Source organism: Trichosurus vulpecula, chromosome 7 (genome assembly GCF_011100635.1).
Source record: "Trichosurus vulpecula isolate mTriVul1 chromosome 7, mTriVul1.pri, whole genome shotgun sequence".
Classification (NCBI taxonomy): Eukaryota; Metazoa; Chordata; class Mammalia; order Diprotodontia; family Phalangeridae; genus Trichosurus; species Trichosurus vulpecula.
In genome coordinates, this window is record NC_050579.1 from 5502837 (window position 1) to 5574925 (window position 72089).

At 46.4% G+C, this 72089-nt stretch overlaps 1 protein-coding gene across 1 annotated transcript; it reads left to right on the top strand.

Annotated features, from left to right (window-relative positions):
- The first annotated feature begins 23909 nt into the window (after window positions 1-23909).
- On the top strand, window positions 23910-28748 carry ARL4C (ADP ribosylation factor like GTPase 4C). Its single transcript, XM_036768873.1, has one exon. The coding sequence runs from the start codon at window positions 24939-24941 to the stop codon at window positions 25515-25517; it is 579 nt and encodes a 192-aa protein (XP_036624768.1). The 5' UTR covers window positions 23910-24938; the 3' UTR covers window positions 25518-28748.
- The last annotated feature ends 43341 nt before the right edge of the window (window positions 28749-72089 follow it).

Sequence of the window (72089 nt, forward strand, 5' to 3'; positions counted from 1 at the left end):
TCAGAAATGAGGTGAAGTAACCAGCCCCATGTCTTGGCCTTATCTTAACCTCAAAACCCCATGTGCACCCACAGGAACATCGTAGTGCTAAAATCCCCTGTGTGTCCAGTGGAATGTGAGGTCGTCATCCGATCATAACTTCATCATGCTGAAATTCTGTATTCAGTAAGAAGTGCTCATGAATCCCCTCAGAAGCCCAAGAAGAACATTGACTTCCTGGCCAAGGCTCTGCAGTGCCAGCTGCCACAGAAAGCCTTTCCTGTTCTCCCCAAAAGTCAGTACTCCCCACTTCCTAAAATTACATTCAACTACCTTGGGCTTTATCTTTCCTTATCTGGGTACACCCCCAAGAAGAAAGGAGGCTCCCTGAGGGCAGGCACTGGAATTTTTTGCCTTTTTATGTTTCCTCAGTGCAGAAACTTCACATATTCAAAAACTGAATGTATCAACTGAAGTACCCTGCCTGATGGAAGAGGAGAGCACCAATTAGTGCATCAGAGTTCTCCATCAGAAAAAGTATCTAACGGTCAGTCAACGGGCATTTATTAAGCCCTTACTATTTGTTAGGCACAGTACTAAGTGGAGGACTGGGGACATTTTCTGATGAATAGTACAACTTTCTTTTAGGACGTAGCAGCATGGATTCAGAGCTGGAAAGGGCCTCAGTGGCATCTATTCCTACTCTTCTGTTTCTCAGATGAGGCTACTGAAGGATACTGAAGCCCAAAGACACAGTGACTTTATGTAGTGCTTTATGGGCCTGTTTCTAATAATGTGACCGAAATGAAGACATCTTTGAAGGAGAGGGTTGGCAGGAGACTAAACTGAACTGGGCAAAAGAAAAGATTTTCAGAAGTGAAATGGAATCAGACATGGGGGATGGAATTGGACACGGTGATGAAGATGACCCTGTTTTGCTTATTAGGGAGAAATCAGTCAGAGGGGCTAGAGAAGGTCCGTTGGCCTTACTTGTTTGTTTGTTTGTTTTCCATCCCAATATTTTAAGCATAGCTTGGGAGTGAAGGGAGAGGGAGAATGACTCACTTGGGGAAGGTAGTTGAATAGACCACATTGATGTAATTTGTGGATGTATTCTGACACCTGGTAAAATGTGGCAACTATGTCCTTTTGTTTCCAGCTTCACAATGTCCCTGAGATGAAAGAAAGGGTAATGAATTTGTGTAGCTCATTCACTGGGGGAGTAAAGGTCAATTCCACAGGAAGCAGGATCGATCAATGCCAGGTGCAATAACCCATCTGAGGCATCGGGTGTTCATTGGCTGCTCAGAGGGATTCTATAAATCACCGGTCTATTTGACACTTACTGCATCCCATCTGGACAACCCCTGAAGAGATCCAATGGCCTGTTGGGATGACATTCTTCCCTCAGTTGTGTCTGCCCACAGTGGCTCAGGTCACGAGGGCAGTAGTCTCCTGGGATTGGTGTTCTAGAACCTCAGACTGAATCCCCGCTCTGCTCTTCGCACCCAGTGGGAAAAGCACCTCAGCCCAGGTCAAATTAGGGCACAAGATTAAATGAATTCTGGTTTTCTTTCTCTTCTACCTCTGGGTGAGGGGCTGCTCCCTCTTCCTTCTACCACTGACACTCAAGCTTCCTTGAAGGATCCACCAAAGGGTCACCTGTTAGGGGACTCCCTTCCTCTTCCCTTGGTCTTTCACACTCCTCAAATCACTTTATAGTTAATTTCCATATGTTTTGTGTTGACCTGTCTGTGTACATGTTTCCCCCCATTAGAATGTAAGATTCTTTTGTTCTTGGCTTTGTATCTCCAGAGTCTTGCACACACATACATGCATGGATATGTGTGTTTAGATAGTCTATATGAGAGGTTAATTGACTTGCCCAGGGCCACAAAACCAGTACATGTTACAAGTGGTGCTTGATCCAAGGTCCCCCAACTTCCTGTCTACCCACTACCTACAACACCTTCTCTGGCACTTTTTTTTCCATTGAACCTTGGATTTTGTTGGTTGAAGATTCCAGCTCGGGAGACATCCTTTACCAATAAAGACCGGCATCTGCTCTGCAGCTGGTAGCCTAGTATAGTGCAGAACTCGTTCTATAATTTTCAGTCGTGTCCAACTCTTCAGAACCCCATGTGGGGTTTTCTTGGAAGAGATACTGGAGTGGTTTGCCATTTCCTTCTCCATCTCATTTTACAGATGAAGAAACTGAGGCAAACAGGTGAAGTGACTTGCCCAGGGCTACCCAGCTAGGAAGTGTCCAAGGTCAGATTTGAACTCGGGAAGATGTCTTCCTGACTCCAGGACTGATCCTATCCAATGAGTCATCTAGCTGCCCCTAAAGACTTAAAAAATGCTAGTTGAACAAGTGAATCCTAGGAGGCCTAGGGCCTGATGGGAAAAGAGGGAGTCTCTTTTGCTCCAAATTATGTTGTAAACCAGAGGAGACAAGGAAAAGGACTTGTCAGGTTTCACTGCCATACAAACAGCAGATATTATTGTGAAACTTGTGTGGGTATCTTTTTTAACACAGGAAACGATACCTAGATGTTAATCAGAAGTTCACAGAAAACACCAGCAACATTTGAAACCTGTTCTTGTGTCATTCTCTCACTGTCCTGAGTTTATCTTCATACCTAGAAATTAAAGCAGGATGACAGAAAACTCATCTACCCCTAATAAATGCTTATTGACCAACTAACAGAAAGGCAGCTGCCTTGAACCCCAGAGCTACAGGGTCAAACATCATGTTCCGTGCTGGGCTCACACACCCCGTCCATACACACATGTGGAATGTGCCCCTGTTTTTCTTCCTCCCTCCCAGAATCCTCCTCTTCCTTCTAGGCTGAGCCAGGGCTGGTGGGAAGGAGGCTCAGCCATCAGAGGACCTGCATCACTACCATTCACCACCTTTGACCCATGAAAGGGTTGGACTGGATGGCCTCTAACATTCCTTCTAACTTTAGATCTCCAAGGCTGTATTTCTGTCTTAAGGCAAAATGGTGGGAAGAATGCAGGGCTTGGAGCCATGGGATGTGAATTCAATTGCTGCCTCTCCTACTTACTACAACCAGGAAGTCACTGGGCAAGTCAGTCATCATCTGTGGGCATCTGTTTTCTTCATGGAGATGAAGGAATTGGAGCACATGGTCTCCAAGGCCTTTCCAGCTTTAGATCTATGGACCTATGACCTCCATAGAAGTTGTACTTGACCCTTCAGCTGGAAACGTACCCCCACAACATACACACACACACACACACACACACACACACACACACACACTCTTTCCTACAACACTTTGTCTAGATCTTTCCTTTTCCCCATCACGTTCCATTTTATGCTACATTTGGAGAGGAATGGGAGAGACTAGACTATGGGGTTGTATTGGCAATCAAGATGGGCTTTTACTGCTTATTCAATTAAGTGCCCTTGAAGAGTTTGGCCTTTGTTTCCTTGATTAAATTAGGAGTCCTTCATGACCTCCTTTCCTCAAGGGAAAGCCTAGTTTACATGGGTTTGAGTGATATGTTTGTGACATCAGAGGCTTTTAGACCACGTGGGTTTAAGTTGAATTTTTGTGACCTTTTAGGTCGTGTGGGTGAGTCTCATGTGTGACTCACTTTTGACCCTGAACAAGATATATAAAGCCAGAGGTTGGCATTCTCTTGGAGGTTCTCACTCCTGGAGGTGTGGGACTCTGGGCAGCCGTTTTAAAGGCCTCCTGGCTGAACTCAGATGTTGATGGTTTCTTGGTAACTATGAATTTTATTTGGTCTGTTTATAAATGTATGTTTGTAATTTGTTTGTATTTGCTCTGAAGTTGAACTAAGTGAATGATTTATGTATACGTTGGATTAAAGCAAGATTGTTAATCCCTTAGCGCCACTTTCCTTAGTAAAGCAGATCAAAAGAGCCTGTGGTTGCAGCATTCTTGTTGTTGGGCTCGTGTTGGTTTTTCACCCCCACAGCAGCTGCTAGCCGAATTGTTGCAACAGGGATGTTGGGGGCCAATGGAACAAAGATTCAGCCCTTTCAGTCTTCTTTAACGAGCACAGCTGCTACTATTTTTAGAGAACAAAGAATCGTGTTGGGAGAAAGTTAACACCATTCCCTCTGAACTATAGAGTCACCTCCTTTTCTACTTGAGGAAGTAAAAGTCTAGCGGGGGACTATTTGCCCAGGCGGTGGGACATGGTAACAGCTAAGAACTACAATGGAGTCTTGTTTATCTAACAGATGAAATGAGAGACTCGGGAGGGAGAGAAGGGAAGACACAAGAGAATTCCGAGAAGCGCTCAGAAGAACAAATCTGACCTTAGTTCTGGCTCTGTCAACTTCAGGTCTAGCCTGGCTGAGAGGAAGGGCATTCTGAGGACAGCAGCTGCCTTCTCTACTGGGGAGAGGCTTCTTGGTCACAACACCTCCAATAGATAAGAAGACAGCATCAGTAGCTCTGAAGATAACACTTTGGTTAAACAGCCTATGAGAATTGGCTAAAAGAGCTATCACCCTCCTCGAAGGAAAGAAGAACAACCATGACAACCACGATGATAACTAGCCTTTATGTAGCACTTTAGAGTTTGTGAAACACTTCACCTATCTTATCTCATTTTCCCCCGTGAAGTAGGTGAGATCGTTATCATCCCCTTCTACATCTCAGGTGTGTATTGGCCATGTAAGATGGGCCTGTCAACACGGGCTGTCTAAATGTGGCTTAAATGTCTAAATGATAATTGTAGAAATGAGACAAAGGTTTCTAAGAAGAGGAGGAAAGGAGACAGAGCATTCTAGGCTTGGGGAAAGGCCAGCAGAAAGGCAGGGTTGGAGTCTGGCTGAACTGCAGAGAACAGAAATGGGAGACAAGCTTAGCACCGTGGAAAGGACTCCAATTGGGGAAGGGGTTTTGGAAGCAAGGACAATAGGCAGTTATAATCATTTACTGAGTAAGGGTCACACCTATGCTTTGTTGAAAATCGTATTAGCAGCTTTGGGGGAGCGGTTGGAGAAAGGAAAGACTGGAAACAGGGAGGATAATTAGGAGGGTATTGAAATTGTCCTGGCAGAGAAGAGATGAGACCCTGGGTGTCCTTTTGGTCACATGAGTAGAGAGATGGAGATGGATATGAGAGATGTTATGGGCATGGAAAATACAGGATTTGGGATCTAACTGGTCATATGCAGTGAGGGAAAGTGATGAGTTAAGGATGTTTCTGATGATTTTGAGTTAAGGGATGTCTTAAGGGATGATGATATCTTTGATAGAAATAGGAGAAAAGATAATGAGATTATGACTCACAAGGTCTGGGCCAGCCAATGGGCTCCCTCCAGTCTATGCGTGCCGTTTACATGGCCCCTCTTGCCCCCAGAAGTAAATTGTAAGCTCCATGAGGGGAGGAGCCATGTGATTATAATTTGTTTATCCGCTCTTCAGTGTGCCACACAGAATGAGCCCTTTCAAAATGTCTGGGGAATTGTATTAAACTTAATGCGATCACTGTGTCTGAGAATTGCTTTTCAAATAGTCTGATTTCTGGTATTGAATGTTAATGATACATAGATTAAATATTACCAAATATGTTAACGTTAATGATACATAGATCAAATAGGAGCAGAAAGCTAATTTGTGTGAGCATGTGGAAGGGAGAAATACACACACATACACACATATACATATCTCTATATGTACACATATACATTTTTTTCTCTTCCATGTACTCCCACAAATTAGTTTTATGCTAATAACTGCACATACACATATATATGGAAGTATGAAAGAAAAAAAATGAATCTGATATAATATTGTGAGTTTGGTATGTTTAACTTTTTAGTAACAATGTGAGATAATGAGGGAATCATTTCAAAACTTGGCAAAATCTCAGAATGGCTCTTGCCCTTTGAGAGTGAAGGCTGGGGGAGGGGAGAAGTTTCCCTTTTCCTTTTCCATACCTCTTCTACGCTGACCCCTCTATCCTGTCATAATGCTAAGACTGGCTTTTACCTTGCCATCCCTGGGGTAACAGAACAGTGGCTTCAATGAGAGACCATCCCTCAGGGCCAGTGTCCCCAGGACCACATCCCAGCTCGACATGCAGGTGGTTCAACATGGCGCTAGTCACTTAGTGATGAGCGTTTGCCGCTGGCTGCTTGGGTACCCACTTGGGACGTCAGTCTCTTTCCGAGCCCACTGCCCCTGTACTTACACATACGCAAAGTCAGAAGTGACTTTGGTCTATGGCTCTCTCAATACTGTGCCTTCCTTCTTTTGTAAAACCTGTGCATCCCTGGGCTTGATGTGTTTTCAGCCCTGTTGCCCTGGTTTTATTTTTTTGAGATGAAGTTGTCTTTGTTTGACTCTTCTCACTGCCTTGGTATTATAGGGAGCAGGCAGGGAAAGGGGATGTGTTTTAGAATGCAACATCTGCCTTCAAACACCAGGATGGCCATTTCCTAGCTGCGTGACCTTGGGCAAGTCAGTGCTTTCTCTGGGCCTCAGTTTCCCCGTGTGTAAATGGGGGTGACATTGAAGGTCCCTTTCTGGTCTTAATGTAGAATCGTTTCATCATACATGGGCTATTCTTGGGAGGGGGTAGAGGGAACTTCCACCACAGAAACTCTCTCCAATCATCCACAAATCGGCGCCTTCCAGTCTTAGGGAGCTGCCTGGGGCACTGAGGATGTGATCATGAAGCCAGCGGTGTCCGAGGCAGGTCTTCCTGACTCCAAGGCTGTGCCTCCCTCCACTCTCTTTCAGGGCCTTCCGTTAATGAAAGGCAGAGATGACTAAGTGTAAGGAGGCCAGGGGAGATGAGTTTAGATGGCTGCTATTCCCAGCTGGGCTGAAGTCAGCTCAGAAACTTTCCGGAGAGCTGGTTATTAAATTTTTAGAGTGAGCATTTACTCATCTGCAATTGACAAATACTATAAAACACTGCAAAACTACCTACAGGCCGCTAGGTGGTGCCATAGTGCACAGAGAGCCAGGCCTGGAGTCAGGAAGCCTTTGTTGGTTCAAATCCAGCCTCAGACATTTACCAGCGGTATGGGCCTGGCCAAGTCATTTAACCCTGTTTGCCTCAGTTTCCTCATCTGTAAAATGAGCTGGAGAAGGAAACAGCAAACCACCCCAGTATCTTTGCCAAGAAAACCCCATATACAACTGAAAATAACTGAACAATAAAAACAAATTAGGGCTTGGTTTATTTTTTCTTAATCATTTAGAGTTTTTAAAAGTGTTCATAATTCAGATTAAAATTAAAATTGTATCTGCATTCATTTTTTTGGACAAAATTGCTAAAACATTTGTTTTCCCATCTTGCGGGGTTGCTATCAGCATCGGATGTGATGGTGTAGGGAAAACCCTTTGTAACTGCAAAGGGCTCTCTAAATCTCAGACATTCTTTCTCTCTTTAGAACTCAGACCTCTGGACTCCCAGCCATGCTCCAAACTAGGACATGTTTCAGGCCAGAGGAAGGAATAGAAATGGGTTGCTTTGTCTTGGAGGCCATAGCTAAGAACAATGGATGGAAGGCACAGAGAGGCAGATTTAGGTTTGAGGTAGGAACACTTTTGAACCATTACAGTCATCCCAAAATGGATTGGGCTGCTTCCAGAGGGAGTGACTTCCCTCTCAATGGAGGTCTTAACCAGTGCTGCGCCTTTTGGGGCTGCTATAGAACGGGGCTCTCATACGGGTAGGGCGTCTTGGGAGGTGTTGACATCCTGTTCTTTATTCTATGTTCTTTCTCTGATAAGAGGATCCTATTTTTTTTTTCATGGTAAAAGTAGGAAGAGAGAGAGAGAGCCAAGGAAACTAGGAAAGGTGAGAAATATTCTCATTTGATTTACATATCAGACAGGTAGCAAAAGGAAACAGAAACTTCTTAAATGGACCTAGCAACATCTAATGAACTTGACCCACCCATACATCAGTGCTAATGAGATTTATAATACTGCGATGATTGGGAAAAAGATCACAAAATTCCAATGAACTTTGGATCCACTTGGTCAAGTCACCTGGTATCCTGACCCCTGATAGGGATTTGTTTATGGGCATATGGGCTCCTTTACCATGATACTTTGAGCAGGACATGTTGTTTAGATGAAGGGTAGGAGAAGTCTCTGCTCCTTCCTTTGACTTTGTGATCTTTCTCCCTCTTTCCTTATTAAATGAAAGTCTTAGTTCTATACTGCCTGCCCTGACTGAGAGAGAGAGAGAGAGAGAGAGAGAGAGAGAGAGAGAAAGAGAGAGGATTTGGCAACATATTTCCAATATAGTTGAAGACAGCTTGACTGGATATTCAGTCATTCAATCATAGACCATTAAGGATGGAAGAGGACTCAGAAATCATGCAACATCTTCAGTTTACCAATGGATTAATGAACCACACAAGGTGACTGGCTAGGTAGTGGCCCAGCTGACAGTCCATTTCCCTGCCTTCTGGGCTAGAGCTCCTTTCATTATGTAACACTGCTGCTTCTTACCTAACCAGATCCTCTCTATGCACCTTTTAAAATCCTTTCAAATCCCATCTCCTCCATGTAACCATCCCAGCTCTTGACAATGCAAGAGGGGAGTTCAAAGAAGAGCCAGCTTGGGAGAGCCATCTGTTAGAGGGTGTAGGTCAAAGCTGATCCCTATTGTGATGCTTCAGCGGGACTTCATTTTTTCCACATCTTCTTAATTGCATGACTCCTCCCACACCCATGTTACTGGATCAGCTCTTCCCCCCACCCCTTTTTCACTTGAGATACTCTGCCCAAGAACTCTCCTTGATCACCCTTCTTGAACCATTCTGGCATTTTAGCTGGTCTGTACCAGAAGATCATCCCACCTATCTCCACCACACGGGCTACTTCTGCACAGTGTCCTGTAGATAAGTAACTTGAGGGCTTGCTTTGAGTGTACACAGAGAGGCCCAGTCTATGCCTGAATACCGTATTTTCTCTTATTTTTTCTTTTGAGTTATCCATACCAGAATTCTTTCCCATTATAACTGATAATTGAGTTGGTGACATTCATGAACTGAAAGACTCATGGGAAAAAAGAGGTAAGCAAGGAATTCCATTGTAAAGACTAATAGGTGATGTATAATAAATGATTTTCCCAGCTGGGAAGGAAACATGGATTTCTTTTGTCTCCAGCCTTTGTAAGGAGGTGAGGGTAAAAAAAAAGCATTGGGGATGAGGGAAAGCTTAAGGTAACACACAGCTCAACCTACACTATTTCCAGTTTAGTGGGAGGAAATGTTCAGGAAAGATACTTAACGTTGGATAGATTGTGCAGTTAAGTGTTTCAACATTGAGGACAATGACAATAGGGGAGGACCTTGAGATCATACCATGTGAGGGGTGGAACTGAGATAGTTCCCAGCAGCCATCATGCCTTCCTTAGTCAACTCTTCTCTAGGCTAAACACCCTCAGTTTTTGTATGTATGTATATGTCTATGTGTGCATGTATATGAATACATATATATGTACATATATATACACATATATATATACATACATACATATATATATATATATATATATATATATATATATATATATAATACATTATATAAATCCCTATGTCTATGCCCTTGTTAGGTATACTTCATCCCCAGGAACCTTCATCTCTGTATTTAAAGTCTTGCTCTAGAAGTCTGACCCCTTCTCAGATCCCATGCTCTTAACCAGCTGTTTACTTCCCAAATCTGCTTTTCTTTGTTCAGCTCCAGCATGACAACCTCACCTGTGCCCCTAAGGTATTCGGTCTCTTAGGCAATTGGCTGTGCTCAGCAGTGGTCTCCAGATGTGTTCTGACTGGATGGCCTGTGGGCATAAGTCTGCATGACAAGACTAAGTAGGAATCGTGGAGTTTGACAAGGCTTGGGGAGTTAGTTCTTTGCCCCTTTCTGGATATAAGCCCTGGAGACATAGCAGAGGTGACTATACTGTTATTAAGTTGGTAAAAAAGGAAGAAAGAAAGAGAGAAAGAAAGAAGGGAAGGAAGGAAGGAAAGAAGGAAGGAAGGAAGGAAGGAAGGAAGGAAGGAAGGAAGGAAGGAAGGAAGGAAGGAAGGAAGGAAGAAAAGAAAAAGAAAGAAAAGAACCTTAGGAGGGAATCCTGGTGTCTAGGGATCCCCCTCACGCTTCCTTAGAAGACAAGCAGCTCCCTCCTCCTAGGATCCAGCTCCATCCACTCCTGGAAGAGCATCATTACTAGTCCCAAGCTTCACATGTTCAGAGGTGCTTCTCCCTTTCCCTCTGGGCTACATTATTCCACATTCGAACCTTTGGAGGTAGGTAAGATCCTACTTAGAGTCTTCAGGTCTTTTATTTATTTATTTTTTCTAGGATCCCAGAGTCATTGGCATAGAGGTGGAAGGGACATGGACTTAATCCATCACTCCCTCATTTTACAAAAGAGGAGACTGATGCTCACAGAGGGGTGAAATGTCTAAGATCACATGGATGAAAAATTGACAGAGCTGGGATTTGAACCCAGGTTGCTGTAGTTGTCCTCCTCTTCTTCCTCTTCCTCCTCCTCCTCCTCTTTCTCCTCCTCCTCCTCCTTCTCCTTCTCGTTTCCTTCCTTCTCTCTCTTCTCTTTCTGCTTTCATGTGGAAGAGAAATTAACCTTGCTTGACTTGACTGCAGAGGACAGAACGAAGAATCACCAGAGGACAGCACAAAATAGCCATTTAGGTTTCATATCAGGGCATGGAGGGAGAAATTCCTTGCCATCAGAGCTCTCCAGAAATGGAATGATTCTACGAGCTGGTTTTTATGCAGTGCTTGAAGGTTTTCAAAGTGACTTTGTCAGATTCTCTCATTTGGTCCTCATGACAACCCTGTGAGATGGCTTTTATTATCATCGAGGAAAGGAAGACTCAGAAGAGGGCAGTGGACTAGTCTAGGGTCACCTTGCTAGTAAGTTGCCTGAAGCAAACTTAGGTCTTCTAAGCTCCATGTCGAGTACTCTGGACACTGAGCCACCTCCCTCCAATAGGATGGGCTATTCAGGAGATGGTGAATTCTCCCCACTTCAAATAAGGATCTGATGCCCACTTCCTGGGACATCAAGGAAAGGATTATTTTTCAGATATGGATTGGAATAGGTGGTGTCCGAGGTTTCTTCCAGCTCTTGAGAGAGTCTGCAATGGTGAAGGGCAGCCGTTGGCATTTTGAAATTAGCAATAACTACCCACATTGAGCAGCAAAAAAAAAGAGAGACAAAAGGATATTTGAAAAATAGCACAAATTTTTGGACGGTTTTCTTTTAGCACACAGCAGCTCCTGTGAAGAGAGAATGCTAATTAGGTATGCACTGATAAAAGAAACATCGAGCACAGAGTAGGCGCCAGGTGAATTATCATGAGAAAATATTAATCACAAGTGGCCATTCTCTGAACAAAAGGAACACTTGGCGCGAATGGCTCTGTTGAGATGCAGGGAGGAAGCTGTGCAGAACGCAAACAGGGTGCATTATCCAAAGGAAATAACCCTCCTAAGTGACTGCACTCTGAATAGAGGGAGGGATTCGATTGGCCTGACAAACTCGATTCAGCTTGGCTTCAGTCAATAAGCCTGAGCCGGACTTGATAAAACCACAAAAGCACTGTTGTTCCCTGTTTCCTGGGCCTGGCCAACTGGACTTTAATTAAGCAGAAATAACAAGAGGCAGGGTTGACCTGGTTGGGGGTGGGGGGAAAGGAGGGAGGGTGATCTCTGTTTTCATTCATCCTCCTTTCTGTCTATGACACATCCTCCCAGCTGCTGTATATTGTTCACTAGCAGTTACCAATAATTTGAAAGAAATGGCTGTTGGGCACTTTGCCAGTACCATATAAATGCCATCATTATGACTTTATTATTTTGGACTACCAAATATTTCTCATCATAACGTAGGTGAGATAGGCAGTCTAAGTAATTTTCCTGTGAATAGAGCCATGGAGTGTGTGTTGTCGTGTAGAGAAGGCTAGATTTGGGATCAGAGGACCTGAGTTCAAAACTCAGCTTTCTCCCTTACCCCTTGTATGATTTTGGGCAAGTCACCTAACTTCTCTGGGTCTCAGTTTCCTCAATTGTCAAATGAGGGATTGGCCCGGATGGCCAGTGAGGTCCCTTCCGTTTTCTGATCCATAATCCTATGATCCTTTCAGCTGAAAATCTGTGATCCCGAGTGACTTTTCCAAGGTCGGCTGACTAGCAAGGAGCTGATCCAGGCTTTGTACTTGGGCCTTTTGATTACATATCCAAGGCTTTATCGGCTTCTCTATTCTACCCTTCAGTTTTCCCAACCTATATGTTCAAGAGAGAAACCAAACTCTACTCATTCAATGACAAAAGGAATTAGAAATCAACCATATCTAGCTACATCTTTCTTCTCAAATATAACACAAAAGTAAAGAGAAGCTAGGAATTTCCCACCTCTTCAGCACCTCTGGGTCTCCAGCCACCAATCCTTAAACATCAGAGGTTGTTTGATGAATGTTTCCGTGATGAACTTCATACCAGTGGTGGAGGAGGGGTGGGTTTCCAGAAACGCTCTCTTTATGGAAAAGTCATTGCCTGTGAATCCAAATCCAAAGGAGCGATACCCTCATTGGAACCATTGTTCAGGAGGAGAACTTTGATGTTCACACTAGAACATAAGCTCTGAGGGAATAGAGATTCTCATTCATTCTATGTGTATCCCTAATGCCTGTTGAGCGACAGAGACTCAAGATGCTAAAGCCTGGTTCTGAATCACAAATGGACAATAGATGACCTCTGGAGTCCTTTCCTCTTCTGAGATTCATGATTCTGCTAGGGCAGAGCGCAGCCACTGAGACATTGTGGTCTTAAAGTTAGCGGTAACTCCCACCATGAACAGAAGTCCTCAGGCATAGGCAGGAAGGAAAGCTACCCAGAATTAATTTTGGTGATTATCTATAGACATTTAAAGGGTGGATTTAGTAGCATGTTTTGGTCAGAGAAGTAGCCTCCTATATTGGAGAGTCAGCCCTGGAGTTAGGAAGGAATCCTGTCTCCGACGCATACTGCTTGTGTGACCTGGGCAAGGATTTAACCTTGCTGTGTCCCCAGGCAGCTCTCTAAAATGCCAAGGTGCAGAGCAAGTGTCAAGCTCCTTTGGTAGAGGGAGCTTCCTCATCATAGGTTCCCTATGTCGCCCCAGGTACACTTGGGGTGGGTCCCTAAAGGAAAGCCTGACGATGCTGCATGGATCACGTAAGGAGATGGGACTTTGGATTGGCAGTGAGATTTGGGAGAAAGAAGCAGAGATGGAGACAGACAGGGCCAGAAGAAGAGACAAGGGGCTAATAGGAGACTCCAGAGATCTAAGGTGTGGGAGGCTCGTCCTGTGATTCCCAGCCCCTGTACCCCCAGAGGCTGCCAAGAACAGACTTCTTCCTTGGTTGAGCTGAAATTCCATCTTGCTTCTGAGGTTGAGCCCCTTGCTCTTCTGTGCCAAATCGGTTGATCTAACCTTTGAACTTCCCCGGCTACTGTTTGGCTGTTTACTTCTATAAATACATATGCTTGTCATAAGTTATTGTCTTTATCATTTGGTAAAATAGAAGCCATGCTGCCTGCCTGGGAAAGGTGGCTTGGATCCTGAACCCTTTCCAAAAGAGCCCTGTAGCCCCAAACTTCAAATATCTTATTGCAATAAATACGATACTAAACCAATGTCCCACGGAAATGGGATTGTGAAGTGTGCCCAGCCTCAGCCCTCCCCTTGCCCCCTACACAGGTGAGTTGAGGCAGATTGTAGATATTTATGTATGTATGCTACACAGGCTACCCTGTATCATGGCGACATGGGTCTTCCATGAAGTCACAGGTCAGGAGAAAAAGGACTCTCTTCAGGAGGTTGTAAGAGACCATAGGTCATCTACCACACCCTTTGCCACTTATTAAAAAATATCAATTAGATATGACAGCAGAGTCAAAGGGCCTGGATTCTAATGCTGGCTTTGCCACTTGCTACCTGGGTGACCATGAACAAGTCACTTAATCTGTAAGGGCCTCAGGGAGTGGGTTGGTTTTTTAGATAATCTCTAAGGTCCTCTGTAATTCTTCATCCCATGTCCCATGATGTTTCCCATAAGGATGATAATAAATTAGCTTTTCAAGAAGAATTTTCAATAGAGGAATAGGGAATGAGGATGGGGACTAGAATCCGCCCTATGTTACCTACATGGCAATGGTGAATTTCAGGGAGAAAATTACTAGGAGACAGGCCTCCTCCACCTTTGCCCCTTTCTTCTTGTGCTGGCCAAGAATTACACCCAATAACCAGCATCACCGTAGGCTTTAGATGATGGCTTTGGAGCTGGAAAGGACCTTAGAGGTCTCCTGGTTCAGCCTTCTCACTTTAGGAAGAGAAACCAAGACCCAGGAGAATCAAAATGACTTTCTTGTTTCTGCTCATCCTGGGGCCATTATCCCAATGACCCAGGTTTGAAAAGTGAGTCCTAGGATCCTAGATTTAGAGCTGGAAGGGCCTCAGAGGCCACCCAGTCCAAGCCCACTTCTTCCTCATTACAAATACTTTACAGAGGAGTAATCTGCGCCCCAGAGAAAAGTCAACTGACTTGTCCAGGGTCACACAGATAGTAAATGTTAGAGTCAGGGTTTGAACCCAGGTCCTTTGACGATGAAGTCCAGTATTCTTTCCACTGTCTCCCGCTGCCTCATGATCATGATTTTCAGATCCACCTTTGGGATGCTCCAAAAACCCTAATTCCTGCCTATACTTTGGAGAAAGAAGGCAGGAGGAAGGCAGCTGTGATTTAGTAAGACAGGTCAGGACACCTGGATTCAAATCCTTCCTTCAGTATTAACCTACTGTGTGATCATGGGAAAGTCACCAAACTTCTCTTGACCTCTGAGAGTGTTGGTTTTTTCATCCATAAAACAGCCTGCTGTGAATACCAGAAAGCACTCTTCTAAGCCCTTCATGGATCTCTGCTTTCCTCATCTCTATGTTCGCTTCAGTGATGCACAGCTGGCCAAGCCCTGTCTGCTCATCTGATGTGCCTTGGATTCACGTTTTTTCAGTCCTTAGCCCCAGGGGTCTGCCCAACATGCTGGATGCCTTCCTCCATTTCCCCTGAGAAGATGCCTGAGGAACCTTCTAACTAGCTGGCTGTTCTCCTTCATCCTCACCATGGGAGTGACCCAGCTTCTTTTCCCATCATGCATTGCTTTGATGACCCCCTTATTTCTGGCCCTTCTTTACAGTTCCTTATTTGATGTGTATTATCTCCTGCATATACCACTCACTTCTCCATCACTCTCTGGTGCTATTCATTTTTAATTCTTCAAAGACCACAGTGGTCTATGCACTACAGTCTTATAAAAGCAGCAGGAGAACATTGGTGCTAAAAACACAGGCTTTTGTTTCTGGGAGAATTAAATGAACACAGATTCTCCTTATATAGAGTGCTATCAGGTATTGGCTGTGTGGGGGGTGACATCTACCTTAAGCTGGCTTGAGTTCAATGCTGCTAGCATCTTCTGGGTCTGCAGTTCCCTGCCTCCACTGAATAGGGACTTGAAATATACTTCAACAAGGAGGCAGCCTGTCTCAGAAAAGAGATAAATGCAAATCTGCTCGGGAAGCTTAAGGCTCATAAGCTATGCTTACCTTGGCAGCAAATGTGGTAGGTTGCCCCTTGAAAGTCTGACGGGCAAATCTGACAGTGGAGAGAATGGTGGATGACCATCAGAATGGTGAGATGGAAAGAACTGGAAACTAGTTCCCAAAACATCACTGAACTGGATGCATCCTTTGACCCGCTGATACCATTACTAGTCAAATGCTCCATGGAGGGAAGAGAAAAACAAAGATGTTGATGGTTTTCGTTGTAGTAAAGACCTCAAAACATTGTTGGGGGAATGGCTGGACAGATACTGAAAATAATGGAATGTTATTGTACTAAGAAATGATGAAAGGGATAGTCTCAGAGATACATGAGAGGACCAGCAAGCACTGATGCTGAGGGAAGTGAACAGAACCAGGGAAATGATGTATGTGATCTCCACTTCCATATAAAGGGGTGCAACTTCAAATTGCTTCACAACACTGATGACTGCTCCGATCAATTCCTTAATACCTAAGATGAAGCTTACCTCGTACCACTGGATTGAGAGGTGATGGAGTAGAGGTGACAGAGTAGAGGTGACAAAATGGAGGTGATGATGTGGAGATGACAGAGTGGAGGGAACACAGAGGTGGGAGGGAATAAGGTGAATATTTTCAGAAATAGCCAACTGTTTTTTTCTGGACTATATTTACTTGTAACAAACAAAAGGCTTTGAGGGCTTAGAAAACCAAAATTTTCAAAAAGAAAGAAAAAAAAATCGGTAAGACCTTAAAAATCTCCTGAAAAAAACAAAAAAGAAATTGATAAGGAGACACTAAGAGGTCATGTGTTATTACCTTATTAAATTGAATAAGAGCTTTATAAAAACTGCATGTTACAAGTTTGCAGATTCACATATAATTCTTTTTGTTCTGTGCATTTTGAAACGATTATTAGTGATTGAATTCATAATAAAAAAGGAAAAAGGAGAAGTCTGATTTTGTTGTAAGAAGTCATAGATTTGAATCCCAGCTTGAGTACTTTTTGCCTGTGTGACTTTGGACAATTCACTTGCCCTCTCTTGGACTCAGTTTCCTTATTTGTAAAAAATGAAGGGCTGGGGCCACTTCATCCCTAAGATCCTTTCCACATGTAACCGCATCATTTCAAACATTATCTCAAGCCTTATATAAGAGAACATCCCTGGTAATGTTCAGACACAAAAGGGAGAAACCGACATGTCCCCTGAGATTTCTTGCAAAGCTAAGATTCTCTAAGACACAGACAGATCCAAACACTGGTCACTGGGAATTCCTAAACCAGCTGGCTAATGGGAGGTCCCTTAATAATCCTTAATTGAATGGAAGTGTTAATGACTGAAGTAGAGAAAGGTTTTCCAGCATTACAGTCACCACTCTTAAACTGAGTCCTGAGAGATTTCAGTTGGGCATAGGATTTCCCATCTCACTTTCCTCCCCACCACTTACTCTTTAGCCCAGCCAAGCTGTGCTTATGGTTTCTCCCCTACAATGCACACACACAAACACACACACACACACACACACACACACACACATCTTAGCAAAATCTATGGGGGCTTTTTAATGGTTCCTTTTACCTAATCCAATGACATTTTCCCAAAATGGACAGTGAGACTAATCAATCAATTAACATGCCTACTGTGTGCCAAACTCAGTACTAGGATTTGAGGACTATCCTCTGCATGAGGAACTCCCTCTACAATGCAGATGAGCAAACTCTCTACACCTGAGAGTCTTCGATCTGTATTTAAGGACTGTTAAGCACCTGCAAAGCCTCCTCCCTCCAGGCCTTTGCATAGCTTGTGCCCCATGCCTGGAGCACACTCCCTCCTTCTTCACTTCCACCTCTTAGAAGCAGCAGCTTCCTTTCAGGGTCAGCTCAAGTGAGCCTCCTTCTACAAAAGCTCTTTCCGATCTACACTGTGCCCCCAGGTGGGACCCTCTTTCATACAGACTCACATACATACCTATTGTCTCCCTGGGTATAATGTAAGCTTGTTAGGAGCATACACCACTTCGTTTTTGGCTTTGCAGGTGCTTACGGGTCCTTAAATACAGGTCGAAGACTCTTAGTTGTAGAGTGCACTCATCTGCATGGCCGAGGGAGTGGCTCATGGGGAGGATAATCCTCAAATCCTAGTACCGAGCTTGGCACACAGTAGGCATGTTAATTGATTAGTCTCACTGTCCATTTTGGGAAAATGTCATTGGATTAGTTAAAAGGAACCATAAAAAAGCCTCCGTAGATTTTTGCTACAATGAGTGTGTGTGTGTGTGTGTGTGTGTGTGTGTGTGTGTGTGTGTGCCCCCACACAGGCTGCAGATCTATACTCATATTATTCATTCCTGGTTTTCTGAGAATATTTTGAGCTTGATGACATGTGAGGATTGGTCAAAGAAACTGGAAAGGGCTAACCTGAGGCAGCCTGAGGGCCAGAAGGCAGGGGATCTGAGAGGTGAGATCAAGTCCAAAGGGCGAGAGATTGGATTTGTTCCGCTTGGTCTATAATGGGGTGGGGAACGTGTGGCCTCGAGGCCTTCTAGGACCTCAAGTTCAGCCCTTTGACTGAATCCAAAATTCACAGAACAAACCCCTTGAATAAGAGGAAACCGCAGGTTCCCCACCCCTGGCCTAAGAGGACAGAACTGTGAGCAATGGGGGAAAGTTTCTTGGGGGAAAAATTCCTCTTCATGTCAGAAGAAACTTGAGAACAATGAGAGTCGTCCCAAAGCAAGGTAGTGAGGTCCTCGTCACTAGAGGCATCCGAGCAAAGGCTAGGGATGTTCGGGGCTGGGTTTGTTGTAGTGGGGGGAGGGGGCAGAGAATCTTGTTCAGGGACTAGTCAGGAGTGGATGAAGCCTGAGTTAACCTGCCTCTGAGTTTCTGGAATTCTTGTTTCTTTTCTTTTTTTTTAATTATTCATTCTTTAATATACAGTAAAAATCGATAGAAATTCCATGAGTAATTTGTAAGCCATTCTGCGGAACTTCGTATAGGAATCAACAGGAAGTGCATTTCTGCTGCATGAGGGTAAAAATGAAAGAGATGGCCAGGTTTAGGGGCTCAAAGGCAGCATTCTCTTATTAGAGCATGAAGTCAGCAGAGGGCGCTCCTGTATAACTTCAGTTAGGAGGCAGGACTAGAGATAGCAAGCCAGCCACCCAAACATGCAAACTAGCCTCCAAATGTGGAAGGAAGGAAGGAAGGAAGGAAGGAAGGAAGGAAGGAAGGAAGGAAGGAAGGAAGGAAGGAAGGAAGGAAGGAGGAGGAAGAAGGGAGGGAAGGAAGGAAGGGAGGGAGGAAGAAGCAAGGGAGGGAGGAAGGAAGGGAGGGAGGAAGGAAGCGAGGGAGGAAGGAAGGAAGGAAGGAAGGGAGGAAGGAAGGAAGGGAGGGAGGAAGGGAGGGAGGAAGGAAGCAAGGGAGGAAGGAAGCAAGGAAGGAAGGAAGGAAGGAAGGAAGGGATGGAGGAAGGAAGGGAGGGAGGAAGGAAGGGAGGGAGGAAGGAAGGATGGATGGATGGATGGAAATTTTGATTAGAGAATCCTAGCTGTTTTTCCTAAATACTTAAAAATATTGTATCTCTTAGATAAGCCCTTCCAGGTATTTTTATCAGGTTAACCTACTTAACTGGCAATAACTGCTAACAACTTTTATCTGCTCTATTCTCTCTGGCCTCTCAGGAGGTATTTTAATTAGCAGCTCATTTTATTTACTGCCTTTTAGGAAACCAGTAAATTGCAGGCTGTCATTATAAACACCACCCCAAGTTCTCCCTCATTTTGTTTACATTCGCTAATTGGAGATTTGGGGAAGGCTGGGGCACAAAATGGGAAGTTGGGAAGACAGAGGCTGAAAGCTTAATAGGGTTTCAGAGGAAGAATAGATCCCATTTTTGAGCTTCAGGATCCACTGGAAATGACACAGGATGCAGATCTGTCTTGTGATCTGAGATCCTCAGGTACCACCTGATCTACCAGATTTTTCTTTTGTTGTTGTTCAGTCATTTCAGTCATGTGCAATTCTTTGACCCCATTTGGGGTTTTCTTGGCAAAGATACAAACCAAAGATGGTTTGTCATTTCCTTCTCTAGCTCATTTTACATATGAGGAAACTGAGGCCAACTGGTTGAAATGACATGCCAAGGATCACCCAGCTAGCAAGTATCTGAGGCCACATTTGAACTCACGAAGATAAGTGTTCCGGGCACACTGACCACTGTGCCCCACAAAACTTTTCTGACCTCCCCTAGTTGTTAGCACTCCCTCCCTCTTACAGCCACTTTGTAGATTCTTTGGGTTTATTCATCTGTGTGCAGATTGTATACTTTCTCCCTCCTCCAGTTTTGTTTTTGTCTCTTCATCCCCAGCTCCTGGCACAATGCCTGGCACACAAAAGGCAATAATTAATCAGTCAATGCTCGAATTGAATGGGTCCTCCTTTAAAATTGTTCCAAAATGTATTTTTCATGACTTACTCTGATTTATTAAAACTGGGTAGAGGTCAGCTCCTTTGTTTGTTGGTTGGTTCATTTATTCCTCCATTCTTTCCTTCCTTCCTTAATTAATTCATTTATTTATTTGCTTTGTAAAAACTGAGCAAGCAAAGTAGATGTCACTGAATTGAACTTGAGGTGGAAGGGACAGTCCTGGATCTGGATCAGATGATCTGGCTTTGATTCCTGGTTTGCTTCTTACCAACTGTGGGACCTTGGATTTTCCTGGGTCTCAGTTTTCTCTTCTATAAAATGAGAGAGTCCTCCGAGCTCCCTTCTGGCTATAAACTTGATAACCTATGAACTTACTGACATGTCCTAGCTGTATGCAATTACTTCCCAACACTAATAGTTGTAAAAGCAAACACTTATACACATATGTACATATACACACATATGTGTATGCATTGACTGGAACGAGCCACACGTCCAACCCTGGGCATTGACTGAACAAACTACTGACCAGAAGTGATCAAGCCGAAGACTTTGAAGGAAAAATAAGGAGACCAGATGGAAGGGATGAAGAAAGGTAGGAGCACCGGGTGACTTTTCTCGGACTGTTTTGTTGAAGTGAATGGACATATTTGAAAATCTGATTGTCAGTCCTGGAGCTTCAGATCCTTTGTTATTTTCCTGGTTCACCAGAACACTTGTTTTGATTGAAAATGACTACGTTTATAATAAAACTTAAAAAAAAACAACTTTGAACTTCCTCTGTCATCCCAACAACATCATTCTTCCCTCTCTCTGTTTCTTGCCTTGTGAGTAGGGAATTTATGTAGGAGGTAAGATCATTTCTTATTTTGGATAAGGGCAACTCAATGACGTGTTCATTCATTAAAATAATTAATGTCTTCCATTTCTGTAGTCCAGTAGAGTCTCTGAGGGAGGCCAGCTCTAGACCTGGGGTCAGGAAGACTCTGATTGACCTGGTAGCTCTTAGCTGGATGACCTGGAGGGGAAGGGGAAGGAGGGAGAGGAGCAGCATTCACAGGGTTGGATGGTCAGCAATGATGACGGATGAACTGTCCAGTTTCTTCTTTTGTACACTGAGGTAGCAGTGGAGGATTGGATAAAGATTGGCAGTCAGGAGGATCTGAGGTCAAATCCTGCCTCTGACACACACTGGCTGAGTGGGCCAGCACTCCCTCAAAGCTGTATGGCAGATGCCTATCAGGATTGGGAGTGGGTTTTTTTCCCTATATGCCCAAAGAGTATAAAAGTAATCTACCCTCCCAGTTAGATTTCTTCAAAAAAGAAATCTATATATGTATATACTTTAAAAAGTCACCAATTTCAAGTCACACTTCCGTTCTGAAGAAGTCAGCTTTGCAATACAAACAAAAAGCGCCACCTAATTCTTGAACCAATCCCGAAATAGAGAAACTGAGAGATGAGGATGTGGGCCAGTGAGTTTCCCACAGGGCCAAGTGAGCTTTGAGCAAGAGACATCATCCAAAGGGCAGCTGTCTCTGGAGCCTGAAGGTGGGCAGCCTTGACAGGTCCACTGACACCTGCTCAGAGCACAGCTTTGGGCTGGCCTTTCCTGTTAGCATTCAAAGGTCCCCTGATAATAAAAGGCTTTTATCCTCACTCTTTTTAAAACCTCCTGGTGTGGACTGGAGCTGTTCTGGGAGAAGGAAGCATGTGTCTGGTTTAGAAATAAAGGCAGCAACCTTCCTATTCAGAGAAAGCTCCCCCTGCTTTCCTGTTGTCCTGTGGAATGAGTTCACAAGAGTAACAATGGATTTGGTGTCAGAAGTCCCGGGTTCGAGTCTCAGCTCTCTCACTCGCTGCCTGTGACCTTTGGGCAAGCTATTTCCCATTTCTGGCCTCTAGTTAAGTTTGCTGTCCTGTGACATGAGGGTGTTGAATTAAATGCTTTCCCAGGTCCCTTCCAGTTCTAAATCTCCAAGCCTTTGGTGTTACTGTTCAGTCACATCCTGCTCTTTGGGACCCCATTTGGGTTTTGGTTTTTTTTGGCAGAGATACTGGAGTGGTTTGCCATTTCCCTCTCCAGCTCATTTAACAGACAAGGGAACTAAGGTATAGAGGGTTAAGTGGCTTGTCCAAGGTCACACAACTAGGCCTAGTCTGAAGGCAGATTTGAACTCTCTTGACTGTATCCGCTGCACCACCTGGCTGCCAAAACCTCCTCCAGGCCCAGGCTCTTTCATCCCCTCACTAGGCCTAGAGTGAGAAGGCCCCTGAGCCATCATCTACTGTTTTACAGATGGTAAAACTGAGGCCCAGACAGGAGGCGGGATCACTTGCACAGAGATTAAGTAGCAAAAACACAATTGCAACCTGCTGCTCTGCTCAGTCTGTGAGTCCTGTTTCCCAGGGGTCCACAGAGGAGATCTTTCTAGGTGGGGGGAGGGGCAGAGGACTTGGGCTCAGATCTCCCTTTTGTCATTCGCTGCCTACAACCTCTGACAGGGAATGTTCTTTCTCCGGGTCTCAGTTTTCTCGTCTATAAAACAAAGGGCTGGACTAAGTGTCTTCAGCTCTTGAATTAGAAGCCTCTGACTTGGGTTGGATGCCAGCTCCTCTCTGAGCCCCTCTCTGAGGCTCCCCTCATCCGGCAGGTAAGCAGCTTGAACCAGGGCAGGGTTCTGAATCCTCAGCCCAGGGCTGAATGGCCAAAGAAAAGGCCTTCCTTTGGTTTTCACCTTTGGTTTCCTTGGCCAGCCTTTGTATTTTATTGTGTATATTTAAAAATCACAAGGAGAGGGCCATAAGCCTCCGCCCACTGACTACCAAGAGGAGAGGGAAGACTAGGACACAAAAAATGGTTGAGAACCTGGAAGGGCAGGATCTGGGCCCGCTCAAAAGCTGGGATACCATGCTGTGTTTTATGGTCTGAGGCTCTTTCATATTCCAGCCCTGTCACCTTGAACAAGTCACTCCACAGGCCTGTTTCCCGCTCTTGGCACAATGCCTGGCACACAGTAAGCAAATGAATAAATGTGATGGGCATTAACAAGAGTAAGCACATTCTATACTAACTACCACTAATAATAATAAATGGAGAAATGAAGATCTTCCTTCCTCCCTCCCTCCCTCCTTTCCTTCCCTCCTTCCTTCCTTCCTTCCTTCCTTTCTTCCTTCCTTCCAAAATTAAAAGGTTTAGACTAAAGCCTTCTGAGGACCCTCTAGATCTCAATCTAGTAGGCCCCGGACCTGTCCCTAATTTGACTTTGTCCTAACAACAAGCCTTAGGGTCTCCCCCACTCCACCCCGACCAGGCTTGGTGCTATCTGGGCTAGGCTAGGCTGGGCTGGGGGTTGTGGCACCTCTTCTCTGGAAGCACCCTCAGAGTTCCTGCCTGCTTTGGGGCTGGGCACAGAGCTGGCCTAGCCTGGCCGGGAGGGAAGAGAATGGGGCCAGGGGCTCAGACAGTCCGGACGCTGGGCTCCAGGCCACCCGTCCTAAGGCCAAGGGCGGTGGCCAGAGTCCCGGCTTCCACACTCAGGGAGGGTGCCCACTGGCCATCTAGGCGCTGGGTCGCCGATGCGCCAGGCTGTGTGTGTGCGCGGGGAGGGGAGATGGACGGGGAAATGGGCGAAGCTGGGGACAAGGGCACCAGTTCTGGAACTCCTGGGTCCGGTGGTGGAGACCTTGGCGGTGCCGAGCTGCATGCAGCCCCCGCGCCAGGGCCAGCGCGGGCTCGGGAGCCCAGGCGAGCACCGAGGGAGGGAGGGACTGAGGGTTGGCTGTCCCCCCCACCGTCCCTCCCAGGGCCCGCCTCCCCCGCTCGCCCCGCCCAGTCGGGGTGTCTGGCCGGGGCTGTGCCCGCGCGCCAGAGGGGGACGAGTCGCGCGCGCGGCCCGAGCTGCAGCTGGGCTCCATTCCACCCGCCTAGAGGAGCCGAGCCTTGCCCGGGAGCAGCAGAGCAGCGCCCGCGCTTCGGCCGGGCTGCCCGGGGGGAGAAGCGACCAGCCAGCCGGCCGGCGGGGCCGCAGAGGGCCGGGCCTGCCTGCGGAAGGAGCCGCGGCGCCGCCCGAGAAGCAGCCGTGCGGGGCGGCTCGCGCTGAGCTCCTGGGAATGCACCGCGCCCCCGAGGCTCTGCAGACCCCGCCGAGCGCCCGGACGTGAGCCCGAGAACCGGAACGGGAGCCGCGCGGGCAGGGGGCGTGTGCCGCCGCAGCCCGGAGAGCTGGCCTTTGGCCCGGGGAGTCGGAGGCGCAGCGCCGGGCCACATCCCTATCCGGAGCCCTATCGAGCGCGCGAGGAGACTCCCACCCCTCCGCTGTCTCCCCAGCACCCGAACATCCCCCCTCCTTCTTCGCCCTTGGCTGAGAAGTGACTCCCCCGGCGCATCGGATCCAAGCCAGAGTCCCCGCCCCGCCCGCTGGACCACAGGCAGACAAAAGCCGCCGTAACAGGGAGCGTAGAGAGATGCCCATGGAGTCCGGGCTGGGCTGGGGCGACCCGGTTCGAGGGCGCTGCGGCGGGCCCTGAGCTCCCTGACCCGCGCCCCAGCCGCCCCTCCCCGCCGGGGTCCCTGGAGATGCCTGTGCGCCCCCCCGGGGCAAGGACCTGAGAGGTGACCCTCAGTCTCTCCCTGGCGGGCAGGAGCCTGATCAGGACCAGAACGAGGAGGAGGAGTAGGGAAGGAAGAGGAGGAGGGGGAGGAGGAGGAGGAAGAGGAGGAAGAGGGGAGAGCGAGGAGGAGGAGGAGGAGAGGGAGGGGGCCGCCTACCCGCCCACTGCCGGCCCGCCACGGGCTTGCCCCTTGAAGAGGGCACCTCCCCGCCCCTGCCCACTGGCCCCCGGCCCCCGGCGCTGTCCGAGGGCGCCCCGGCCGCCGCCACCGCTGCTGTCCTGGCCAGCGTCATGGGAAACATCTCGTCCAACATCTCCGCCTTCCAGTCCCTGCACATCGTGATGCTGGGGCTTGACTCGGCGGGCAAGACCACGGTGCTTTACCGCCTCAAGTTCAACGAGTTTGTCAACACGGTGCCCACGATCGGCTTCAACACGGAGAAGATCAAGCTGAGTAACGGCACGGCCAAGGGCATCAGCTGCCACTTCTGGGACGTGGGCGGCCAGGAGAAGCTGCGGCCGCTCTGGAAGTCGTACAGCCGCTGCACGGACGGCATCATCTACGTGGTGGACTCGGTGGACGTGGACCGGCTGGAGGAGGCCAAGACCGAGCTGCACAAGGTGACCAAATTCGCCGAGAACCAGGGCACCCCGCTGCTCGTCATCGCCAACAAGCAGGACCTGCCCAAGTCGCTGCCTGTGGCCGAGATCGAGAAGCAGCTGGCCCTGCCCGAGCTCGTGCCGGCCACCACCTACCACGTCCAGCCCGCCTGCGCCATCATCGGCGAGGGCCTCACCGAGGGTATGGACAAGCTCTACGAGATGATCCTCAAGCGGAGGAAGTCCCTCAAGCAGAAGAAGAAGCGGTAAAGGCGCGGCCCCCCAAAGGAACCTGGCCCCCCACCCCGGGGCACGACCACCCTGCCTTCCCCCTGCTCTGGCCCCGGCGCCCATTCCCCTCCCCTGCCCTGCTTCCCTCCGGCACACACCCACTCCCACCCACGGAGGACCCCAGAAACGTGAACCAAAGCGACGCGTCGAGCTTTCCGAACGAGAATAGAACTCTATTGATAGCCAGCCACAGTGAGCGGGAACCCCGGACTCCTGGGACTGCCCGCCCCACCCCCCTCCCGGATTCTGACTTGTCAGCCTGGGACAGGTTGGTCACCAGCCCCACAGCCGGCCAGGCGAGTGGAGAGAAAGGCCCGCGGAATGAACGCCAGTCCCCCTGGTGGGCTGCCCGCCTGCCTGCGGGAGAGGCCTTTTGTTTGATCTCCCCCCTTTCCCACGGGCTTGGAGGAGGGGGAGGAGACTGGAGGAAGAGGACTAGAAGGGATGGGGGATGGGGCTTGGGGGTTGCAACCTGCTGGGTCCGCCCTCCTGGTGGGAAGTGGAGGACGGCTTAGAGGGCCCCCGGAGGCAGGCCTCATGCCTTGAAACTCCAGCAGAATTAAGAAGTTGGGCCTCCTTGCCCCTCCCCCCAAAGCCAGTTGCACCTGTGGGTTCTTAGAGGTACCGAGGTCACGTCCCCTCTAGGCTTTCTGCCCAGAGAAGGGTCTTGGGGAGGGGGGTGGGGCAGCTGCAGCGGCTGTCTGGATTGATGGGCCAGCCCAGCCGGGTATTGAGAATCCTTTTCTTGGAACAGGGCAGGCCCCTGTTTGCTATTCCTTTGCTCCTGCCCTGGGCCCTAGCAAGGTGGATGGATGTCTGTTTGGGGGGAGTTCCTGCTGCCGCATAGCAGACTTGGATCACTGGAAACCCAGCCAAGAGCCTGGCCAAGGGAAAACCACTGTAGAAAACGCCCGTTTCTTTTACAGGATGAGAACTGCCTTTCATCCCCTCTTCCCCCATCCCCCAGGTCCGGCATCTTTGCCGCGGTTTGGATCCAGCCCATGTGTAGGTCATTATCCCACAAACAAAGAAACCAGTAACAATTAAGAAACAGTTGCCGGGTGGGGGTGGTCGATGGTCCATTTATTGCCGGAAATCTAGATAAGAGTATGCAAACGGCGAGATTTGTTATTCGGGCTGGATGGGAAGGGGCTGAGGGGGATCCCCTCAATATGCTGTGATGGGCACAAATACCTGGGTCCATCCTGTGGGATTTAAAGGTCTCTTGACCGGCCAGTTGGCTGGTTTGCAAGCTGGCAGCCCCCGCCCTGCCCATGGTTGGTTCTAGGATCTAACACCAGCTGTAGGCTGCATTGAGGATGATTTTGCAAGGCTTGCCTCTTGTCATGTGAACTGGGTGATGGAGGGTTTTCTGATTATCTTTTCGTTTAAAAAAGTGAGAAAAAGGCTTTGTTGTGCCCCTTTATATCATGTAATTCTGCAAGTGGAGACCGTTGGGGTTATTTAATGAGGTTCACTGTAGCCTGTCCAGTGTAAGGAACTCCACAAAATTGTCTCATTATAGTACTTGATATGATGCACCCTGTTCCCACTCACCGCCCCAGCCCATTTGTCTTGCAAAAGCCCACCTGACTGCATGGACTTCAAAGCACAATGACCTAGGTCCTTGCTTACAAAATTCTTGTCTAAACTGGCCTGCTGCTACAGCCATTACATTGGCCCACAACTGAACCCCAGTGTGGTAGATGAGATTCCCCAGAGTGCTCAAGGTAGGAGGAAGCTTGGGGCATGATGTCATCCGTGGGCCGGCAGGTGCCCAAGGAGGATTGGGAGAAGAGGCAAGCTGAAGGGGAAAGAAAAAAAAAAACAAAGAGTTAAGTATTTTTAATAAGACTTTTTTTTAAAGAAATAAATGGTTTATAATCAGGACGGGGAGTCTTGGTTACAGGATGCTGGTCATTTTACACAGAAGTGCAGTATTGTCCAAAGGGTGACTTCAGACTAGGGAGTTTGATTTCCTCTTTGAAGCCATGTTTACTGGGGTAATTGTCCTCTGCCCTCCCTCCCCCTTTGGAAAATTTCATAACGAGGGAGTCATTTGGAAATTGGCCACTATCAGGTTTGAGCATGGGAATGTGTCTCTAAATAAATCCTAAGGCCAGGCCTCTTTATCCATTGCTTTCCACAAACTCACTTTAGAACAAAGTCCAGATTGCAGTACTGGTTTTTTGCTTCAAATGCAATTCTTATAGCTTTTAGGGACAGATGACTCCTTTTAATTTGGGACAGGAATGGTGGCACCTTTCCCCAGCCGGTCTTCTTTTCTTGAAGCCTAGTGGAGACCAACTGGAAACCAGGCAGGATGAAGAAGGCTATGGAATTCCCGTTTACACAGTCGTAATTCACTTCCTTGTTCACTGAGTTCTGAATGGGCTGGTCCCATCTTGTAAGGAAACTGTGTGTAGAGATTTTGTTGTTTGTGTGTCTGTGGTTTTTGGTTTTTTGTTTTTTTAATTTTTCTTTTAGTTTCTTCACATGCCACAGTTTCTTATTAAGCACTTTGAAATTTGTCAACTCCCCACTTAGAAGAGAAATAATATATTTATTTTGTGACCCTGCAGAAGCCAAATATGGTGTGATGCTCACTGGAGTTGGGTTTTAAGACAAGTCTTCAGACCCAGTCGGTCCTTGCTTTCCAGAAACTCTGAGCAGGATTTTTGGTCTTTGTCAAGACTGATTGAGGGCCTGAAGGCAGTCAGAATGTCTAGTTCTGAAACACTGTCCATGATTAACACGTGGCCCAGAATTTCTGTTGTTTCTGTCATGTTTTGGCCTCCCTCCTCACAATCCCTTTACCCCAAGCGTGGTGTCACCTTCCCCTTGGGACTGGAGGAGAAGCTTCCTTGCTAGAGGCCCCTCCAGATTTAGGGATGCTTCACGGCGTCAGTCCCTGAAAGAATGAAGGTGGGGTTTGCTTTGAAGGACTGCCTCTCCAGTGAGGCTTTCCAATGGTTACCAGGAGACAAGCAGGGATGCCGGTTTAGTGGCAGACCTTGTCCACTCATAGTTGTTTTTTGTCTGTTTAAATGTTAGAATCCAAGAAAAAATGCCTTGCTGCCTCTTCATTTTCCATTTCCCCACCCCTAATCCAGTCCTCTCTGTTCTAATCGTCCTTTTTTAGTTCTTTTTTTTTCTTTTTTATGATGCAAACATGATGCTGTGAACGGAAATAAATTATTTATACAATCATGCGTTGCTCCGTTTGTCCTTTTCGTAATTTCTCGATTGTTTCTGCTGGCTTCTCTTTCTTCCTCTATCAAACTGTGGGGCTGGGCTCTATCTCCAAGTCTGTTTCCCGATCCAAGGTTAACCATTAACTCTGGGAGGGCTGAACCACTGCTTTTTTTTTTTTTCTTAAAAGATCTTTGAATGAAATCTCTATTGTCGTTGCCCTGCCGATCCTGAAATGGTGACTCTGAAGAAGTCCTCAGCTGTTGGAGTAATTGGAGGAGTCTTATGGAGATGAGCCCCTCGGGTCTTGTCCTCTACAGGAGGCTTCAAATGCCCTTTAAAAATTCCTTTGAGGGAATGATTTACATCTTGAAGAGACCTTTGAGGCTAGTCCCATCCCCTCTTTGCAGTGCAGATAAAGAGCTAGCTTCCATAGAGATTGGCTCCTAGAATCCTCTCCTTTGGTAGGAAATTTGACAATAAATGTAGGCTGAGAAGTTGTGATTCATCGTCATTTTATAAATGAGGAGGGTGGGAGAGAATGGAATTTGCCTACGACCACACAGTTTTTGGTTCCGTCGTGTCCAACTCTTCATGACCCCATTTACGGGGGTGGGGTGGGGGGGGTTCTCGACAAAGATCCCAGAGTGGTTTGCTGTTTCTTTCCCCAGCTCATTTTACAGACGAGGAATCTGAGGTAAATAGGGTTAAGTGACTTGCCCAGGGTCATGCATCTAGTAAGTGTCTAAGGCCAGATTTGAACTCATAAAGATGAATCATACCCACCCTGGTGATAGATGGCAAAACTGGGATTTTAATGGGACTGGTGGCCCGGTATGCTTTCCACTGCCCCATGCTGCCTGGACCTCTACTTCCTCTAAAACAAATTAAGTGGCTGAGATTGGAATCTGTGTGGGTGGGAGAGGGGAGTCTATCAGGTTGTACAAATATATCCATAAAATTTACTGTTTTGTTTTTTGGTCCAGACACACATTTGCTGGTAGCTTGTATGAGATCAGGGAGACAGTACCAGAGGACAAAGGTATTCATCTGGGCTCTGCCATTTAATGATCTATTCGATCTTAGACAAGTCAGTTCCCATACTCTGTCCCTCAGTTTCTTCACCTGTAAAATGAAGGACGTGTGTTAGATAATCTCTAATGCTAAATGTCTGATCCTATGTTGTGGGGAGCTCAGTCTTAAAGAACTCCCAGAGGCATTGAAAGGGTACCTGACTTGTCCAGGGTCACATAGCCAGAGTGAGTATACGTCTTTGCTTTTTAATGGGACAAAAAGGGATGGAATTTCCTTCCCCTTCGACGTTGGAGATTATTTAAAAATTAGATATGGCCAAAAAGTGAACAGACTGGGCACATGAGAGGATTAAGGGCTCCCTTGAAGAGGACTCATACATCCAGAGTCATCAATAAGTCTGTATTAAGTACCTACTATATACCAGACACCACACTGGACAGTGGAAATACAAAGCCAATGGTAAACAGCTCCTGTTCTCTCGAGAGGCTTACATCCTACTGTAGGTATGTGTACCTGACTATGGAAGAAGAGGAATAAAGTATAATAAGGTGGGAAAGGTGGGCAAGGGCCACTTGGGGAAGGCTTCTGAAAGCCACCAAAGTCCTTTCTTTTTGATCCAAGAGCTGAGACGGAGACATGAGTTTATTGATTCGGGGCAGGGGGGGGGGGGTGCAGTGATATGGTCAGGCCTACAGTTAAGGAAAACCACTGGCAGCTTAGTGAAAGAAGGACTGGAGAGGGGAGATACTGAAGTAGGGACACCCCATGGGAAGCTCTTGGACTTGACCAGGGGATGGGTGGTGAACATGAGTGGCAGGTGTATGATGGAGAGGAGATCTAGAGGAAGGAGGGATTAGAAGCAACAGAGACAAGATCTGGAGACTGGGTGGATCTGTGGGACAGTGAGAGGGGAGAGTCAAGTGTGGCCCTGAGGCTGTGGCCCTGTGGGACTGAAAGTGGGTCAGTCTCCTGGCATTCATATGAAAGTTCAGGAGAAAGATGGATTTGGGGGGAAAGTGAATTTGTTCTGTTTTGTTTATACTGAGTTTGAGATGCCAACTGGACATCCAGTTATAAACATGTGATAGGTCATGGGGCATGGGAGCTCAAGAGAGACTGGGCTGGGTATATAGCTGCGGGGGAGGGGAGAGACAGAGAGAGACAGAGAGAGAGAGAGAGAGAAGGAGAAAGACAAAGAGAGGGGAGAAACAGAGAGAGAGAGACAGAGACAGGGACAGGGATATAGAAACAGACAAAGATGGAGATGGATTGCTTTCTATTCCACATTTTATTGAAACTGAGCTGGCACACTTACCCCTTTCAGGCCATGGCTGAAGCATGATTGTATCTTTGGTTGTTTGTTGGAAGCCTTGGGCCCTTCCACAGGCCAGGGCTCAAGTACGGAGGGCTGGCAGAGCTGCCTTATTTACTTAAAGTGCTGAGCTTTGTTATCTCTCTTTTCCTCTGAAGCTGGCTTTAAAAGCCTAATGACCTCACTGAGGTCTAGGCTGTAACATCTTTCTGAAGTCATTTCTGAGCTGTATAAGCTTCTGGAAAGTGTGTCAGAATTGATGAAGAAGCCATCCAACGGAAACTTAGTGCTTTGGAGGTTAGAGGGGACCCTTGGAACTCCAAGAACCTGAGGGTGCTAAGACAGATGTGACCTCTGCAAATGGACAATCCATGTGAGTATGAGATCACTGAGACCCTGGGGAAGGAAAGAGCTGAGGGCCTGGCCTGGGTCTCCTGGAATATTTCAGGAAGATTAACCTGCTCGCTGGTCCCACTAGTTGTTTCCAGCATCAAGGGGCCCTAATGCCTCCAACCTAAGTTTTTTTTGATGGCTTTTTAGAAGTTTAGAATTTTAGAAACTTTTATAAATTCCAATCAATCCCACAAACATGGTTCCTCTGTCCGGGTTATGTCCGGGGATATAAAAATAAAGGTGAACTAGTCCCTGCCCTCAAGGAACTTATATTCTACTGGGTGGAAGGAGCTGGACCTGAGGACCTCCCAGAGGAGGAAAGTCCTTCTGTTGATGCAGGTTAGCACCTTCTAAGGAATTTTTCATCATAGAGGGCTGCCCAGAGCACTGAGAACCAAAATGACTTGCCAGGGCTCACACAGCCCGTATGTGTCAGAGGCAGGGGTTGAACCTGGGCCTTCTTGATTCTGAAACCAACTCCCTGTGCTCTCTTCCAAGTTACCTCCTATGTACAGGTAAGTAAATATAAGTTCTGGGGCAGCTGGGTGGCACAGTGGATAGGGAGGTGGTCTGGAGTCAGGAGACCCAAGTTCAAATCTAGCCCAGAGACTTACTAGCTGTGTGACCCTGGGCAAGTCACTTAACCCCATTTGCCTCAGTTCCCTCATCTGTAAAATGAGTTGGAGAAGGAAATGGTAAACCACTCCAGTATCTTTGCCAAGAAAGAAAACCCCAAATGGGGTCATGGAGAGTCGTTCAGGACTGAAGCAAGTGACTAAACACCAATAACACATGTAAATTATATGTAAACGCAAGGTAATTTTGGAGTGGGGGGAGTATTAAGGACAGCGAGGACCACCGAAGGCTTCAGGGAGTGGATGGGGCTTGAGCTCTGCCTCGAGAGGAGGTAGGAATCCTAAGAAGCAGAGCTGAGGAGTTGGCCACCTGTACAGAGACTTGGAAGTGGGAGACAGGAAACATTCCATGATAAACCACGAGGACTGATTGTGGAATTACGTAGGATCGATATATATTCAGAACTAGAAGGACCCTCCAGTGCCTTCCACCGTCTCTTCCATCCTCTTCACTTAACAGACGAGGAAACAGGCCCAGGGAAATTAAGAGACTTGACCAACCTCACACAAGTAGAAAGTGGCTAAGCTAAGCTTCGAACCCAGGTCCCAGCCTGCAAAGTCTATTCTGTTCACTGACTTTGGTAACCTTTTCCCTAAAATGAAAGAATTATTCCCCCCTGGCTTTCTTGCCAGAGGGTTGGACTGAATTGAGTTAGAGAGTATTTTGTTTTCTTCATGTCTGTCTATGATTTGAATGGCATAAGGAATTTTTCCATGAGGAAAGTCCCTGGACCAGAGCAGAGTAGGACCTGTTCTGCCACTTATCTCATGGAGCTGCCTTGGGCACTGAGATTCTGAGTGGTCCTGCTCATGTCAGAGCATGGCCCTGAACCCAACTGTGAAGCCAGGTCTCTATGTCCAGGAAGACCAGATGACGCTTAGGATGGTTTCATGTCAGGTCTACACCTGGGGTCAATAGCTTGAATTCCCAAGTACAGGATGGTAGAGGGGTGACCTGGCAACAGGATGAGAAGATCTGGAGATTTGGAGGAACCCCCAAGTGAAGCTCGGTGTGAGTCATGATGACTCACACCGAGTGTCTGCTAAAGATGCTGCTGCTGCTGCCCCGGCTGCATTCAGAGAGGCGTAGCATCCAGAATGAAGGCTGCGAGAATCCTGCTGTCCAGTGCCCTGGCCAGAACAGCTCTGTGGTGATATGGCTCGCAGAGACTTACAAGGAAGGATGCTTTATCTATGAACAGCATGGGGGTGGGGGTAATCAGGACAGTGAAGGAACAGGGCAAGTTTAGCCTGGAGAAGAGATGACTGAGGGAGTGGGGGAGACACACTAGCTGGCCATTCAAAGAGCTCTCTGTGTCTGGAAAGGAGGCTCATTCCGCTTAGCCCCAGTCAGGGGGTGCTTGGAATAGTCGACAGAAGTTACTGGGAATCAGGTTTTGCTTCAAAATAAGGGAAAACTTCCTATCCGTTTGACCTTTAAAGTGACATCAGCTGGGCTGAAAGGGGATCTTCTCCTCACTTTGGTGTCCAGAGGATGGATGACTGCTTGTCCTCCTTGCTATGGAGGGAATTTGTGCTCAGGCATAGATTGAATTACAAGGTCCTCGTTGGCCCTCCCAGCTCTACGGGAATCATTTATGTCGGCGTCTGTGAAGGCCCAACCAAATGCAGGCCAGGCTCGTGTGGCAAAGCATGCTAGGAAGACAGGAACAGGCCCTGGAAAGGCTTTGGATTGGGGAATCCTCTGCCTCCGGCAACTGGATCTTATCCTTTGTCATCATCAGGACACAAATCTGATTCCCCCAGGCCCAACCCGTCTATGGCATCAGGACCCACTTATTCATTATCAACAATAAACTCAAAGCCACATTATTAATGTGCCTGCGTGGCTGAGACAGGCCTGCTGGGTGCTGGAGGAGATACCAGCTTCCATGCTGCCCTGCCTCTAAACAGCTCACAGTCCAGTCAGTCTAAGAAGTAAAATGTGGGCAGCATATGAGACCCCCAGGTATAGGGGAGGGGCCACGTGCTAGGAAAGATTCCAGCAGAGACCACTTCCTGCCTGTGTGAATAGATGCTCCTCGAGGCCAGGGAGCTGATGTGGTTTGGCCTTGTTGTAGCGGGGCTCAGAGTATAGTAGGGGCTTAATGTATGACTCATGGTTTGTGGATATCTTTGACACTCACTTTCCGGTGTTCATGCTGTTTTCCTACAATAGAGTGGAGGCTTCTTGGGGTCAGGGATGATTTCGTTTTGGTGTTTGCATCCAGTGTCTTCCACATGGCCTGGCCCGAAGTAGATTCTTAACAAAATCCTGGTTGATTGAGTTGCCTTTGTATCCCCAGTGAGGACAAGAGAGTATGGTAGATAAAGAGCCAGCCCTGGAACCCAGAAGACCTGGGTTCAAGTCCAGTGGTGGACACACACTGGCTTTGTGACTCTGGACAAGTCAGCATCCTTGGCAACTTCCTGAGCCTGGGTTACTGAAATCCCACCTTCTACAGGAAGGAGAGATGAGAAGGGGCTGGCCTACATCCATGGAAGGAAGCTCTTCAACAGAGAGTTCCTGGTGCTGATGAAATTAGAGGTCTGATTTCTAGCCTGGGAGGACAGGTGGGATGACAAGAGAGAGAGCCCAGGAAGCCCAGAGGTGGGAAAAAGTAGAAGCATTTGGGGGCAGGGTTAAGGAACAGTCCAGTCTAGCCACACCAGATGCCCATGTTTAGTTCATCTGCAAGTCCTAGATCTCCCAGGAAAGCCACAGGCCAACGCTTTCCATCCAACACTGCCCCTGTCCTGGCTGTGCTGGGCTGGGGGAAATGCACCCACAAAACCCCATGGAATTTCATTTAAATATGATACTGCTGGAAACTTTTGGACAGGAGGGAAAGTGCCCACTGTCTGGACAGGAACGGAAGCAGGAAGTCAAAGGTCTGGCTCTTCCATTTGTTGCAACAGCCGTGGCCAAGTACAGCTCACAGATGGGCAGAAGCGAGCCAAAGAGTGCAGGGATAAGTAGGCCAGGTCATTATCTGTTGGAAAGAGACCAGATGAAAACCAGGACTACAGAGGGAAAGTTAGTGTGAAATGCATCCATCAGTCAACACCTTCTGCGGTCAAAGAAGCAGGGCAGGGTAGCGGGTAGAGATTCAACAGGGACAGTGTGGGTTCAAGCCCTGCCTCTGAGACAAACTGGCTGTGTGATCCTGGACAATTTGCCTGACCTCTCCATGCTGTAGGCCCTCCCTGTCAAACTCACATTGAAATGGGCCTTCCCCCCCCACCCCATCCCCAAGTTCTGGGCCTTCTCTCTGGTGTCCCCCAAGCCTGGGCTGCTCTCCACCCTCTGCTCTGCTCACTGAGCTCCCCGGCTTTCTGTAAGGTCCAGCTGAAATCCCACCTTCCGTAGGAAGTCTTCCTCAGCTCCAATTCATTCCGGTGATTCCCCTCCATTCATTGTCTCCTATTAATCTGGTACCTGGCTTGCTTTGTAGAGATCTCTTTGTATGTTGTCTCCTCCATTAGATCAGAAGCTCCTTGAGGGCAGGGACTGGCACATAGTAGGTGCTTAATGAATGCAGAATGATTAATAAAGATCCCTGTCGGCAGCATAATGACTTAGAAAAGTCACATTATCTATGTTTTGTAATGTTTTTATTTATTTTGGTGACTGTTTCTCCAGCAGAGTTTGACCTGGTTTGGCTGCACTCAAGAGCGGTGGGGCCCAGGGTTTGGCATTGCCTCTGTACACCTTTTTTCAGACTCTGAATTGCAGAGAAAGCACTGACCAGCATCAGCAGGAAGGGATTCTCCAGCCTGGGCTTCTACATGGGAGACACACCCCAGGTGCAGTCCTTTTCCCCGCTATGTCGCTGGCACTGGGTGGGGTGTTGTTGTTCAATCACTTCACCTCTTCGTGACCCCATTTGGGGTTTTCTTGGCAAAGGTACTGGAGCCATTTGCCCTTTCCTTCTCCAAGTCCAGTGGTGGACACACAGATGACGAGACTGAGGCAAACAGGGTTGAGTGACTTGCCCAGGGTCACACAGCTAGCGAGTGTCGAGGCTAGTTCTTCCTGACTCTTGGCCCAATGCTCTATGCCCTGAGCCACTGAGCTGTGTGGGCACAATGGCAGAAATGAAACAGTTCCTGCCCTCCAGAAGCTTTTATTCTGCAGAGAGAGAGAAAAAACATGTACACACACATATGCATACATGTGTACATGCACACACATGCACACACCCACGTACACATACAATACACACATGCATGTACACATACACACATGTATGCACTCGAGTACATGTACAACACACATGCATATGCACACATGTACACACATGTACATGCACACATACACACATATGCATGTACATATACATATGTAAAGCCAAGAGAAAGGTTCTGACTTGCCTAAGGTTACATAATTAGTAAGCATTACAGAAGTAGGATTGGAACCCGGGACCTTTGCCTCCAGAGTCAGTGGCTTCTTCCCACAATGCTGCTCTGTTTGACCTATAGGCCATTGTTCTTGGACAATCTCATTTTACAGACAGGGAAACTGAGGCCCTCTGAGGGCCTGACCCACTCTAGGATTTTAGGATTATGTGATTGCCCTAAGTCACACAGTTGAGAAATTACCAGATCATGACAGGATTCTGGGTCCTTGGACTCTAAAGACCCTGCCATTCCCCACCCACAGGTGAGCCATCCTGCAGGAGAGGCTCCAATTTATCGGTAGTTACTAGACACAGACCCTAGGGCAAAGCCTTCCACCACACCTTTGCCCCATGCGCCAGTCTTCAGGTGCACCTCCATCAGCACCTGCTTCTTCAGCCTTTACTACCGGCGGTCTACACATGTCTGAGCCTTATTGAGGAGTCTAGTTAATGAATTACTTAGATTCTTCCAAGAGCTCTTTTCTTCCTTATGAGGCCCCCCTCAACCAAGCAGATCCCCATTCTTCTTTGACTTAGTACACAGCCTTCGACAGTTGCCATGTTTGGAAAAAAACATGCTGGGATCCTGGTCATGAGCCACCGTGAGCAGAGCTGGCATGGTCTTCCGAGGAGAGACAGCCATTGTGGAGTCCCCACCAGGAGCCTTTCCCTGGGAGGCTCTGCCAGGGCTCGTGGTCCTGACACCTAGCATAGGGGACTTGGACCCAGGCGGCGGCACTGATTTTAATTAAAATCAACTTCAAACCGGCTTGCCCCTCAACATATCCTGGCCCCCGTCTTGAAGTCTTTTCTGTTTACATTAAACCAGGGGGAACCTTTGTAAACTGGCTCTGCCCAGACTGTGGCCCCAGAGGGTGGGGCTTGCAAACCTGGCTTTAGTTTCATTTCAGTCATTAAAGGTGTGAGAAAGACGCCAGGTCTGAGCTTTCAGAGCCAGCAACTTGACAGGGTTTTCTTTCTTTTTCAAGAATGGAAGTTAATAGCCTCACTCAGCCATTTGGTCCCAACTAAGGTCAGAAGAGGCCAGAACCCTAGAGCTTAAAGCTGCTATCAGCATTTCAGCTCTTTAAGGTCACCTGCGACCTTCTGATTGTCTAATCCCATGGCCTTTGCTCAGACCTCATCCACCTTGAAATCTAGACCCTGCTGCCCCTCCCCTTTCGAGGTCTCCCTTCTCTGATATCCTTTTGCCCCTCCCCCCATCGTCCCCGCCCCCCACCCCACCCCACCCAACCTTCTGGTCTCTCTTCTCTTCCTTTAGTGCCAAAGTGACTTTCCTAAAGCGCAGGTCTGATGGTGTCAGGTCTGATCTTATCACTCATCTACTCAATAAACTTCTGTGCCTCCCAGTCACCCTCAGGATCAAATGCAAGCTCCAGTGTCTAGTGACTGTTCTCCCTCCTTCCCTCCCTCCCTCCCTTCCTTCCTTCCTTCCTTCCTTCCTTCCTTCCTTCCTTCCTTCCTTCCTTCCTTCCATTCTTCCTCCACCTCCTCCTTCTTTATAGAACAAGTAGTCCGAGGACCAGAGTTCAAATCCTGACTCTGAAACCTATCATCATCGTTTGACCTTAGGGTGACCTCCAGAGTCCTTAATTGCCTAATTTATGAAATGGCAGCTGGACGACACGATGGTCTCTAAGGTATCTTCCATCTCTACATCTAAAATCCTGTGTCTACCATAGTGTTGGCTTTAGCAGCGTGGTCCTCGATAAGTCGTTGGACCTCTGTTCACCTGCCTTTCTTCACCTGTAAAATGAGATGCCAACAGTCCCCATCCTCCGGGGTGGTTCTGAAGATGCGATGAGCCGGCATGCGTAAAGCGCTCAGCGCAGCGTTCGTTACCTGTGTTAAGTGCTATGTAAATGCCCTTGCTGTGCAGTCTCTTGTCCGTCCTGTCCAACTCTGCGTGACCCCATTTGGGGTTTTCTCAGCAAAGACACTGAAGCGGTTTTCCATTTCTTTTTCCAGCTTATTTTATAGATAAGGAAACTGAGGCAAACAGGATGAAGTGACTTGCCCAGGGTGACACAGCTAGTAAATATCCGAGGCAGAATTTGAACTCAGGTCTTCCTGACCCCAGGCTGGGTACTCTATCCACTGCCCCACTTAGCTGCCCCTATATGAATGTTAGCCATTATTTATTATTATCATTAAAGAAGACCAGGAATGGCATGGTCCTCCTCCTATTTATACATTAGAGATTTACAATTATTCCTATTATCTTAAATGTGGGGTAATCTGAGGAAATGGAGGACTCACAGCTAGGGAAAAATCATGGAAGTGAGATTAGCCCCAGGCTGGACCTTAAAGGAAGAGAAGGGCTTTTGAGATGCTGTGAGAAGGAAGTGCATTCCAGGCATGGGAAGTGGATTGTTCAAAGGCAGAGAGGGAGGAAAACGACAGAATCATCAAGTCACAGACTCGTGAAACCCGCGCCTGGGCAGGGAGCTCAGTGCCATCCAGTCTGACCCTTACAACAAGGAATTCTGCCGTAATCATGCATTTGCAATCAGAGCACTTGGGTTCACGTCACCGCGCCTCCCGGAACGCCGCGTTGCCTCATCCAGGCTGGATGGAATATGAGAGTGTTGACGGTGATGGGGAGTAATGTGAGATCGGTCTACAGGGACACAGGCTGGGACTTGGCTGTAGGGCCGAGGATTTTGGCGGGTCCCCTTGGCCCCACAGATCTGGGGTAGGGCTTGCTGGGCTGGGGTGACACTTGACTCAATACCTGAGTTTGGACATTCAGGGAGGGTGATGCGAGCCCCCCTCATCTACCTTGAGAGAAGCAGGAGTAAGGGAACAAAGTGGCAAAAATTACCCTTCAAGCAAAGGCTCCCCTTGTTTGACATTCCTTATGGAATCCGTGTTATCCCCTCCTACCTAGTGAGCCCCCCAGGACGGCTGCTCCTTGACCGGTGATCCTTGACCAGCCCTAAATCCCCCTGCCTTCCACCCAAACTTACCTATTCTGTGGCCTGTTGCTTATGCTGAACCTTTTCTGATCTAACCAACTAACTTATACTAGGGCATTAACTGGTGTGACTGATGGAAGAAGGCAGTGTGGTGCACGCTGGGAAAGAGCAGTGAATTGGCGGAGGGGAGAACTGGCTCTGGTCCTGGCTCTTCGGCTTGAGGAAGCCAGTTCTTTTCCCTTTGACACAGTTTCTTCATCGGTAAAATGGGCAGATCAGATAACCTACTCTTCAAGGTCCCCATCTAGTGCTGGGTCTTCTAGTTTATGGTTTTATGGGCTTTTATAGCACCAACTGCTCTCTGGCTCCAGTCTCTCTTCTCCGATCCATTATTCATGCAACAGGTTAGGCAATTTTCCCAATATACCAAGCTGATCGCATTCTTCCTTTGCTTATAAACCCTCAGTGGTTCTCTATTGCTGAAAGGACAAAATTCAAATATCTTTTGTCTTTGGCCACCCCTCCCACTTTGGGACCAATAGCGTAACTCTATTTCACTTTAAACACAGAAATGAAAGTTTTGTAAAATGTCACTTGTTCAAGAAGCTTCCGTGGATCCCTATCCCTTGCATGTGCCTTATATTGTAGGAGGTCACAAAAGGTGCTGAGATAGGGACCCGAATTCAAGGAGCCTGTGAGCAGGAGGGACACACATATCAAATAATAACTAAGTGGGAGAGTTCAGAGGATTTGGGAAAGGCTTCTTGTAGAAGATGGATCTTGGTTGGGAGAAGAAAGCAAGGAAGACAGTAAGCAGAGATGACGAGCAAGAGCATTCCAGGCATGGCACACAGTCAGGAAAAATGTCCAGAGCTGAGAAATGAAATGTCTTGTTCATGGCACTGAAATGAAGAGTATGTCTTAGAAAATAAGGAGAATGAAGATTGGAAAGGTGGGGGGAGGCTAGGTTCTGAAGGGCTTTCAGGGCCAAAAAGAGGATTTGCTATTTGATCCTGGAGACAGGAGGGAGCCATTAGAGTTTATTGAGGAAGGGTTTGACATGGTTAGATTTGTGCTTTAGGAAAATCATTTCCGTGGCTGAATAGAGGATGGATTTATATGGGGAGAGGCTTGAGGTAGGCAAGACACCAGGTATGAAGTGATGCGGGACTGCACTAGGTAGTGGCAGAGTCACAAGAGAGAAGGGAATATATCCAAGAGACATTGCAAAGGTGAAAATGACAGGTCTCGGTGACATTGGATATGGGGAGTGAGAGGTACTGAGGAGTGGCCAGTGTGAGGGACAGGGAGGATGGTATTGCCCTCTACGGTAATAGGGAAGGTAAGGGGTAGGTGGATGGAGGTCTAGGGAGAAAGATAATGAATTCTGCCTTGGATATGTTGAATTTAAGCTATGTACTAGACATCCAGTTCAAGATATCTGAGAGGCAGTTGGAGTGTGACTGGAGATCTGAGAATTGTCAGCGTGGAGACGATAATTAAATCCATGGGAGCTGATGAGATCACCAGGTGAAGTAGCCTAGAGGGAGAAGAGAAGAGGGCTCAGGACAGAAGCCTCTGGGGGCACTTACACTTAGAGGGTATGATCTAGATGATAACTCTGAAAGGGAGACTTAGAAGGAGTGTTCTAGGTAGGTTGGAGAAGAACCAGGAGAGAGCAGTGTCCTGAAAACCAGGAGAAAAGAGGGTATCGAGGAAAGGAGATGATCAACAGGGTCACAGGCTGCAGGGAGGTCAAGGAGAATGAAGACTGAGAAAAGACCATTGGTTCTGGTAATTAAGAAATCATTGGTGACCTTGGAGAGAGCAGTTTCAGTGGAATGATGAGGTTAGAATCTAGATTGTGAGGGGTTAAGAAGAGAGTGAGAGGAGAGAGAGTAGAAACACTTATCATAGATGACCCTTTCAAGGAGTTCAGCCACAAAGGGCAGAAGAGATATACGATAATAGTGGAGACAGAAGGATTAAGTGAAGGTTTTTAAGAATGTGGGAGATATGGGCATGTTTGCATAGGTGGTAGAGAAAAAGCCAGTGGACAAGGAGAGATTGAAATTGAGTGATAGAGTAGGAATGAGGAGGGCAATCTGTTGGAGAGAAGGGATGGAATGGGATTGCTTGAACTGGTAGAAGGCTTAGCCTGGTAAAGAGTATGGCCACCTCATGGTGTGAGACAGGAGTGAAGGACATAGCGGCAGAAAGCATATGAGTGATTGATGAGGAAGAGGGGAGAAGAGGGAGCTCATGGTGAAAGGCTTCATTTTTTTTTCTGCAAAATGAGGCAAGGCTGTCCACTGAGATGGAAGGGGGAGGGGAGCCTTGAAAGGCTTAAGGAAGGATGAAAAGGTTTCGAAGAGCCGCTGTAGAGAGTGAGGTAGTGATGTGATGAGGGAGGTATAGTAGGATTGCCTGCTAGCAGGGAGGGCCAAGTTGAGGTTGTATAGCATAAATTTGTATTGTATCCAATTTGAATGATTGCAAGATTTTACCCAGCTTTGTTTAGCAGCACCTATGTCAGCATGAAGGTGGCAGATGGCAGGAATGATCCAAGGCTAAGACCGAGCATAGCACAATTGGTAAAATGATAAGGGGGCTGGGAACTCAAGATAAGAGGAGAGCATAGAATTGGATTAGTTCCCTGAGGGGTCGAGATGGGGAAAAGAGGATAGAGTGGATAGTGCAGAGGAGAGGGCCTGGAAGATAATTGAGGGGGCAAGGGACTGGAGGTCACCATGTAGGAGAGTACAGTTTGGTGAGGCGAGGCAGAGGGAGAGATGGAAAGCCAATAGATTACAGTAGGATAAGAGGTTTTGGGGTGCTGTATTTGTGAGTGATGGCAAGATCAGGGATGCGACCATTTTTATGTGTGACTGACGTGGGATGGGAAAGTAGGTCATGAGAAGTGAGTGTGTTTGAGAGTCAATATTGATTCCCCCAGTTCAGAGGAGGGTGACATTATTAGACTGAGATGGTCTGGGAAGGCCATTGAGCTAACATTCGAGCTTCACTTTGAAGGATGACTTGAATAGATGAGCAGAGAGAAAAATGGAAGCTATGAGAAATTCATAGGAAATTTTATAATTATTGAGCCAGAAGAGAGATGAAATCTGAATACAAACCCATTCCTTTTCCAGCTCCAGTGGCCTCTAGAATAAAACAGGGACTCTTCTGTTTGGCTTTTAAAGCACTTCCTCCCTTGGTCCCAGTCCTCCTTTCAGCTCACATATGTTACTCTCCTTCATTCACATCAAGTACCTCCAAAATGGCCTCCTCAATGGTCTTAGTGGACCATCTCCATGACTTTGTGCAGGCTGTGACCCATGCCTGGAAGATACTCCTTCTCCCCCTCCATCCCTCCAGAACCCCCAGCTTCCTCAGATGCCATCTCCTCTGCGATGCCTGGCCTAATCCCCCACATTGGTAGTGCCCTCCCGTGCTACAACCCTTTGTACACATTTGTATTTTATTTCTTATGTACATGTTGTTTCCCCCCACTAAACTGCACTTTCCTCAAGGGCAGAGCCTTGTATCCCCAGTGCCCATCAGACAACCATAGCAGGCATTTAACATGTCCTGATTGAATGAAGGACTGGGAGGATGGGTGGAGAGAGGGTGTGAATGAATGAAGTGACGAGGATCAGACCTGCCCTCCGGGAGATCTGGTGGAGACCATGTCCTCCTGATGGCCAGAGCTGGGCTCCCACAAACGCAAACACCCCCTGCAATTAATGCCAATTGTCTATGACTCACAGCCACTAAATAATGATTTCAAACTGGGTTCAAAAATCATGAAGCTAAATGATGGCGATTACCACAGTTGATTTCAGGGCTACACTCCTATACCCGCTCATGCTGAGGTGGCATCGCTATGCATTCCTAAAAACAGCCTTTCCTTGGATTTAAAAGGTATCATCAGTGACTTGGATGAAGGTGTGGATGAGAAGGCCATCGCGTTTGAAGTGATATAAAACTGGGTGGTACTGCTAACACACTAGATGACAGATGAGACTTAAGAGGAATTTGATAGGCAGGAGCCTTGGGTTGAGTCAAATAAGATGAAATTAAATAGGGATAAATGTAAAGACTTTTGTTTGGGTTCAAAAAATCAATCTCGCAGATCCCAGCTGTAGGTGCCTAGTTAGATAATAATTTACCTGAAAGTGATCTGGGGGTCTCAGGAGATGTCAAGCTCAGTATCAGTTGGGAGTGTGATGTGGCAGCCTCTGAAGCCAAGGGGAGGTAGGGCTACATGTAGAGGAAGGTGATAGATCCTCCCTTGTCATACCATATCTGGCATCTAGAGGGTGGCCCTCAGTGCCTGGTCTAGGAAGAACATTGATAAACCGGAGAGTACCAGGAAGAGATCAGCAGGAATGCTGATGAAGGACCCTTGGATCCCTATCATGTGGGAATGGATTGTGGGAACTGGGGATGTTCAGTTTGGAGATGAGAAAACTCAGGAAGAAACACCATAGCTTTGTTCGAAGATTGGAAGGATTTTGGTGGGAAAGAAGCAATAGACTTATTCTGGTTGGCCCCAGCGGGCAGAATCACAAGCAACGGGTGGAGGTTGAAGGCTGATTTAGTCTCGATGTCAGGAAAACCTTCCTCCCAATGAAAGCTCTTCAAAAGCAGAATTGGCTTCCTTGAGTGTGTGGGATCGCCCTTCCTCCAAGGTCTTCAAACTCAGCTGCGACATGCACTTGGACATGACTTATCGCAGGGATTCATTTTGTATATGAGTTGGCCTGATCAGCCGCCGGGGGCCTGCCCAACTCTCAGATTCGCTGGTTTTGTGACAGGAGCTGCTGCCCCAAAGTGACCCAGTGCCCCCATTCAGAGGGATATTGAAGGATGTTTGGCCGCACCATCGCTGATGACGCTGGGGGTCACGAGGCCATGGAGGCAGGGAGGCACCTCAGAGTCCGTCTAGCTAATGACGGCTAACAGCTGGCATTTCTATAGCCTAGCACAATACCTAGAAAGGCCCTTGTTCCTTTCCTTCTCTAAGATTACAAAGTGCTTCCCAAATATCTCATTTCACCCCCACAGCAACCCTGGCAGGAAGAGGATTATCGTTATCCCCATTTCGTAGATGGGAAAATTGAGGCAGAGAGACATTATGTGACTTGCCCAGAATTACATAGTTACTAAGTGTCTGAGGAAGGATTTGAACTCGGGTCTTCCTGACTCCTCCACTGTAAGCACTTAGTAACTTAGGGTTACCCAGCTTGCTAACTAGAGTCAGAGGACCTGAGATCTAATTCTGGGCTTGCTGTTCACTAACTGAATCACCTTAGACACATCATAGAACCTCTGGGGACTGTGTCCGAATCTAATTTGTTTTTTTTTTTTTTTTAAAAAAGCAAGGAGGAGGAGGATGAAATGACCTCTGAAAAGTCTTCCAGCTCAAAATCTATGAGACTAGGAGCACAAAAACCGAGGCCAGTCAGTCCTGCAGATGCTGACTTTCCTAGGAGGTCTCCAGTGTGACCTTAGCCGCGTCTGAGCCTCTCCAGCTGTGCTTTCCTCATGCGTCGAATGATGGGGTTCGATAGAACGGCCTCGAAGTTTTTCTCTAGCTCGATAAGCATGTTTGTAAGTGTATCAATGATTTAAAATATCTTGTTATTAAATTGAATGCAGATAATAGGTCTGAGGAAACCAAAGCTGCAGGTTTCATCTCAAAGGAAATTTCCTCTTCAGTCAGTTCCTCCAATATTTCCACATATATATATATACACACACATACATATATGTACATAAACACATATGCATGCATGCATACATGTACATACTAGGTTACACAAACATATATGTACACATATATACATGTATATATACTATATACATATGTGTGTAATATAATTTTTCATATGTATTAAAGCAAATTCTATATGTAAGACACTGGGGTACAAAAGTCTTAAATGCAATTGTAACAGGGTTATAAGAAAAAAGTTTTCTTTGAAATCTATTAAAACTGTGTTGTAAACTAAAATTAAAAAATAAATTTAAAAAATGTCACTCAGGTGGGGAGATCAGAAACTTTGCTGGCCAGAATCGAGCCCCAGAGCAATTAATTAGGCTTTGATGTCGACAGATACACATAATAAAGACAGGAGTCTGGGTGAAGGGATAGGGCCCCTGCTTCCTTTCCTCACCTTTCTTTTGTCCTCATGCTACTTCATTTGCAGCTGAGTCGTAGGGGATTTTGAGAATACAAAAGAGGGTCAGAAGCCTAAAGCGGATGTTTATCTGTAAAAGAAGTCTTCAATCGCCACCCAGGACCCTGATTTCCTAGAAGAACTGGGGGAGATCATTGCCAGTATCAGGGGTCCTGAGGCATGAAATGTCTCTTTTTCATCTTCCTCCCACAGGGGCCCCTCATGCCTATCCCCAATATTGGCATGTACTGTCTTTATGAAAAAGTACCCGAGGACGTGTGTGTGTGTGTGTGTGTGTGTGTGTGTGTGTGTGTGTAATGTTCTGTTGTCTTGCTCTGATATTTTAACAAATGCCTTTCCTTTGAACCATCTCTGCCTTCTGGCTGCATAAAAAGAAAGCAAACTCTTGACTGGGGCCTCACGGGCGCACACGTAGAACAGAGGCAAACCCATAGAGAATCTAGACTCGCTATTCTTGGGACTGCATGTCTGATAAAGGGGTGTCCCAAGTGCTACAATGGGCCATTTACTCCAGGCTTGTTCCTTACCTTTTTTAAGATTTACAAAGTGCTTTCTAAATGTCTCATTTGATACAGTGAATTTAGGTCATTAGAACAATAGCTTATAGTTGAAATAGGAGAATACCCATTTCTGTGTGACTTTATTTGCACTTTGTGACAGTTCTGTGGGGAAGGGGCTCCAGTTGAATCTCAGAGAAGCTAAAGGATTTGACCAGGATGTCACAAGGAGGGAGCGCCAGAGCCGGGATTGGAGCGCAGGCTCCCTTCTTCCACATCCAGTGTGGCAGCCACTACATCCACCAGAGGACTGACTTGTTGGGTGCAGGAAAATAGGGTCATAGCTTTAGAATTGGGAGGGACCTCAGAAGTCACCTGGTTTAGCACTTGATTTTACAGCAAAGGAAACAAACTGAGGGCCAGAGCAGGGAAGTGAGTTGTCGAAAGTCACACAGGCAACAAGTGATAGTGGTGGGGTTTGAACCCAGGTTCTTCTCAAAGGTACCTGATTTTTGCTGCTTCCTGCTTCCTAAGCTGTAGGATGTCAGACACATTTAATTGAATCATCAGATCAAAGAGATGGAAGGGAAACTGAGACCCAGAGAGGGGCACATGGTAGTAAGTAGATGAGCCGGAATTGAGCCCCAGATCTCTGATTCCTGATCTACCAAGAGCTGACAGGAACATCAATAAAATTACATGGTGATGAACTGAAAAACAAGCTATATCACATCATCCTGACTTTTATTTCTTTAAAGTGAAGAAAAAATCCAGAACTAATGATTAAGCAGTGAATTAATAGCTTCTATACGGTCCCAGGGCTTGGAGAGCATGAGTATGTGATGCCTCGGCACCTTCAGGAAATATTCGCTCTATAAAGAATTTGGAAGTTCTGCTAACGAGCCCTTCATCAGTAATACATGGGATCTGATGCCATCCCACACCAGATTCTCTTGAAATCAAATCTTCAAAGCAACACGGAGAGAGGATGATTTCCCTGTGTTCTGCAAATGTTATTTTTATTCACCTCTCTGTACTGAGTGTAAGACCCTCTCCAGAAACATTTGTCTATGGATGATATTGCAGGGGTAACTTCCAGCTCCAGAAAACTGTAGAGCTTCTCAGATGAGTTCCCATCATCACTCCTGAGTTTGGTCTAGCTATCCACACAGGAAAAACCAAGTGGATAAGGAGTGTGATAGGCAGTTGGATTAGCAACTCACAGAGTTGGTCCAGCAGTTTGTCCATCTTGGATAGACCCTAGAAATGGTCAGTGAACTGGACCGAGAACCGAACAGAAGGGGGAAAGGAAGCAGTCTGGGTTGAGTTTTGAAAACTGTGCCATGCATTCCAAGGACTCCAAGATTCTCGCTGAAACAAGCACTTATTTTAAGGCATTGGTTCTATTCTTATGGTGCTCTTTGGCTGTGAGCCTTACAATACTGAAATCTCTGAAGAATTCAACTTTAGACTCCTCAAAAGGGTGATGGACAGGTAAAGGATGGTGACAGGGAGGTTGTACCATATTGCTAACAAAGAACTACATGGGAAAACCTTGTGAACTGAGTCTGGACTTCAAAGTCAAGAAGACCCAAATCTTGCCTCCAAAACTTACTAGCTGTGTGAATGCAGGGGAGTCATTTTATCTTTGTCAGCCTTGGTTTCCTCATCTGTAAGAATGGGGGAGATAAAGCATGCAGTCATAGAATCATGGATCTAGGTCTGGAAAGGACCGCAGAGACTATGTAGCCCAGCCTTCCTTCCCTGAGGCCCAGAAAGGGCATGACCTTGCCCGAGTTACACAGGGAGGAAGCAGCAGAGGTGGATTTGAACCATAAGATGAACATGGCAGAGTCACATTGGGGGAGAATTCATTGATTAGTTGTGGTTAGTAGCATTAGAAGTAACCCCATCAGTGAGGTCACAGAGCCATTAAAGGCTAAAGATTATGTGAGAAATTCAACTGATTTCTCATGTGACATCCCAATCAAGAGAGAGACAGAGACAGAGAGACAGAAAGACAGAGAGACAGACAGAGAGACACGTACACAGAGACAAAGAAAGAGAAACAGAGACAGAGACAGAGAGACACAGACAGACAGACAGAAATACAGACAGAGACAAACACACAGAGACACAGAGAAAGAGAAACAGAGACAGAGAGATACAGAGTCAGAGATACAGAAAGACACAGAGAAAGAGAAACAGAAATAGAGAGACAGAGACAGAGCAAGAGACACAGAGAGACATAGGAAAACAGGGAAATAGGGAAGCAAAGACGGACGCGCGCACACACACGTAGACACACAGCGTCTACGTCACTGTGTTTTTAGGAGGCTGAGATGAGATAAAATATGTAAAGCTCTTTGTAAATTTTAGGGTGCTGGCTTGGACTTAGGAAGTCCTAGGTCAGTCCTGATTCTTCCACATGCTGGCAGTCACTTAGCATGGCATACTGGTGTTTCAGTGCATGGGTCCTAGAGTCAGAGAGAGACCTGAGTTCAAATCCAGCCTCCAACCCTGACTAGCTGTATGACCCTGGGTAAGTAACGTCGACATCAGTTTCCTCCTCTGTAGAGTGTGGATAATAGCAGCGTCGGCCTCCCAGGGTTGTTGTGAGGATGAGACAAGATCATATTTAAACAGAGTGCTCAGCTCAGGGCCTGACACAGAGCAGAGGCTACAGAAGGGAAGGGAAGGGAGGAAAGGAAAGGAAAAAGAAGGGCTATAAATGCTTCCCCCGTTCCCTTCCCTTTCCTTCCCACAAGTCACTTCATTGCGCAGCACCCAGGGCGGCTCCTAAGACTCTGAGCCGCAGAGAAGCCTCCAATTAGCAATGATGGAAGGAGTTTCCTCATCTGGAAGTTTCCTCTACCAATGAAATCACAAGTCTGTTTCTTAAAAAGTGGAGAGGGACTGGGCTTGTGAGAGCTCCCAGATGAGGCAAGTCCCTCCATCAATGCAAGGAGCTCCTTTCCCTGAATCCTTGAGTCTTAGTGAGTCACCTGAGAGGTTAACAGATTTACCCAGGGTCACACAGACTGCCTGGGGAAGAGATGGAGCCTTGAATTTAGATCTTCCTGCCTCAGAGGCCAGCACTCTGTCTGCTTTGCCTCCTCATAAACAAACAAAGTGCGTGTGTGTGTGTGTGTGTGTGTGTGTGTGTGTGTGTGTGTGTGAAACATAAGGCCATTTTGTGGGGGAGGAACAGCAGCTGGGGGTGGGGGTTAGGAAAAGCCTCCTGTAGGAGTTGATGCTTGAAGGAAGCCGGATCATAGCCCATTAGAGCTGTAAAGGATGTTGGTGTTATCCACTCAGCCTCCTAACTTTATGATTTAAAGTCTATGGCCTAAATACAGCCGTCCCTTAATATATGAAGGCAATTAGTATGCCAGAAACGGTTCATTGGGTGAAATTCATAAACCGAGGCCAAGATTCCTTCTGATTCTTATGTAATTTCTCTTGACTGATGCAAAATGGCCAAGAAGAGTTTGCCATTTCTCTTTTTTTAAATGCTAAAGCGACAGATTCAATTAAAAACACAGAGACTTCCTTGCAAGCTAAAAAGAAGTTTTAAATATGGAATTATCAGGAGACTAATTCTAACTAACCCAGGAGAGACTGATGTGTAAAGGCTAGAGGTAGGGCTGGTCCTCGTTGGCTGTGAGTGATGGCCGTGGTGATAGAGAAGAAACTTCAATGACCTGTTGGTCTTGCTACTCCAGGAGGGCAATAACACGGAACTCCAACCTTAGTCTGTTTTCTGAACAAGGCTTAGTGCAACCTGGCCAAAAACTCTAGCAACTGAGCAAGCCCATGCTGAGTCCTTTCAGAGACACGTTGGGAGAGACCTAGAAGAGGCGGACAAAGGTTTCCACCTTGGGGGGTTCCTGGCATGGAGGAAGAGAACAAGACTGAGAGCAACCCCTGGGATGACACTATGGGAAGAAGTATTATGGGAACAGCTATCAACAGCCCTGTGATGTGTCTGGCTTCTGTGTGTGTGTGTGTGTGTGTGTGTGTGTGTGTGTGAGTGCGCATGTGCGTGTGTGTGTGTGTGAGTGTGCATGTGCATCCCAGGCATGAAGCCAAAACCCTATGAGGAGTGAGTCACTCACTAAGGATGGTGGAAATCACCCATTTTAGGGGAAGCTGGTGTACCATGTTGAGTCCAGAGAGGTTGAGTTGGTGAAATGACAAATGGGCTAGCATTCACTCTCTCGTGTCCAATGCCAATGGCTCGTTATGTAACAATAAGAACAAAACCACTGGTTCCATGGCAGTGATGGAATCTGGCACCAATACCAGGCCCTGTCACTTCTTCATCAGTCTATGTGACACCCCCAGCCTCTGTCCCTTGGGGACTCAAAGAGCGATCATGGAGTGCCCTAGAACAGGGATTCTGAAGCCATGGCATATGAACTTTAAAAAAAAGGTTGATCACTGTATTTCAGTACAGTTTCCCTTGTAATCCTGTATTTTTTTGTATCATTTGAAAACATAATTCTGCAGAGTCCAGAGATTTGTCTGGACTGATGGCCAAAGGGACACAAAAAGGTTTTGAACTCCTGAATGAGGACTTCTCTGTGTGTCAGCTGAGAAGATTTAGGCTAAATTTTCATGCTGGGATTTTCTGTGAGATACACATGAAAAGGAATCTTCCTTATGCGTTTGAGGACTTAACTGATTTCCACTGACACTTTTTGTCTCATCTATAAACAAGCCTATACAGTTTTGGGGAAGAAAAAAGGGGTAGCATGCTAGAGGGTAAGAAATGCATGACCACCTTCCTGGAAACAGAGGGGGATGCATTGGGGCAGGAATGGATTCCCTGAGAATCATAGAATTTCAGAGTGGGAAGGGTCCCAGAAGCATCTAGGCTGCCTACTACTTAAAGAAGAAGGCCCTTTATAGGCATCCAATAAATGGCACCTGGCCTTTGCTTGAAGACCTTCAAGTGGGGTTGGGGGTGGAGGCAGTAACCTCTGAGGTGGCCTAGTCCACTCTGGGACAGCTATGTTTTGGGAAGCATTCCTGACATCCAGCCTGAATTTGACCCTTTGCAGCTGCCAACCACTATTCTCCAATTCTGTCCTCTGAACTCAAATAGAACCAACCTGAATGTCCCTTAAATACTCAGAGACAACTATCTCCCCCTCTTCTTTACCCTCCCCCTCCAAAAAACCCAACAACCACAGTCTCCCAAGGCTAAAATGTCCCAGTTCCTTCCATTCATCCTTAGCTGACATAAATTCAAGATACATTGGGAAGGGCCCTGGATGTGGTGTTAGGAAGATGTAGTTGCAATCCCACCATAGCCATTTACTAACCTGCAAGTCGCTTAAGTATTTTGGGCCTCAGTTTCCTCATTTGTAAAATAAGAGAGGTGGACATGATGTTCTCTAAGATCCCTTTCAGGTCTGAGTCTATAACCCTATGACTCTTCGCCATCCTGGTTACGCTCCTTGGGGTATTGTCCAGCCTTCCAATATCCTAGAACTGAATAGAACCCTTCCAATGTGGCCAAACCAGAGGCAAACACAAAGGGATCACCACCTCCAAGGTTACGGACGCTGGGACTCTCTTAATGATTCCTAAGCTCCCATCCACTTTCTTGGCTGCCACATCCTCCTGTGAACTCCCATAGAACTCACGGCCTACTGAAACACTGGGACTTTTCCTAATAAATTGCAATCAGACCATGCCTTCCTCCACCTTACTCCTCAGAAGCAGATATTTTTAGACTCAAATGTAAGGAGAGACAAGTCAATATAGAGGGCTAAAAAAAGACTGGCTCCAGGAATGGCTTATACTACATGGATTTTCCTTGTGTTTTCATTTTGTAACTTCTTGACTGTTCATTCCTTCTGATGCTGCCCTCCACCCCTGCCGTGTACCTTTTCCTCAGTCGATCGAGGATTTCATCAGTGTGGGGAGATCCTAGATCCTAGAGCCAGAGATGGAAGAAATCTGAGAAACCATTTAGTGCAACCTCCTCATTTCGCGGATGAGGAAACTGAGGCTCAGAGAAGCAAAATGACTTATTTAAGGTCAAGTAGCTGAAAAATGACAAATCTGAACTGATGTTTTCTGACTGCAAATTCCATGTTATCCCTACAGAGCCTTGCAGCTTGTAGCAGGGAAGCTTGGGTTTTCTTTATGTCTGTGTCTTTTTATATGGCAAGATGTAAATGGATACTTTCCATTTAGAATTTATAGCAGCAGAAATTCTATGTATAAGATAGCATTCCCAGCTCCCAATTCCCAAAATGGTAGATTTGGTTTTCATGAATTCTGGCTCCTAGTTGAGGATGTTTTATGAATTCCAACTGGGAAATAGCTACGAGCATTCTAATGACATGGTCTTCATGAGAAACTCTAGATAAACAGCAAAGACAACTCATCCCCCAGTGACCCATGTTGCAGATCTGTCTATGGCCGATGGGCACTGATATGGACATCTCTCTCTTCATCCCCAGCTGCAGACACGGTGCTGATGGATTATTGAAGTGCAGACACAAAGACATAAGGAAACTTGGGACTTCTAACCCATCTGAACCTCAAAATGGTTCAACAGCTTTAAAGATGGGTCAACTCATGAGTCCAGTGAGCTGTATTAAGGATACTACGATAGGAATGAATAATAGCTAGACTCAATGCAATGCTATAAGCTTGACAAAGTACTTCGCGTATGTTAACTCAGAAACACAAAGTACTCTGAAAAAAGAAAAAAAAAAACCCAAGTCTTAGAGAAAACGTAATGAAACGTACATCTTGCCTAATGGCATAGAGGTAGGGGACTGCTAGGGTGGTATAGTGTATACTTTGTTAGATAAGGTTTCCATATCACATGTTGTTTCTTTTTCGGTCACAAGGTCAGCTCAAAATGGGGGTGGGAGGATGACTGTGATGTGAAAACAAAAGGCATTATTTATTGTATTTATAAAAGAAAAAAGTGGTAAATAGATTAGAGATGACCATTTTGATGTTAGCCCTCTTTAGATTGCAGGGGTGGGATCCTATGTCCACCCTGCTGGGTGGACCTGGCATCAGGGTCTCTCTGCTTTCTCCTCCTCCCCTGCCCCTGCTCAGAACCATACATTTTCAAGACAACCCAACTAAAAGTTAATGAAAAGATGCACAAGACAGATTTCTCATTAGACTCCCTAGTTAATTATATTTAATTTAGCCTGCTTGAAGTGGTTAAGGCCAAGGTCTTATGGGACTGTTTATACAGGCTGATGAATCTGTTTCAGATGTGTCTCACAGCAAAGGTGTCTGTAGGAGAAGATGCTCTGGGGGGAACAGGTAAGTATCTAGGCAAAAAGCCCTGGCTGAAAGCGAAACACCAACTTCACTCCTGTCAGCATTTGTCTAGCTCTTGGCATTTCCTTGAAGAACAAGTCTAAAAAAATCCTGGTTGTTTTACAGTGGCAGAGATAATGATTCAAAAATAATGTGACCTAGATGGATGAGAAGCAGCATTGGCAAATGGTTAGAGAGTAGGCTTGGGGATCAGGAAGCCCTGGGTTGAAATATTCTAGCCCTGATTCTGTTTTCATCCCCACCTATGGCTTCTCACACATATTGGCTATTTCACCATAGGCAAGTGGCCACTCCTCTGGGTGCTCTAGGTAACTCTCTAAGGTTCTAATTTACAGAGAACATAGCTACCTGCATTGGTTGAGAGGTTTTACTCAGTGGGAGTTCCCTATCAATGAAATCACAGGTCCAGTAAATATATGTAGGCATGCATACATATTATATGTATAATACATTTGCACATGGATTATATATGTCTGCATGTGCACACACATACATCGATGTATACATATATGAACCTGTATGTTTATTCACGCATATGAATATATATGAAAGACAGAGACAGAGAGATGGATAGAGACAGAGAGAGACAGTGAGGGACAGAGAGAGAAACAGAAAGAGACACACAGAGAAAGAGAGACAGAGGGAGCATTGTCCAGCTCCAACAGTGGTGTAGTATGCTTCATTATACACTGAGCTCCCCATCACTGCAAGGTTTCAGACAGAGGACTGATTACCACCTGGAAGGGAATTTGTGAAAGGAATTCATTCATTGTTCAAAAAGCATTTATTGTACCATTTTATTGTACCTACTTTATGCCAGACATTCTGCTAGGTATTGGCTATAAAAAGATACACACGAACGAGGCTGTGCTGTGAACGAGCGTGCATTCTCCTTCCTGGGGGGAAATCACATTTATGGACCCAGATAAGTAAATCCAAAGTCTACAATCCCGAGTGATTACAAGGTAGCTCAATGAAAAATTGGAATCCCCAAATTGGAGAATTTGAGCTTTAAAACAGACCTCAGCTGCATCTACTCCAGCCCACAGATAAAAGGGGGGACTGCTGAGGGAATTAGGAAAGCCTCATGAACGGCCCCTCTGAATAGAGTGGGTGGGAGGGTTCTGAGGAGCTGAGTGAGAAGGCAGCCCATTCTTGGGGCACTCTGCAGAAGCATGAGGCCAGGAGACAAAATTCACTGTTCTGAAACTGGGAGGGAGATTGGATTACCTGAACTTTGAGGTCCTTTTTCACTCTCAGGTTCCATGAAATCCCAACACCATCATATCATCAGGTAAAAAAGAATGGTGGGGGAGGGAGGAACTTCTTGGCACGTGACTTTTGATCACACAAGCCCCCATTTTCTGCCTTCCTTCTTTCTGCACAATGAGATTCCTTAAATCATCCACCTGTCAGTGGTGGGTCTTGATTACAGAAGAGAAGTCAATCAATACTCATTAATTAGGGCGAGTTGCTACCAGCTGCTTGCTGATCCTGGCAAGTGGGGTATTTATGACCAGAAAAACCTGTTTCAACCACACTCTGTCATGACTTTAGAACAACTTTCCTATTGATGGTTCATGCCGGGGGCTAATTCACTTTGAGCCTAAGTTGTGAAAAACTATGTGTAAATAAATCAGAGCCTCTCTATCCTCAAAGAAGTTAAGAGGCTCAAACTTAACAGAGATATTCCTGTTAGTGTGTTCCTTGGACTTGGAGTAGTCATCGATTCAAAGTACATATGAGGCATACCTCCCATCAAGGAGGTTACATTCTATTGGAGGAAGGGACATAATGTAGATAAATATAAAAATACCCAAATAAATGCATTGAAGGCTTACTAGTGACTAGGGGCATCAGCACAGGCAAGGCAGTCTCAGGTTATACTTGTGTTTCGGAATATGAGCTTGTCATCTGTGTAGAGAACGGACTGAAGGACAGAGAGATTGGACAGTGAAGGATGATACCAAAGAACTTCCAATATGGTCCCCTGCTCTCTGACAGCTTCCAGACTAATCAGTCACTGAGGTGCCCATGCCAAACAGGCAAGTGCCAGCACAAGGCAGTAGAGCTCAGTGTCTAAAGGATGGATCTACATGAACATGGCCGTTGGAGTTGAGAGAAGAGGATGGTGCAGGTGGAATGGAGGCATGAGTCTACCATCCAATCAATAAGATTTTACTAAGCAATGACTCAGTGCCAGTCACTGGGCTGGGCATTCTGGGGACACCAAGGCAAAAGGGAAACAGTCCCTGCCCTCGAGGAACATGTGTTCTGTAGGCAGAGATTGCAATGGTGGGGTTGAAATTAGACCTTGAAGGATGGGTAGAGAGTACTTAGGTAGGGAGGAAGGAAGAGAATATTTCAGGCTGAAAAAGCATGGAATGAGTGCTGGGAACTTATGAAATGAGCGTTGCTAGATTTATGGATGAATGGAGCCATGCATGGTGGAGAGTGCAGCCATAGGTCAGTTGGTCTCCACCCCAGTCCCAGAACCAAAGAGGTTTTTTATTGCCTCTCACTCAGCCTGGATCCAACCTTGAGCAAGGACTCCTTCTAACATTCCCTGGGGTGCTGGACCCCAGAGGGCATGACTCGGAGCACCAGGTGGCTGTAGTGTAACGTGGTCTTGGGAGCCTTTGCCATCCTGTTTCTCACCTTCTGAGATGCACTCTGGTTTGCCAATGGCCTTCCTGAGATGCGATACCCGGAATGCAGCTCAATGGTACAGATGTGGCCTTACCAGAGACATTATCACCTCTCATGTTCTGGATGCCGTCCAAGATCACATTACATTTTCTAGCTTCTGCATCAAACCACAGGTTCCTATTACACTCCTCTGTCACCTCTAGGCCTTCTCTATATGAACTGATGTCTAATTCCAACCCCCTCTTCCTCCTGTCCTTCTACAGTTGTTTTTTTTTTAATCTGAGTATAAGACTTCACATTGATAACCATTAAGCTTAATCTTATTAGCTTTTACCCTTTGCCTGAGTCTGCTATTTTTTAATCCCAGTTCTGCCATTGTAAGTTCCATGCCTTTTAGAAATTTTTTAAGCACACCATTTTTGCCTTCCTCAGTCACTGATAAAAATGATGAATAGAACAGGGTCAGGGCAGCTGTGCTGGCAACCTCCTTCCCAGTCAGGATGGCTTTCTTAATCATCCCTGAGTCTAGTGATTCACTCAGTGTTGAATTCATATCTTGGTCTTAGCGTATACATAGGCATGCCTAGTATGGACATGGCTGTGCTGGCCTGCCCTAAGGCTGTCTTCCCCAAAGGCCTGACCATTTGCAGTCTTGTCGGATGCTAGCATGCTCAGTCCACACTCTCATGATCAGTCCATGCCTCCCCCATCTTGCCCAAAGGGACATTCCAAGAGGTGCTGTCCAATGTCTGCTGAAATCCATCTCTACCCTGTTTATGTATTCCTTTGGTTTAATCATCTCCAGACCTCCTCCTTGAGCTTCATGAGACCATGTTGGCTCGTAGCAACCCCTGCTTCCTTTTTGAAGCAATCACAAACCATCCCTTTAATGATCCAGTCTGGAATTTTGCCAGGAATTGATACGAAGGTGATAACATCATAGATTTTGAGCGAGACCACTGGAAGTCACCTGGCCAAGTCTTTCATTTTGCTGGTGCAGGAACCAAAATGGAAAGAGATGACATGATTTGCCTAAAGTCACACAGCTAGTAAGTGGGAGAGGCTGGATTTGAGCCCAGGTCTTCTGACATCCCACTCCACAGATCTCTGTGTGTGCATGGTCACTTGACTTGGGGATTTTCACATTTCAAATATTCCATTCCTTGGATTTAAGGCTTGCCACAAAATGATCACAGATCATAGGATCACTGATCTAGTCTAACCCTTTAATTTTACAGAGGTGGAAACTGAGTCCCAGACAGGTCAGTCAAGGGCAGGGCAAGGATTTTTAATCTGACTCTAAATCCATTGCTTCTCCACTCCCATTTCTTGATCAGGTAGCCAGTCTTCCTCAGGTGACTTTTGCTCTCAATTCACCAATGTTTTGTAAAGCTCCAGAAAATTAAAAATTAACTCTACCCTACCCAAAGCCCCAGCCCTCCTAGGACATTTGAGTATGGGTTTCATTGAGCCATGATTTGAGCTCCAGTATTGGAGACAAGCTGGAGACCAATTAACAAGGTGAAACACCCTCATTTCTGTGTAGGAAACCCCGGGCTGGATCTTGAAGGAGGCCCAGGAAGCCAATTGTAAATAGCAACTTGAACTTTGTCTCCAAACTTACCTCATAGCCACTTCTTTTGAGCCTTGAATATGTTTCATTTTCTTTCTTTTTTTCTTTCTCTGTCTTTTCAAGATGAAAACTTTCCCACGCAGGCAGCAGCCTAAGCACCAAAAGAAATAGGCTTTTGTAATACCCTAGCCAATTCTGCAGATCAAAGAGTGTGGAAGGAGTGTGGGATAAGGATCTGGACTCAGGAGCACCTAGCTGGCCTGAACCCCAGAAGGTTTTCATGTTCCCCCCTCATTAGTTCCTTCCTCCCAGAAGTGCTGACCAGCCATCCGTGACAGGGGAGGGTTGACCTCCTCCAGAGGAGTTTGCCTGCCTTTCTGAAATTAGGAATGTGGGCTTGATTTATTACACAGAAAGCTTGACTTGGAAATCTGGAGGCCCCTGATCACTGAAATTTGTTGGGAGGGAGAAAGTTGGAGATGGGATTCGACAGGATTAGGCATTCATAAAGAAACCTTCAAAACCTAAGTGAATGTCTGGCTTTGCTACGAGTTCCAGCTGGAGACAGTTCATAAAAGCCATCATCCTTGGTGTTTGTACAGCCTCACTGGTAGCAGAATGGTCTGCTTAATTCCATGGAGGAAGCTGAGATTAAACTTAGGAAAAAACCCTCAGAGGCAGGAGGGTGCTGGTGAATATGTAACAACCAACTTTCTAGGATGATATAGCCCACTTTAAGTTAAAATCTGCATTACCAACATTTCCCCATTGCTTTCTTAAGTTTAGAAATCAACAAAACAATACGTGATACCCCAATTTGTGTTTTTCTTTATTTTTAAGGCATTCATGCTCACATTGAAAATTTAACAATCAGCTGGAGCTGCTCCAGCTGGTTCCAGCAATCCCTGCTTAGAGGACCCCTAGTCCAATTTCTTCAGAGAGGAAGAAACTGAAGCCCAGAAAAGGTCATGCTGCAAACTGGCTGTATAGTGTGGAACTAGGCCCTGCTTGGCCCTGAGTGCCAGGTCAGCTCCTTCCACAACATCCAGCTCAATAGCCATTAGCAGAGGTCGTGTTGTGGAGTCTGTACAGGCAACGGTCCTTGACTGTGGTCTCCAGATAATGCCACATGGTGATCAAAGAACTAGGGATGTTTAGCCTGGAGAAGAGAAAGTTCAGAGCAGGCACATGACAACTATTTTTAAGTACTTAAAAGAATTGTCATACATGTGAAGTTTGACTCATTCCCTTGGCCAACTAGAAGAGGGATTCTCCATGAAACTCAAAGTTCACAAGCTGCTCCTGTTCGTGTAGAGTTTGCTGACGGCCTTGAGCTCTAGGATGCTACAACTCAACCCCTTCCACCCTACCCCAATATTCCCAAGATCCATCATCTTTCCAAAGAATTTGCCTTTGCCATTCATACCAGATGAACAAAATGGATGAAAAATGCATTTTCCAGACTGACGTGAATTTGTGTGGGCAGTCCATTGAGTGAATCCATTAGCATCCCTAGATTGAAAAACGCTGTGGATGGACAGAGAGCTGGACCTAGAATTGAAAAGCAAGAGGAGAGTGGCCTGGAAGGCCTTTAGTAAATCATGCAACACTTTCAGTAGTGCCAAGTTTCTGGATGCCAAAAACCCCCTATCTTTTTAAAGCCAGTATTCTCCTGGTGATGCTATTTGGTTCATGGGATCCCAGGATCTATGAAGAAACAAAGTTGCTGGTGACCCATGCTAGGATCATGACCACAATGACTGTACATGAGAAATAGTATAAAAAAAGACCTCAAAGAATGAATGAATAAGAAGCAAAATTATGTAAGAACCCAATCTAATCCCATTTAAGTAAGTTCAATAAGCATTTATTAATCTTATGACTATGTATCAAGTGGGAGGCAGCCAGGTAGCCCAGTGAACTGAGCCCTGGGCCTGCAGTCAGGCAAAAGAGCTCAAATCCAGCTTCAGACACTTCTAGTTGTGTGACCCTGGCTGAGTCACTTCACCTTTGTTTGCCTTAATCCACTGGAGAAGGAAAAGGCAAACCACTCCAGAATCTTCAGATGGTGTTGGCATGCTATGGTCCATGGCATCATGAAGAGTCAGACATGACTGAATGAACAACCACATGTATCAAGTACTCTCCTGGTTGTTGGGGATAGAAAGACAAAACAAAAACAAAAAAGCCTAAATCTCTGATCTTGAGTGATATGTTCTACAGGACAGAAATACGGATGAATGAATACATAAAATATACCAAGTCAATACAAAATGGTGGGGTTTGGGGGCCTAGCACACCTGGGAGGACCAGGAATGGGAATTGTGCTGAACTGTGGAGGCAGATAATTCCAAAATGGTCACCTTGATTAAGCTGTGGGGTCTTGCTTAAATATCTAGAACATGCCTTAATTTTTAAAACAAGTTTTTATTGATGCCGTTTTTACATTGCTAAAATTTCTTCCAGAATCCTTCTCCAATCCCTCCTTAGAGGGTAATCCTATCTAACCAATAATATTTTAAAGGCAAAAAACACCAAAGAAAATGAAGGGAAAAAAGGAGAGAAAAATCAGTATAACTGGTCAATATATCATAGCAGTTGGGGGAAAACTGTGACATACCACCCTCATGGACCTCCTACTTCTTCAAAGGGGTCAGGTGGGAATACCTTTTCACATCTCTTTTGAGCCATACTGAATGTGGTTTCTGTTTTTAATTTCTCAGAAATATCTACCTGGTAATTTCATTAATTTATTTCAAGAAAGAGCCTTGATTAATAACAGGAGCACAGATTAGGACTAAAGGATGATAATTGGAAGAAACCTCAGTGATCATGTGGTTCAAGTCCCTGATTTTATAGATTTGGGAAACTGAGTCCCAGTTTCACCACCTAAGTTTTACCACTCAAGATGTGAAGCAGTTTGTCCAAGTTTCAATAGGCAGTAGGGGAAGGGCAGGGATTCCAAAGCAGGCCCTCTGATTCCAAATGTGGTGCTTCTCTGCCCACTCCACAGCTGCTGCCTCAGGCTCCAAAGAATTCCTGCTTCCCTAGGGTTCTGTAGGCATGAAGAGCTAATGCTGCCCTAGTCCTTTCCAGCCCATGATCTCAGGAGGTGTTGGATGTGTTACCGCCCTCGTTTTGATGCCGAGGCCACCCATGTATTGATAGCTAGTAAGGGCACAGTAGCTAGAAATTGAGAGGATTGGATAACATGGTTTCTGGAGTCCCTTCAAGCTCCCAATCTAATGCTGTGAAAGAGATTTAAGGAAAGAGAAGGAATGCTTTAAATGTGGAATTCTGAAGGAGTGGGCACAGGGTGGGAAGTGGGGATTCAGCTCGGAAGATGATGTGGGAATTGATGTGGCCATTCAAGCTGAGCTTAGAATGAATCATCTATGAGCCCCAAAGAAGTACGTCCTGGAAGCATTGAAACCATCCCCAGAGAAGACCTGATGGTCTTTCGACATTTCAGTACAGGAGTGTGAGAGAACCAGGCCGTGGGGAGAGAACTGGTTGGGTCTGGGGTGAAGAGATCAGAAGAGAGCTCATTGCAATACCTTTCCTCCCCACTCCCCCACATTCCCTCCTGCTAAAATGGCTCTGTGGGGGCGGACGAAGAGGAAAAACTACTTTAAAAAAGTTTTTGTTAACTATAACACATTCCAGAATTATTCCAAGACTAGATGTTAAGGAGCAGGGGCTGACCTGAATTTGTAAAGGGAGTTTCCTCAACAGAAGCCCCCGAAATCACAGATCTGGTCCAAATCTATTAATGGTTATAAACACAGAAAACATGACTCTTAAAGGATTAGAAAAGTATCTGTTTTCTCTATTTTTAAATGGCCAAATCACTTTTTAACAATCTACTAAGTAATTCACTGAGCATCACCCTAGGACTCAGAACCAGCCCCATGACTCCCAAGACAGCCCTCTTCTCTGCCCCTTTCATCAGCTCCACCAAGTTTCAAGCCAATGACTCACTGTCACTCCAAGATCATGAATTTCTCTGGAGCCAAACAAATAAAATTTGTTCATAAAGACACAGTGAAAACAAAATAATCCTTAAAGGACACACCTGAGCATCATCCTGGCTCCCCATACTAATTGGGTATTTCCCGTCTTTCTTGGTGCAGATCTTGACTCAACCAAAACAGACTCTACAATTTGCTTTCTACCCAGTCGATGGCCTTTGAAATGAGCCAGGATCAAACATCTCACCAAGGTTTGTCCAACCTCGAGCTCAGCTTCTCCTAACTAAGTGAGACTGGGACTTGGATGACAGACAGTAGTGGGCCTTCTCATCTTCGTAGGACCTGCTAAAGCTCAGGTGCCACTGCTGGACTTTGAAAGCCCTCTGGACAGGGACATAACCTTCTGAGACAAAAGGATCCAGGATGCCCCAAAGGGGAGGGGCCAGACACCTGGGGCTCATTGTGTCCCCTACTCCCAGCGAAGAGTTCCCTTCTGGGCATCGTGACCTTGGCTCTGTCATTCTCTCTTAGTCAATGTACAAATTCTGTTGGTGTTGTTTGTCCTTCATTCTCAAAGAGGACCAATGACATCAAGAGGGTGATGCCATGACTTGCAAGTTAATGGATTTAAGTGAGAGAGGGCTGTGCACAGTCACCAGCCTCACTCTCTTCTCCAATGGTGAGATGTAGATCAGCACAACTGGCGATGGCCCCTCTCCTTGTGACATCATCTTAGTAAATGCTTCTTTCTAAAATCTGATGAAGTCTGGCTAGTCAATAGCAGGAAACAATCATTGGACAGGAAAACACACTGATGGGGGCTTGTGAGCTATAACACTAGAAAACAACAACCCCCAGCCCCTCAGGACTATCCCTAGAGCCCTGAACCCAGCCTACCAGTGGGAGACAGGTTGGGAGAGGGCTCTAAGACATGTGCTCCATTTGTTCAACCGACCTCTCAGAAAGAACAGGTTGTGAGTTTGTGTGTTTGTTTGTTTGTTGGGTGGCGGGGCGGTAATAAGGAAAGGCAGAGTCAAGCAATGCAGGCTCTCCTTGACTCCTCCAGTCTCTGGATGTTTTTGCACACAGTTTACCCTGGTTAAACTGCCTTCTTTGTGCCCTGGAGCATAAGAATATTTACCTCTGGCTGCCCCCAAAGGAATGCTTTAAAAATGAATGCCTGCTTTTGTTGCTGCTGATTTAATCCACAAAGCATTTGGAGCTCCTCAAAGGGAGAAATGATATAAAATGAAGTGAGCCAGGGAGGGAGTTGTAGGCCAATGGGAAAAACAGTGAGTTGGTGTTGGACCGCTTGGGCTCCACACGACACCTTGGGTAAGTCACTGAGCCAGGAAAACCTGGGTTCAGACGCTTCCTCTGACACTACCTGGCTATGTGACCTTGTGCCTCTGAGCTTGGCTGGGTCTTCATGTGTAAATGAGGGCTCTGGACTCGAAGGACATTTTGATCTCTATATCCATAATTGCCATGTGTGTCAGGTCCTTGTTTGTAAAATGAAAGCATTGGCTCTAAGGTAATTTCTAGCTCTCAGTCCATGATCCTATAACCCCATGACCTGTCTGCCCTCAGTTTCCCCATATGTAAAATGAAGGGGTTGAACTAAATAACCTCTAATTTAACCTCCCTCCAGCCCTTCAACCGTGAGGCTCTGATCCCATTATGGATCCAGATGAGTCAGCAGGGATATTCTCAATAGGCATGTGAGTGGACTTTTACGGAAGCTATAAAACCTCCAAGTTTGATAAGAAGGAGGTATGGAGCTCTCTCTACAGGCTGCAGGTTTTGGGGGAGAGGATGTAAGCTCAGCTGCTCTGGCCACTTAGTTACCTGAGGGCATAGTTTCTACCAGAAGGCTGTGGGGTATCTCCTGGTGTGACCCATCAGTCAATTGTGCACCAAGGATTTCTTAAAGATTTACTATGTTTGCCACACGGTGTTAAACCTGAGGGTATAGAGAGAGCCAAAAACCCAACAAGATGCTTTATCGTGGACCAGTAAGGACCAGCAGCTCCCTTTGGAAGCCAAACATTTCTCCTTTCTTGCTCTCCCATAGGCCCAAAGCCCATTGACTCCTCAGGGAGTCAGACCCTGCATATGTGAAACATTGATTGATCCCAGGCCTGGGAGCTGGGGTTCCATAGGCCCATTTCTATCTGTTCTGTCTACAGTTAATCAGCGAGGTCTTCCTCCTGTTGGGAGCCCTGGGTCTTAGAATGGCAGCAGGAGCTAGATTCTAGTGCTGGCAACCCAGAGGCAGGAGGAGCCAGACTCCATCTCTGCCTCCTTCCCCTATTTCATTGGGGTCCTAGGCAAGGCCCCCATTCCTCTTCACTTTTCCCATCTATGACATGGGGATAATATCAATACTGTCCTTGGAGCATTGGTCGGAGCCTCAAATGATACTGAGTCATTCATAAACCTTAAAGCATTGTACAAGTGAGCTGTTAGTATTCAGTATCTGGGTCCAGAGCAGTGGAATGGGGCCTCAGCTGCCATTGAATTCAACGCACACCCACACCCACAAACACGCACACACATGCACACCCACGTACACACATGCACACCCACGCACACACATGCACACACATGCACGTGCACACACATGCATATACATATGTGTCATGTGTATGCATATGCATGTACATATATACTACATGTACACATGCAGGGGAAAAGAAATCCTCACCATGATGCACCTCACAAGAAGGCAGCCTGTCTTTTCTCATTGGATGCTCAGAGGTAGATACTGTCATTGTCCTATGAGTCTGGTATAAAAGAACCTAGATCTGGAAGGAACTGTAGAAGTCCCTGAGTACAGATGAAGAAAGCAAGGCATTGTCTAGCATCACCAATGCCCCAGAGAACTCTCACCTTATCAACAATTTTCTCTCTCTCTCTCTCTCTCTCTCTCTCTCTCTCTCTGTGTCTCTCTCTGTTTCTCTCTCTCTCTCTGTCTCTCTCTCTCTGTCTTTGACTTGCCCTAGTTAGAGTCAGAGGTGGGGTTTGAACCCAGGACTCCTGACTCCCAGCCCAGTGCATTGTCCTCTCCACCATTCTGTCTCTACAATAATAATAGCTGGCATTTATACAGGGCTTATTGCACTAAGCCTTTGAGAACACCTTTGACGGTGCTCTTAGGGTCACAGAGAACTTTTATATGTGCGATCTCATTGGATCCTAACAATTATCCCACAAGAGAGATACTGTTATTATCCTAATTTTGAGATAACTGATGGAAAGTGCTTAACAACCTGGAAACATATAAATGCTGGCTTTTATTTTACAGATGAGTAAATTGAGGCTTGGACAACTTAAATGACTTACCCAGGGTCACACAGGTGTCCAAGGGAGGATTAAAATTCAGATATCCCTATCTCCAAGTCCAGTGGTCTACCCACTGTCCCACCCTACCTCTGGCCATTTATGGTCCAACCCCAAAAGCTCAGGCATTTCTTCTATAAATGTAACAGTGCCTGAACCACTGAAGGGAGGATGCATTTTAAATATCAGGGCATCTCTTCTTTCCAGGATAGTAAAAGGGCACAGCCAAGAGCAGCTGTTTTTAGCCAGTTTTTGCTGAGTGAGTTTCAGCTAACTGCTGCCTTGGCTGACCTCAATTGTCTCCTGGACTTTCCACGGAAAGCCCCTACTTAAAGGCTGGTAGCCATGTCCAGTACCACTGATGCCCCAACGAACTCTCCTTTCACCCGCAATTCTCTTCTCTTCTCTTCACTTCTCTTCTCTTCTCTTCTCTTCTCTTCTCTTCTCTTCTCTTCTCTTCTCTTCTCTTCTCTTCTCTTCTCTTCTCTTCTCTTCCCTTCTCTTCCTCTCTCTCTCTCTCTCTCTCTCTCTCTCTCTCTCTCTTTCTCTCTCTCTCTTTCTCTCTCTCTCTTTCCTCCCCTCCCCCCTCTGTCTGTCTGTTTGTGTCTGTGTCTCTCGCTTTGTCTCTATTTGTTTGTGTGTCTTTGTGTCTATGTCTGTGTCTGTCTATATCTGTCTGTCTCTCTGTCTGTCTCTGTCTGTCTCTGTGTCTCTGTCTCTGTCTGTCCTTCTCTCTTCCTCTCCATCTCTCTTCTCCCAAGTGCTCTTTTAAAGATTATACCTTTCTCCATTAGCACGCAACTTCTGTTTTTAATCCCCAGGGTAACATGGAAAGAATTTGTTGAGATTGCAGGGAAATAAAACCGTGCCTGAGTGATTCATAAAGCCTGGGCTGGAGAGGCGGTGGAGGGCTAAATGTTGGGTCATGGCAGACCATTGTAAATCCTAATTATAGCCCAGCAGAGCTGGGGCACGCAGAGCTGTTTATTCATTCCTGGTGTCCAGCTTTCATTCAGGGTTGAGCAGCTGCCCTCTGAGTATGCTTGTGACAGCAACCCCAGAGTGGGGAGGTGGAAGAGGTGGAGAGCACAGGAAGGGGAATGAGTGGAAGCTGAGTTCCCACTGACTGTAGGCCATCACTAAGCTGACATTCTCAAGTGGACAGAAGGAAGTCCAGATAGTTTGGGAGTCACAGGCCTCTCAGTGGATTATTGGAGGGATGTTGGCAAGATTGTTAAATTCCCATCCCCGTCTTCCACCAGCCTGTTCTTTGCCAAAATGGGAATTGGGCCCCCCCTTCCAACATGGCTGGGTTTTCCTTTCCTCAAAGCTCAGTTTAAAAGAGATCTCTGACATCCCCCCCAGAAAGAGATTGTTATCTGGAAGTCTAGAAAGGGGGATTCAAATCCTACCTCTGTCTATGAAGCCTAGATCAAGTCTCCTCACCTGGCTCTTCTGCCTCAGTGTCCCTGTCTGTAGAAAGAAGAGGTTAATCTGCTCTTTGATCTCTAAGGCCTCTTGTAGGTCAGAGAAGGGGACATCGCTGGGTCCATTCTTCTAAGATTAATTGCACATGGACCTGGTGAGAGCTCGGGGAGACCTGGGGCGGTGGATAGGATGCATTGGAGTAAGATCATTATGGAAGCACATGCCTCAGAAGAGTTAGAAACATGGTTTATCTCACTCACTTAAGTAAAGAGAGAAAAAGAAGGTAGGAGCTGGGGAGCCCCAAGACTGGAATTTTACCCTAAATGCAAAATCAGTTTGTGTAAGTTCATCTTAAATGACATCATGATGTCTAAATTTCTTCCTTCCTTCATAGATTTTTACTGGAAGGGACCTTAAGGGTTATCTGGTCTAACCCTCTAATATCCTAATAATTTTTATTTGTGTAAAATTCATTTGTTTTCATTAGACAAGAGCTGCTTTTTTACCTCCTCTTCCCATGGAGAACCCAAGAAACACGAACCTATTTCAAACATGGATTGTCAAATACACCAAGTGTCCGAGTTTGTCATGTTCAGGACCAAACATGTCTCCTTCTGCTCTCCGAGTCCTTCACCTTTGTAGCAGGAGGTGGGGGATCGAGTTTCCTCATCAGTCCCCAGGAAGACCCAAATTCAAATCGTGCTTCTGCTACTTAATAGCCTTGTGACACTGGGCGAGTCGCTTAGCTTTGCTCTCAGCCTCGGTTTCCTCATCTGTAAGATTAGAATAGTAATCTAGTCTATCTCACAGGGGTGTTGGGAGAATCAGATGACAGAACATGTGAAGTATTTTGTGGACCGTAACGTGTTTGTTGTTCCTATTTCAGTGGAGGCCAGGTCATACGCACAAAGTGGAAAGGGTAGCTAGCTCTTGGAGAGCGCTTTAAGGTTTGCCTAGAGCTTCACACTCACCATTATATCTGATCCTCACAAAAACTCTGTGACGCTGTGATTATCTCCATTTTACAGATGAGGAAACAGGCTGAAAGAAATTAAGTAGCTGGCCCAGGGACAAGAGGGCAATTTGTACCATAGCAACAACATTCTGTCCACTGCGCCACACCTCCTTGAATCCAACATTTCTTAGGCTTAGGGCGATAGATTTAGAACTGCAAGTGACCTTCGGGGCCATTTAGTCCAAGACCCTTCTTGTATTCGTAAGGAAATTGAGGCCCAAGATAGGGAAGTAGTTTTCCCAAAGTTGGTCAGTTAGTCAGTCTGGGAGCACTTATTTAGTACCTATTATGTGCCAGGCACTGAGCTACATGCCCAGGTAGAAAGGAGTCCAAGAGGATTTGAACCCAGGCATTCTTTCTGCTGTGCCACACTTCCTTTCAGAATGGGTTTTAGTAGAACCCCACTGCACCCCCAAAAGACAAAGAACACAGGGGACCTGGAAGCCCCAGAGTCCCTGCTAAGAACCGCACACGCTGGGCTGTCATTGCTTCTTGGTGACCTTTCTCACTTTTTTCCAGCCCTCCTTTTGCACCCCCCCCCCCCCGCCCGGCATAACTATCTGTTCTTGCTTGAATAATAGGACCTGTGGCCATTAATGAGCTGTCTAGGAACCCTCAGAGCTCTTGGATGCAAGGCCTCAGCCACAATGCAAAAGATGATCCTCTCAAGTGTCAAATTCCAGGCACTTAGTCAGGGCTTCTGTCTATGGGGCAGATTGTCTATGGAATTAATGGTAAGTGACATTTTTATAGCTGTTTACAAACACAACCTCATTTGAGGCTCACAACAACACTAAGAGGCAGATGACAAAGGGGTCATTATCCCCAATTTATAGATAAGGAAATCGAGGCTTGCACAGACTCTATGAGTCACCCCTAGTCACACAGGGACAGGATTGGAGCCGCCATCTTCCTGAGGGTTAGTCTAGCACACTATTGACCATGCCAGGCTGTTCTTTGGAATTATTCCTCCTCCTTGAATTATTCTGCATTTCCTTGAAGCTGCAAGCCAAGAGTGTTATTCTGTGACTCTGATAAACCCGCATCAGTGGTGCCCCATCTGCAGAAAGGGCTCCCAGATGTTAACTACTTGACTCTAACAGCATCCACTCTGTCAATGTCCTTTAGCTTCTTCTGCTGACAAGAGAATCTCGCTCTGGGGCCGTATTCATGCATTATTTAGGCTGAGGTTTCTGCTGGAAAATGTTTCAGATGTGAATGTGCTTGCTGCTCAAGAAAATACACACACACGCAGCAGCTACAAGATGGAGGGCCCCATTGTGCAGGCAGAACAAGATCCTGGTGGGAGGGGTTGCATTCCTATGGTTATTCTTTGAGGAACTTTTAGAGGCTCTGACAATACTTGGACCTCGCGAAAGAAAAGTGGCCCTTGATTCTGTCTTTACAGCCCACCCTTGATTAAATAAAAATTGAAAGTCTGTGTGACCCCTGGAAAGTCACATAAACACGTAGAGTCCCAGTGTCCTCATCTATGAAATGGTCATTAAGCGATACTGGTGTTATGGCGTTGCTACGATCAAAGCCTTTTGCAAACTTTAAAGTGCTAGAGACATGGGAGATGTTATTATTATTACTTAAGGTGGGACAGGGAGGACCAGACCTGTGATGTGAATGGGAGCATTAGAGAATATCCGTATTTATCAGCAACACACAACACCTTGAATAGATAACATGCTTTGTGTTTGGACAAGACCCTGGGCTTCATTGGGTTAGGGAATTCCCAGGTGAGGAAACTCCCACTACCAGTACAGTCTGGTAGCCATTCTTCAATATAATTGTAGAGATTTTTCCTAAGTTATTGAAAAGATAAATGTTGCTCCGGGTCTCACAGTCATGTATGGAAGGGGTAGAACTCAGACTTAGGTCTTCTGGACTCTGAAGATGGCATGCTATTCACTATGCTGTGCTGCATCTGTGTTGTTTTTTTCAGCTGTTTTCATCTAATCGCTTCTCCATAGGGCTCTAAGTGGGGTGGGATGCCTGGGTTTTTGCCCTAGGGGGCCAAATTTAGAGACTGTTCTTCATCAGCTTCTGAAACTTAGCCTCTAGTCAGCTAGAACAAGTAGGTAAAATAGGAAGCTACCATATGGCCCCCACATTTGCCATCATTTCCACCCAGGGATGATGGTCTCCCCTCCCCTCCCCAAATGGATTTAAGAGTTGATCTGAGTAATGTTTTGTGCCATTAACCCCATCGTGGCTCTGATTGTCTGCTTAGCCAAGGATGAGAAAGAGGAATCTCTGTCTTCTGATGCCACCATCTGTCTTGTCATCCAGGTTTGCCACCTCATTCTTTAGCCCTCATGTCCAGCCAGTTTCGAGTTTTGTTGCTCCTACATTCACAGCATTTATTGTATATGTGCTCTTTTTCCATGTTCACAGCCACCACCGTAGTCCAGACCCTCATCCCCTTTGTCCTAGAGACTAGTCCAACAGCCTTGTAACTGATCTCTTAGCCTCAGGTATCTGCCTGTCTCCTCTGTGTCTCTCTCTCTCCAGTGCATCCTTCAAACAGCTGCCAAAGTGTTTTTCCTGGAACTCAGACCTGACCATGTCACTACACTCCTCAAGAAAGTCCAGTGTCTCCCTACGACTTCCAGGATCAAGTGTAAACTCCTTTGGCATTTAAAGCCCATCCAAATCTGGACCTTTCCAGCTTCATTTCACATCATTCCCCTTCATTCACACTCCAGACCAGTCAAACAGGCTTTATTAGTGCTCTTCATGCCTGAAACCCCATCTCCCATATCCATGACTTTGAATATTTTATTTCCCGTGACTGGAATGCTCTCCTTCCTCACTGAAGGCTCTTGGAATCCCTGTTTTCCTTCAAGGATCACTCCAGATGCCACTTTCTACATCCTCCTCTTCCCCTTCTCCCTCCTCCCTCCTCCTTCCCAACATCCACATTTACACGGTGCTTTAAGACTTTCATGTGACATAGATGCTACCATTATCCCCCTTTTACAGACTAGGAAACTGAGGCTGAAAGAGATTAAGTGATTGGTCACATAACTGCTGAGAGTCTGAGGCAGGTTGGACAGCAGTTGTCCTGACTGCCCCTCTGGCACTCTACCCTCAAGGCGACCGAAGATGATCTCCCCAGGTGGAGCCATCCTCCCCTGCCCCCTCCTCTTGCCTAAAAAGATGTAAGAAAAGCTTGATATATTTTTTATATACTTGTATATGTACATGCTTTGTGTTTGGACAAGACTGGTAAGACTGGAAATGCGGAGAGGACAATGCTTTTCCCTCTTCTCTTTATATCCCCAGCACTTACCACAGTAGCTGGCCCTAAGAAGGTGTTTAATAATTGTCTGTTCATTGATTGGTTTTTGCTAAGAAAAAGCACTGGACCTGAGCTGTGTACTATATCTGAGGCCCAGAAAAGTGAAGCGATTTGTCTAAAGTCTCTTAGCTAGTACGGGTCACAGGTGGCATCTAAATGTAGTCCTCCCTGATATGAATTCGTCTCTATTCTGTACAAAGCACTACCCCTGAGGACTCAGCCAACCCATGTGGTCTTTCATTGGTGCAGCCATCAAACCCTTGCCAGAAAGTCAGACCTTCCAGAGCTCTCTTGCCTGGCATTGCCTTCAAGAACCCAGAGGAAATGCAAAGTGACAAAACCATTTTAGGTGGAGTCTGAGGACCTCAGCTGGCATCCCAGCATTGACACTATTTGTGTGATCCTCGATTGGGCTAGTAAAGAGAGGAGGGAGCCTCTGCCAGTCTCAGCATAAGGCGAAGGCTCGGACTTCTCAGTTTGGGGAAATTTTCAGAAGTAAGTAATTGTTATTTCTCTGGGCAAAATAAAACAAATGAACAAACAAAACCAAGACAAATGAAATCCTTTGTTTGAGACCTAGTGACTTGTCAAAACCTACGGGGAAATGGCCTCATCCTCTTCCCTTTCTTGTTAAGATTTTGTGACCCAGGTACTAAGGGTGGAGATGCGCAACTGCTGAAAGAGACTTGGGAAGAAAAGATCCATGTGCATTAGCCCTAGCTGGGCTCTATGCCTCCCACACAGCCTGGTTTTTTCAGTAAATATCCAAACAGGGCTTGGCTTCCTCAAAATCTGGGCAAGAAACAGCTTGCAGAGAATTTTAGTGACTTCAGTGCAGGTAACGAGGACAGAAGGTTATTTTTCTCCCCACTGTTCCTCATTATTTGTCCTGAAATCCAGAGTGCCTCACCCTGCCCTCCCCCCAACACACACACACACATGCACACACACACACACACACACACACACACAAGCATATACATCTTTGAGACAAATGCAGGCTCTGGCAGAAAATGCCCCAGACCCTGCTGTAAATGAATGCAGTCTTTAAAAGGAGAGGCCACTTCTGATGATGCTTGTATGATGCATACACTAGGGCAAGGAGCCCATCTGCTCTTATGCAGACTTATCCTCACAAGAGTTCCTAGGTCCAGAGCTGGGAGGAACCTCAGAGGCCACAAGTCCAATCTCTGTGTTTTACTGAGGCCTAGAAAGGTTAAGTCATTGGCTCAATGAAACACAAATCCTGTCAGAGGCAGGATTTGAAACCAAGCCCCCTGACTTCAGAGTCAGTTTTGAGCTGGAAGGGACCTTTGAGATCACTCTGTCCA

Coding starts and splice junctions, on each gene's coding strand:
- ARL4C (XM_036768873.1), top strand. CDS start 24,939: ATGGGAAACATCTCGTCCAACATCTCCGCCTTCCAGTCCCTGCACATC.